This window comes from Glycine soja, chromosome 8 (assembly GCF_004193775.1).
Source record: "Glycine soja cultivar W05 chromosome 8, ASM419377v2, whole genome shotgun sequence".
Classification (NCBI taxonomy): Eukaryota; Viridiplantae; Streptophyta; class Magnoliopsida; order Fabales; family Fabaceae; genus Glycine; species Glycine soja.
In genome coordinates, this window is record NC_041009.1 from 19,960,348 (window position 1) to 20,027,005 (window position 66,658).

Below are 66,658 nucleotides of genomic sequence, written 5' to 3' on the forward strand. Positions count from 1 at the left end.
ATGGAAAGGAAAGAAACCAAGTCTTAAACACATCAAGGTCTGGCGTTGCCTTGCTTATGTTAAAAGATTGCAAACAGATAAACTTGAGACAAGGTTTGATAAGTGTAGACTCATTGGTTATCATAAAGAAACAATGGGATATTATTTCTACCAACCTTCTAACCATAAAGTGTTTGTGGCAAGAGGAGCAACCCTTTTAGAAAGATATTTTCTTGTAAAAGGAAACCATGGTAAAGAAATTGAACTTGACGAGACTCAAGTCACCAATGATAACATAACTCAAGAACATGAGATGGAAACTATGAGGCCATTCTTTGATGTTTTGAAATTAGGACAAAGCTCTTCAACCCAAACGATTATGGCTCAAGAACCAGTTATTGTTCAAGAACAAGTCGTTGTTCAAGAAGAAGTTAATGAACCAATCTTAGAACAATTGCAGCAACCTTTGAACCCAACATAAGAACCTCTTAGAAGATATACTCGAATGCATCGTGCACCTAATAAATTAAACTTAATGGTGCAAGATGACATGTCAAATGAGGTTTATCATAATGATGATGACCCTAAGAGCTATGAAGAGGCCATAAGAAACTCAGATTGCAACAAATGGAAAAAAGCCATGGAATCTGAAATAGAATCAATGAAGATCAACAAAGTATGAACTTTAGTTGAAGCTTCAAAGGATATAAAACCATAAATGGGTTTACAAGAAAAAGATTGGAGCAGATGGAAAGGTCGAGACCTATAAAGCTCACCTTGTTGCTAAAAGATATCGTCAACATTAAGGAATAGAATATGACAAAACATTTTCTCGTGTGGCAATGCTCAAACCAATTCAGATTCTACTTGCCATAGCAGCATACTATGATTATGAGATATGGCAAATGGATGTGAAAACAACTTTCCTTAATAGTGAGTTGAAAGAGGAAGTGTACATGACACAACCTGAAGGATTCACATCATTGGCTGGTTGTAATGAAGTTTTCATGTTGCAACGATTTATATATGGATTGAAACAAGCTTCTAGAAGTTGGAACATTCATTTTAATAAGACAATCGAAAAGTTCGAGTTTGTTAAATGTGAGGAAGATCCATATGTTTACAAAAAGGTCAGTGGGAGTGCAATTATTTCCTTAGTGTTATATGCAGATGACATATTACTAATTGGAAATGACATACCAACATTGCAAGGCACAAAGATTTGGCTATCAAAACAATTCTCCATGAAGGATTTAGGAGAAGTAGTCTATATTCTAGGCATAAAGATTTATAGAGATAGATCTAAAAGGTTGTTTGGACTCTCCCAATCTATGTACATTGATACTATCTTAAAGAGATATAACATGGATAATTCCAAACAAGGCTATTTTCCTGTAGGTGTTGGAATTACTCTTAGTAGGGAGAATTGTCCAACAACTCCTGAAGAAAGAGAACGCATGAGTAGAGTGCCATATGCTAGTGCAGTGGGAGCTATCATGTACACCATGACTTGTACACATCCTGATGTCGCTTATGCACTAGGTGTAAAGTCGATATTAAGCAAACCCTGGTGAGGAACATTGGAAAGTGGTTAAGACCATACTTAAGTACTTAAGAAGAACTAAAGACCAATTCCTCATTTATGGAGAATGCAGCAGATCCCTTCACCAAGGCGCTTGACATAAAACAGTTTGACACGCACGAATGGGAATTAGGAATGAAGTTCATGAATGATTGGCTCTAGGCAAGTGGGAGATTGTTGAGAATAAATTTGTATGCCCACGATCCAAGTCATCATTTAATCAATTTTAATTTTAATAATAAAGTATTATTTTATTTTCATTGTCATATTTTACTATTTGATTAAATGGTCCATTTGATAATGTCCTTGATTAAAATTAAAGACTTGTTATTATAATGGAGATTATGATAATGAGAAACAAGCTTGTTCTAATTTTAATCTAAACTGTTCTTGATCATAGGATTATTGTAAATAGGATATCAATAATCCAGATAGATTAATATATATGTGATAGTATTTATTGGATAAATATTAATAGATCTCATTTATTCATTTGCATATATAGATGAGTCACATGTTGATGTGATCATTGAACTGACTCAATTGAAGTTTTCTAATGGTTAAAATTTACCATAAAGTGTCAATAGAAAATTCTCAAGAAGAGGTATAATAGCTTTCATTGACCTGAGATTGTCATAATAATTAACAGATTATTTGTTATATTTTGATTCCGGACACCTAGTGTTTTAGAGCACTTGTTGAATGAATATTGGATATGATTAAATATATGTACAATTAATGATTAATCAAGAAGGAATCCTTCAACTCTTGATAATGAGTTTGAGCTCTATGAATAAAATTATATCCTGACCAAGAAAATTAAATGAAAGAAGAAATGAGTTTCTTAAGTCATTATGAGTTAACTCAAAAGGATTTGATAGTAATACCATACTCTAGAGTTAACCCAGAGCTGTAAAGATGGAAGAAATTATTACACTACTCTTCTAATGGTTCTTGAAAGTAAAATACTACTTCATGCTATCCGGACGTTAAGGAGTGTAACTAAACGCCTACCTTGATTAATATATTAATTTGATTAATATATTACAGGCTTAGTATTGAACCTACGGGGTCACACACAAACGAGTGCTATAATCTCTGTTACAAAATTATTTTGATATTTGATGATTAATTAAATTAGAGAATTTAATATGATCAAATGATTAATTAATTTCAACAGGTGGAATATTATTATATTTTTGCTAATACTAAATATAAATAATATGAAAGATTTGGTGAAAGATTTGGTGAAAAAGATTTGGTCAATTATTATTTCAATTTTAATTATTAAATGGTTAGCAATAAAAGGTAACAAGAAATAATATAACTTTAAAAAGGATATTATCAATAATGATTTTGATTTGATCATAAATTTAGTATCCTTAGCATCCTACAAACAGAGCCTTAGACTTCACGTTGAAAGGAATTCAAATATCACTTCTTTATTCTTATTTTTCCACATGTTAAAGTTGTTGACGAATAGAGGTCAGTCTGGATGAGGATACACGTAGAGTCTTCACACTATCGATGAATTTTTATGCTTCAAGAACTCATCAACAGGTATGTTTTTGATATGTCATCTGTTTATAATATAATTTAAATATAAAAATAGATCCTTTTATTCTGCAATGTGTATTTATGAACACCTTTTTTTCCTTGAGATGGAATAAAAGAAAGTACGCTTATAAACAGAAAGAGCAAACCGAGTGTTTCAGAAGTGAATCCTAATAGCTTTGGAGCTTCTAGCTTAGTAGGCTAACTATCTTAACAATCCTATATGATATATATCGCTAACATACTCCAACACTATTATCATTTTTTCCTCCCAAAATAATATATATTTCCTATGGTAATCATATGGAACTCCTGTGCTGTTAAATTACACCAAACTTTCAGGAAAAGAGAATAATAGAAAACTACTAAAACACTTAGGCTCTGGTTGATTGGTAAAAATTTATGAAACACTACTAGATGACACAATGACATCTTTTAACCAATGTTGATTACGACAATGGTTAAAAACCGTCGTAGAAAACATCTTTTAACCGATGTAGAATAGTCTTTTTCTAGTAGTGAAACTAGATAGGACAAATATTTTTGTTTGACGTTTAATTTTAAAAAAAAAATTAGAAGACAATATTCATTTTTATATTTCTTTAATAACCAAAAAATAATATCCAACTAACTTAGTTATTTAAAAAAACATTAGATCATTCTTTTTTATTTTAATATCTCTCATTTTAAAAATGAAAAAATACAAAAAAGATATTTCAGTAAACACTTTAAATTTGACAGTATTTCAATAAATTTTATATTATTTTACTTGTGTTGTCAATTATTCATCAAATGATATACAAGAAAAAAAAATTATCTTATAACTTATATGTTTTGTTCTGTTTTTCTTATCATGTGTTGTTTGTCTTGTCTGGTCCAATACCATATTTTTTAAAAATTAGCATAATCAAGAGTCAAATTGCAAACTCTCAAAAAGATTGTATCGGTTGGTGAAAATTAAAAGCTTTAACATAGTCTCATGAAACAATGGCAAGTACATGCCGACACTTCATTAGTATTAGAATTTGAGTCTTCACTATAGTAATTGAGCTTCTAGATTCTATAAAATTTGTGTTTTATACATCAACAGTTCAAGACAATTTTCATTGTTGTTCTCCATAAATAGGAAAAACAGCACAAAGTATATCACATATTTAGAATATTATACCATCTGCTTCCGAGTGATAGGTAGGTATTTCACTGTCTACTGCTTTGGTTTGAGCTTAAGGGCAGCACTGCAGGAATTCCACAAGAAATAGCATAAACTCTTAAAAAGGTGAAGATGTAAAATTGAAAAGGAGACACAGTTGAAGCCATTACTATTTAGGATTAATGATAAATTTTATGATTGAACTTTCATTATTTTGTGAACTTTACCCCTTAAGTTTAATTTTTATAAATTTTATCACCCAATTTTTATAATTTGAGATTTTACCACTCAAGTCCTCAACCGATGTAAAATATTATTTTTATATCGGTTATAATTACAATTGATATCAAAATCATTCATATTTTATATAGTTTGTTTAAACCACTTAGTTTGATAAAAAGATTCTGCCCGTGGTAGTAAAATGTGCATGAAAAAAACTTAATGATAAAATTTATCAAAATAAAATTTGAGCAGTAAGATTTGTAATTAAGCATATTATTTACCTATTGATACAGAAACGTTTTCCCGTGGGTGGAGGACCATCGTCAAACACATGTCCAAGATGAGCATCACAAACAGCACAGAGAACCTCCTGGCGCGGCATGAAAATAATTGACAAATCCAACTTTGATTTCACATTTTTCCCAATTGTCTGGTAATAGGATGGCCACCCAGTTCCACTATTGAACTTAGTAGATGATCTGGAAAAGAAGACAGTGAATTAGATCAAGATGATTGAGATCAATGTAAGAAAAAATGACTTGGGAAGAATTATATTATATATGGATATATATAAAGCAGCACTTACTCGAATAAAGGTGTGTCGCAACATATGCAATGGTAAATCCCCGGGGTTTTAGTATTCCAGTACTCCCTAATAGAAACGAAACGAGTAGGGAAAAAATAATTAAAAAAGATGCCAAGCCTGAAAATACTCAAAGCCATGGGGCAATTATATAACATTTTTTTTACAGGTAGCTATGTTGGACAAAATTAGAAGAAAAACTAGTTGAAAGCTTATCAAATTAAAATTGTTCGATAAAATTAAATGTCAACGTAATTGAAAAGCGTAAAACAACTATAAATAAATAAAATCATGATTTGATTAAAAAAATAATAAATATATCAAAAGATAAAAGTGGAAGAAAATATAAAAAAATTAAAAGTTAAAAGCTACTTAAAAAACTACTAAAATAAATTTATTTATCAAACGGTCAAAAAAAAGTTTTTTAACCAATGAAAAAAACTAATTGAAATTCCTTGTCAAATATAACCAAGAACAGCAAACACAATTTCCAGTTTTGATATTAAAGCCAAATATAATTGGAGTACAACCTATCTTGCTCAGAGACAACAGATATTAAAGCCATGTGTATACTTAAGTGTTGACCATGAAATGATTCAATATTAGTGTTACATAAATGACACACTGCTCGGCAATAGATGATTAAATCTTATACAGCACTAAGAGTAGAAACTAGCAAGAGACATTTATGTCATATCTAACGACTAACGCCAAACAATTGCTCTCACATTTTGTATGACATGAGATATAATGTGAAGCAAATTTCTTTACCGAGTAGGTAAAACTATGTTCTGTCATGTAAGAATTTTAACAGAATATAACAAACAAAACCCAATTAACTAAATAGACATCAAAATAGACAGAAATAGGATAATTCATAGTAACAAGTCAGTTAAAACAAAAGGTCTAGCAAACTGATTTTGAATATATATTGCAAAGCAATTTGGCAGATGCCTCTGTACGTGAACAACTAAGCATGACTTGGAAGCATAGTGTCCTTAATTCCTAGTAGTAGTTCAATAACATACCCAGTGAAAGCTCTTTCAGTTCCCTTCTGACGAGTAATATAGAACTGTTCATTTGTGAGCCGCTTCTTCCACTCTTCATCGGTTAAAGATTTATAGTCAATAGTATCAGCTCCTGCATTAGTTAGAATTAAAAGTGGTTATTGGTTACAATCAACACATACGTGTGTATTTTCAATTTTTTTTTAACATCATATTGATATGAAGTTGTTCTTGCTTAAAGCAGTGACAAATTTTTGTTAGAGACTATAGTAAACTCAAAGTGAATATTCTCCTTCCAACATGATTTTTTTGCATACCCAAAAGTCAATTACAATATTTTCATTTAGTGGTTTTGATCTTAAGCAACGGGGAAGAACTAATAGAGTATATACGTTGGGGAATGAATATATTAAACTTAAGAAAACAAACATCCTTCAGCATGGACACATATACGGTATGATTAACAATAACACATTGAATTCTAAAGCGTGTGAGAGAAATCACACGCACACACAAACACAAGCTTTAACAAAACAAGGTTTGGCAAGTGTGCATATGTCCTAGAGAGCAGAGCGATTTCTTTTTCTTATTAATCATCAAAGGAGTTAGATCAGGATATATATAATATACACATACATTATCTTAACATTGCATACATTATCTTAACACGCGAACATTATCATTAAGTGTTCATTATCTTTACGTGTGTATTATCTTAATCCGCATACAACATTATGTGTTCCGCGAGGGCTTTGCCCTTGCACCCCAATTCGATTCGTAACCCAACTGCAAGTTGGCCCTTACACTCCACTCCAACTTTCCCCTGCTCCTAACATATGAGCCATACACAACAATCTCTACGTTGGCAAATATTTAGCTCCTAACATATGAGCAATCCATGTTGCCAAAGATAGTTGATACAATTATGTCAATGTATGATGGAGCTTCCCCAGCTCCATGGAGGTTTAGGAGGACTTTGAGTAACTACCGATGATTCCCGAGGGAGCAAAACCATGTAGTCCAAGACATGAGGCGATAGTACAATCTTGTCAAAGATAAAGATTAACACACCATTAAGCTCGTTGTCTGATATGTGTTTGAAGAATTGGCTAAGTTAACTGCTTTTGCACTTCTCACTAGTGTTGGAGATCCTTTTATTTTTTAACAGGCTATGAACAGCTTGGAGAAAGACAGATGAATGGGTGCTATGGTGGAGGAGATTGAGTCTTCATAGAAGAATCAAACATGGGAGCTAGTTCCTATGGGCAAAAAGAGCCACAAGATGCAAATAGATGTATAAGAGGAAACCTCCATTATCATATAAAGAAGGAAAAGAGTTCAAACAGAGGGACATGCACAAAGTTTATTGTTATCAATTAAATTAATTATTTTTTTTTTAATCTTTTTAGTAATAAATTTATCTTAAATTTATAAAAAAAATTCAAAAACTACTTTTTTTATTAATATTCGTTTTTTCTAATTATTTTTCAAAAGATTCTCTCTTCTTTAACTTATTTAAAAATAATTAATATAATAAATATTATAAATTAATTCTTATAAAAAAGAAAAAATATCATTGTCTTTGGAATGAAACCCGTATTGCATAGAGTTACAATTAACATCAACCGAGATTCTTAACTTCACCTAGTAATTCACATGTTCAACGCAGCTTTCTTTTGTAAATTGAGCAGAACAAAAAACAACAAAGCAGTCCGCAAAGAAATTAAAAGAAAAGAGAGGAAAACCCTCTTCACTGTACAATCTATTACCTGCTTCAGATTCAACGCTGTCTGCATATTGTGACTGGGAGTGGGAAGAAGCGGAGGAACCCATTGCTCGAATTGAGGTAGAAATTCTTCTGGGTTTGATATGAGCACAAGAAGGCCACAACAAAAACTTGGAATCAAGCTTCCCAATTATCCTATTGTAAGGAATATGTGTTGGTGGTAAACTCAAACTTTGAGAAGCCATTCTTCTTACGCTGGCCACTCCAATTCATAACACCGACTTAATGGCTTTCCTTAAACAAATAAATCATGAGATTGTTAGTGGTTTGATTTGATGCCACGTAACCTAACATTTTATGGAATATGATGCCTCAATTTCGTAACAATTTATTTATCCGTGAAGTATAAATATAAATTAATTATGGCTTAAATACCTTTTTTAGTAATTAAAATTTAATATTTTTTATTTTCCATCTTGTAAAACTATATTTTTTTTGTTCCAGTAAATTACATTTATTTTGTTTTATGTTCTAATAATGCTTTAGGCATCTTTTTTCATGTCCAAAATATTATATAAAATGTTTTATGGAATAAAAACAAACATAGATTATAAAAACTAAAAGTAAAAAAATATAATTTTAAACCATTAATTAAAATTAAAAGTCTAAAATGTGTTTTTAGTCTTTAATAAATTATTAAATTTTATATTTATTCTTTAATAAAAAAATTACGTTGAGTCTTGTTAAAACAATAATTATATTTTTTATTCTTGATGTTTTTTAGTTCTAATTAAATTAAAAAAATTGATCCTAAATTTTTCATTCATTTCTTATTAGTTCCTTAAATTTTGTTATTAGAAACCTTAATAAAAGGACTAATGACAAATAAACAAAATTTATTAAAAATTAAAAACATAATTCGCTTAAAGAATAAAAGATCAAAAATAAAATTATTATTTTATTAATAATTTAATAAGGAAATAATTATTAAAAATTTAATTAAAAATTAAAATATTTATTAAGGATGGAAATATATTTTAATCAAATTAAAATTAGAGGGAATGATTGCATGAAGATTGACATTTCTGTGTGGTTGAGAAGTGAGAATTGAGAACCATGTGTTGGCCACGTGTACATTTATATGCCGCATAGGTCGTAAGAAAATTCTCATGTTAGTCTTTAAAATTGAATTGAATTAATTTCTTATATTTTAATTTTTTTCTTTAATTTTTAAATAAATGGTTTTTCAGAAAATTTAACTTAATATTTACTATATCATGTAACGTATTTGAAAAAATTGCAATGTTTTGAAAAAATATTATGTAACTCTCATGTTAGTTTTCAAGTTGAATTTAAGTAAGTTATAAATTACATAATTTCTAGAATAGAATTGTTTCCTAATTTTTTAAATTACTAATGAGCTCATTGAAGATTATAATAGGTAAATGGCTATTAAGATATTTTTAGAGATAACAATATTTTTTTAAAATTGAGAGTAAATTATTACTAATACTTATTGAGAATATTTTCTTTGTTCTTGATCAGTCTGGTGTAACTAACTACTCTTCTTAGATAATAATTCATTTATTTAATTCATTTTTAAAATCATATACATTACATATAAGATTTTAAATCAAAAACTTACAATGTAATTTTTCACAATAATTCTAAGCAATAAATGAGATTTCTATTTGTAGGACTTAGTATCTCAATCTCAAGGATATAGATTTATACTTATTGCATTTTCTTATATTATGAGTCTAGAACCTTTGTATAGTCTAAATGTGATATCTAGATTTGTATTAATCCTATCAAGTTAACTCTTATCCTTTTGGAAAACTAACAATTATCTACAACTTCTATGTTAACCTCAAAATATAGTTTAATCATTTATTATATCTAAAATTGAAGGGAAAATGAAATTGCTAATCTAATTCTGATAGCTTAGCCTTTGGTCACTAATGTGATCATATCTTGAGTCCTAGAAATTATTTTTTAGTGAGAACCAAAGCCCTTAGTTAATTAATATTCATGCCACATCTTTTATTAATACCACAAAGTCTAATTTCATCATTTTTTTCACTCATTTTTGCGTTCGAAGTTAACATTCATTGTCAATAAAATCAACATGTCCAAAAATCATTTATCAAATTCAATTTTATGTATATCAAAAGGACAAAACATCAAGAACATCCAACAATCAAATTCACCAAAATCGTGATAGAAATTAAGTGTTTCAAGATATTCACAACCCATCCAATAAACTATAAATATAAATCTAATACCATATCATCTGTCAATGCCCCCTTCACCACTGATACAAGAGAAGAGGAAAAGAAAACCCATTCCTTCTTACCTTGAAAGAAACAAATCCTCAACAATGTTAGACAAGTGACCTCAGATATCTTAAGAAGGGGGGTTGAATTAAGATATTACAGACTATTCCCCCCAATTAAAATTTTGTTCTTCTTTAATGATAATATCAATTGTTCCCTTATTATGAATTACTGAAATTCAATTCAAACTAAAACTTCCTTAATGCAAAAGATAAATAACAATAAATAAAGGAGTTTAAGGGAAGAGAAAGTGAAAACTCAGTTTTATACTGGTTCGGCCACACCCTTGTGCTTACGTCTAGTCCCCAAGCAACCCACTTGAGAGTTCCACTATCTTGTAAAAACCCTTTACAAGTTCTAAACCACACAGGGCAGTCCTTCCTTTGTGTTCAGATTGTTTTACAACAAGAGACTCTCGGTCTCTTAATCCCTTTTCAGAAGTATGAAGAAGAGAAGAAGAAATCTCTCTTGAAAGAGATAGATTGTACAATGAAGCACTCAAATAATTCCTTATTGAATTGCAAGTATTTTGGCCAAGGAATGTTTTAGAGGATAAAACAATTTTTGCTTTTGAGAGGATAAGACCTTTTGTTCAGAAAAACTCTAAGCAAATTCGTGTTCCAAGTCACATATATATGGATCTTTGATGGTCATTCAAAAACCATTTGAACAGATGTAACTCTTGGAAATTATTTTATGAAAATCTCCTCTGGTAATCAATTACAAGACTTGTGTAATCGATTACAGGCTTTAAAATTTGAATTAAAACGTTCAATAACTACTGGTAATCGATTACCATTCAAGTGTAATCGATTACATAGTATAAAATTTGAATTCAAATTTCTAATAGCTGTTATAAATAGTTTTAACTGCTGGTAATCGATTACAAGCCTTGTGTAATCGATTGCATGTCTTCAAAAACATTTAAAAACATTTTAAGAGTATTTTAGGAAGCATTTTGGCCACTGGTAATCGATTACATCCTCTGGTAATCGATTACCAAAGAGTAAATCTCTTGTAAAAACATTTTAACTTAAATTCTTTGGTCAAACCTCTTGTTGTTTCAACTTGGAATTTCCTTCCTGAGACTCTAGAGATTATCTTGATCATATATCTTGAATTTCTTAGATTCTTGTCTTGAATAAAACTTGAGAAGCGCATGATCCTTTGGCATCATCAAAAAATCAAAATATCTTTGCTTTTATAATCTCTCGCTTTTTGATGATGACAATTCAATTCCTGGAATCAAGATAGAATATATACAACCAAATCCCCCTTTGGCAGCATCAAAAAACCAAAGTGCACGGAGACTAATATAGCAACCAGAATCAGTCAAACATAATGTGCTAAAAAAAACTATCTTTCAACCATCCAAACATAAGTAATTTTAGCAAAACAACCAAAGTCAGAAGTCTTAATGAAAGCCAAAATACAAGGCCAAAAAATAAGTACGAAAAAACAGAAACAAAAACTTAAATAACTGGAATCTATGAATCCGCAGGAGGATTAAAGCAACGGCGAATGAAACTCATGTCGTCCTCAAGTTGTATGATGTGTGTGTCCATCCCTGCAAAGCGAGCATCAATGGCATTGATACGACCATCCAAGGAATCAAAGCGCTCACCAACATAGGAGCAGAGGCCTCGTAACTCCGAGAGAACTTCATGCATGAGGGTAGAGGAGTCATCTCTCTGAGGCGGAGGAGAAGGAGTGTGTTCGTCTTGCGGAGGTTGTCTATCCTTCTTCAACCATTGCCCATCCATGTCCTTACGGTAGCCGAAGGAGGTTACCACACCGACACCAATGGCAAAAGAACGTTTGACTTGCACAAAGGGCTCATTATCCAAGGGAATTTGAAAATGGTGAAGAAACAAAGTGACAAGTTGTGGATAAGGCAAAGGTTCATTTGACCGCAATGCCTTATGCATGCGGTATCTGATCAAATGGGCACAGTCAATCGGACGACCAGTGAAAAAAGCCCACATCAATATTAAATTCTCCTCAAAGGCTTGAGCCAAGTTTGATGATCTGGGTAGCAAAATGCGAATTGTGATGTAGTGCATGATGCGACAATCAAATGTCAATGAACCAACAAGTAGTCTACCGGTCATGTCCGCCTGGTCAATGCAAACCATGTGGCAGGCATCATGACTGGAGTAATCAAACTTCCAGTCATTAACAATGGTGCCCTCAAAAGGTGCACCTTGACTGGGTAGATGTGTCAATGAAAAGAAAACAAATTCATCAATAACCATGGAAATGCCATGCACCTCAGAAACTAATGTATTACCCTGAATTTTTAAATTCGAGTAAAAGACTTGGACTAATTCAGGATAATATGGTAATTTTAATGAGATAAAAGGAATCAAACCAGTGTTTTGAAACACTTGATAGCAATCAAATGTTTCCCCATCAAAGAATTCTAGGTCAAGATATTTGGGATCAAGAATTTGACGAGAGGAAAAGAGAGAGGAGTACCGGATACACTGTTCATTAGATGAAAACAGTGTAGAGGATGACAAAGAGGGTGGAATTGGTGCTGGGGATGCTCCGGTGGCTTCGGGACATGGTGTTCTAGTTGCCACAGCGGAGGTGGATGAACCCTTATGTTTCTTGGATGATTCTGCCATTTGGTGTAGTTATTGAAGATTTTGATCGGTTGGAATGAAAGAGAATCGAAAATGATGAAAATTGGAAGTTGTGGGAATCGATTTGCTGAAGAAACGAGTGAGATATGGTGTTTGGAAGTTTGGGAGAAAGGGGGGCATCGTAGCTCGAACGTTTCGTGACTACAGCTTCTGAAATGTGTCTATTTATAAAAGATGACGTTTTGTAATCGATTACAAGGTTTGGTAATTGATTACATGTAATCAATGTGGGACTTAAAGTGTTTTTCATGATTTAGGGTCTATTTTCTCCAAGATAGAAGTCAATTGTAACTTTTTAGCAAGCTTTCCCACAACACAAATGACACCTCAGATGGACAAGTATAACTCAAGATATGAGGTAGTCTTTATAGACTTTTTATCATAAAACTCAACACTAGAGTTAGACACTTTATAAGTTTTTAATTATAAGAACCCAATATAGCACTCCTAAAGCACCAAATATAACAACAACAACAACAATAGTTGTAGTAAGAATATAATAACAATAATAGTATTAACAATAATAATACCTAAGGTATCTTTAATCAATTAATTTAGGATAAATAGCTTATTTAGTATCTGAATTATGCATTCGCTACCAATTAGTCCCTACATTTTCAAATGACTCATTTAGTCCACAAATGTGCAAATGTTGCAAAAAAATTAGTCCAACCATTTATTATTAGCCTTGTATGTTGTGGACAAATTTGTTAGTACGTAGAATAGTTACAAGTCCACTATGACATTAAGTGTCATATTTTAAAGACCAAATTGTCAGTATGTTTAATGGATTTGACACAATATTTATACATTAGTGAACTAATTGATCATTTCAAAAATGTAGGGACTATATTGTCAGAAAATATATAATTCAAGGATTAAATAGGTCATTTACACATTAATATTATATAATATAATACAAATTGCATAATTCTAAAAGGGTGTCCTCATAGTTTTTTTAATACTCAGAATTTAGAGTGTTACAATTCTCAACTCCTTAAAATATTTTTTTCCTATAAATAAGACCAAACTATGCAAATTTGCCCCTCCACCCAATTCCCAAGAGAAACTTAGGAAAACCTAGTTATATCATATTTAATGTTAGAATGGTCTCCTGCTTTCATCCTATTAAAGGTTTTTGTAATTCTAAGGGTCATATGGTTCCTCTTTAACCTTGTTTAGGAAAATATCACTCCTAAGGATACCTAAAGTGTGATTCCAACTTTAGTATTTTGCTTTCTTATGATTGCATCTATTTCTAGACAAGGTTTATCCTTAAGAGGTTCTAGGGTCCTTCTTGGTCTTACTCAGGGGAAAGTTTGGGCTTTCAATCCACACTTAAGATGACTTGGGATTTATGCTCTCAAGTGAATTCTACTTTGGTAGATGCTTACCATAATCTCTCCCTATGAGATTTTAGTTTTCAAGGCTTGCTTAAGGCATCTATTTGTTTTTCTTAGCTTCCATAAGGTCCATCTCTCTAATGGGTTTCTAGCTTAGGCTCGACTTTAAAAAATTTATTGGCCAACCATTGATACCTAGGTAACATCACTAATTAAGTAGGTTATTATCACGACCATTCTACTTCTCAACAACCATACCTCTTAGCTTTGTTCAAGCTTTCTTTACTAATGGTCTTCTAGTCTAATTGTAAATATTTGACAGGTTGAGAATCTCTTCATAACTTCACTCAGGGTGAACCTATTCACAAGTGTTGTAAGATTCAGTGAGAAGATGAAAGAGGCGATGACCTTTGAGCATTGCCAGAGGAATGGAAGTATAAGCCATGAGAGAAGAATCGAGGATCAAAAACAAAGCTCTATGATACCGTAAATGAAACTCAAAGAGAGAGTGAGGGAAAATTGACAACAGAATTCGAGGTGAAAAGTTATAAGTTTCAACCCAATGAGAAAACAGTTACACCTCAGATTATTATATTGACAATTACCCATGTAATTGTCAAGGGTCAACTAACTCTAGTTAATTAGCTAACTAACTACAAGAGTACAAAGAACTATAGTTAAGCCTATATTGTTAGATTTCAACTTAAAATCAATTGGCACTAAGTGAAGTTTCCTAACATATATATAAGCTACACCCCAAGAACTGAGGCAGACGGTGTGGGACTTCCTAACATCCCTCCTCCACAGATGTCACCGATATAGGCGAGCCTACTAGAATAGGCAAGAACTAAGATGGGTTATAGGCTCTAATACCATGTTAGATTTCAACTTAAAACCAATTGGCACTAAGTGAAGTTGTCCAAGAGATATATAAGTTGCACCCCAAGAACTAAGGCAGGAGATGCTGGACTTCCTAACATATACACAAAAGACTTAAAGAAAGAAAGAACTATATTGAGTAAGTATACTCCTATAAATAATTTCTTTTGTATTTTAGTTTGTTTATTAGTTTTTTTGGTAATAGGGGTGTAAGCCATAGCAGGTCATCCGCGAACCCGAATTGACTCAAACCAATCCAAACAGTTTGGGTTAGATAATTTTTGTGTTTGCATCAAACCTAAACCAAACCAATCAAACCCATTGATTTTTAGATTAGGTCACAAGTTTTAATATTTGAACCTGCTAACTCGTTGATTCATTGATTTGTATTAAATTATTATTATTATTATTATTATTATTATTATTATATATTTTTAATTTTTTTCAAAAAAAAACAAATGTTAGTTACTATTGATTACATAAATTTATCGACCCGAATTGAGTAAACATCAACACATCCTTAACCTTCAGGATCAAAGTAGTAAGGATTTTATTTATTAAAGTCACTTCAAATGGACTTTTAAAAATACTTCAAATCTATTTACAAGTAAGTCTCATAGTCCCATTGATTTTGATGGAAAAAATGTTTGAAATTCATCTCCACTATGTTTATTGAAACTCTTTAACTCAAATATGATATGTTTAATTTCTCATCCCACATAATAGATAGATAGAAGTCAATGGATGAAGTGAGATTCAATAAAATTACAATTTTTTTTAATAAAAAATTTAACAAGAAACAATTGTATTTGATTTGTTTACTAAAAAATTTAATTTATAAAAAATATTATGTTTTTTAAAAAAATAAACAAAATTAAATGTTTTGACCAATTAATCCAATCCAACGCAATTAATTTACAAAGGATTAGTTTGGATTGACTTTCTTTTTTTTTTAAGAAAATCAACCCGTTTAAATTTAATTAAGTTAGCTCATGAATTTGACCGTATGGAGTATAGTAGTGGTAAGGCATCAGTTTTTGGTACTGGCATGCAAATGTTCAAATCACTCCTATTTATGAACACCCGATCGGATATGTCAAGAATGAGCAAACGACTAACGACCTTTTATAGTGGTATCACTACCAAAGACAACAATTCGGAAATTCTCATTCTCAAGATTCAACGTTATTTCTTTCACACCGCTAGCAAATTCAACCATTGCCCCAGCTTGAATATCGATCAATCCATAAACACGTACAATCTCATCTCCAACGGAGACCACTCGACCGATCAAGTCACATCAAGATGTGAAACCCTAACCCGTCTTCCCCAACTTATGTTTCCCTTCTTCCCTAATCGGGCTTCTCTTTTAGAACTAAGAAATGCACAGCCGGAGAAAAGGATGATTCCGTTGCAATTTTGGACCAATTTGCTGAAGAAAGTGGTGACCGTATATATTTGGAAGCTAGACGATGGCCTTTTCTATTTTACGGAAGATGAAAACGTGCAGCTGCTGAACCATTTTCTTAGCACAATGGACCCAGAAGCTTCCAAAAACAAATATACAATTTAGCCTATTTTATATTAGTTCTCTTAATATATTTATTTTTCATTTTATTCCCTACAATATCTTATTTTAATTTTAATTTATTCTTTTTTAAATATTTGATATCGACTAAAAATAAACGTGATGTAAAAACCAGCATTACAATGATAGGTGAACTAGCTCGTTAATCTAAGGACCAATCTTAGTAGGCTCGTGGGTGAGTCACAAACTAGACTAGAAAAACTTTTTTGTGTATGTATAATGGACACACTAAGTTCGAACTTTTGATTTCATGCATTCTAACTCAACCCCACCTTTAGGTCAATCCTCCATTTTATTAAATCTTCATTTAACTATTTTATTTCATTGTTTTCCAAATTAAACTTGAGATTAGGACAAATGAGAGCTTACCAAGTTGAATTAAATGCATAAAGTTACATAAATTACCCGAAGGAAGAAAAACAAAGAAAAGAGAATTTTTATGGTACTCAGAAATTTTTTAGGAGTTTTGATACAATCAAATTTGTAACCAATACAATTGTCATGTCACTTCCCAAAGAGGAGGTAGTACAAGTGAAAAGCTACACTAGACGGGAGCAAACATTGGGTTAATAAGAGTCACAAGATTGCAATTGTGAGAAGATGAGATATATTCTTCGGAGTGTTGCCAAATTTTTGCTAACACAAAAAGGTTAGTCTACAGTGAAGATGTTTTCACTGATCCATCAGTGCACCATATCATTTTACCTAAAATAGGTTAAGATGACTGGTTGATATATATTTTCTTTTATATATTTAAATTATTTTTTAAAGTGCTTAAATTATTCTTGTTAATTAACACTTTTTTTTTCTTTTTCCTAACCTAATTCCCCTCCATCGGACTCGATTTTTTTCTCTCCAGATCTACACCACAACTCCTCCCTCTGATTCAACATCTCAACTCTCTACCTCCTTCCTAATTGTTCCCCATATCTTCTTCACAACAACAATCTCCCCTTTTAATAAAGAATCATGCCATGTTTTGGGTTTTGTCGTGGTTTAAAACCACACTCCAAAGTTTGATTCTCAATCCACAAGTTTTTCTACAGTTTGAGAAATCGACCCCCCTAACCCCGATTTCTTATCTTCCCTTTCAGTATAAGAATAAAAGTCTATCAATTTTGAATTGTTTATTGGTGTTTGTGTTTCTCTTGTAAGTGAAGAAAGGGGAAAGAGGGGATGATAGAAGCGGCATTGCGAAGGAGGAAACGGGAAGGAAAGGCCATCATTGAAAATCGCAATGGCTGATCATAGTAAAAAAAGGAGTTACTAATGAGGGCAGAGTGTGGGGTTAAGAGAGTCGATGCAAAGAGAAGAAGAGGATGAAGCCATGTCAGATCTAAAAAAAGAAACCATGGAAAAGGGAGGAAGGAGAACATATCTCAAATATGGAAAAAGAAACCATGCCAAGGGTGAAGTTGTATCTTGGGGAGATGACATTGACAAGGAGAAGATGAAGTCACTGTCGTCAGAGTCGCAATCATCGGAGAAGAAGTCCTTGGTTGGAGATGGGAGATCATGGAGTGGATTTGGAAAAAGCTATTTTTCTGCTACTATATGTTGATGTTATGCTGATTCTTGGTAACCATCTGTGTGATGTGAATGAGTTGAAATCAATGCTGAGCAAGGAGTTTGCCGTGAAGGATTTGAATCCTACCAAGAAGATTCTTGGGCTGAAGATTCATAAGGACAGAAAATTCAAACAAATGTGGCTCTCATAGCAAAACTATGTTGATAAGGTGTTAGACAAGTTCAACATGAGCAATGCAAACCCTATGAGTACTCCATTGGCAAAACACTTTAAGCTTTATGTAGATCAATGTCCGAAAACAAATGTTGAGGTGGAGTACATGTCAAAGGTTCTCGATGTTAGTGCAGCTGTTTACTTGATGTATGTTATGGTGTGCACTAGACCGAGTTTGACATATGTTGTAAGCCAAGTTTGCAAGTTTATGTCTAACCCAAGCAAGCGACATTGGGAAGCAATGAAGTGGAGCTTAAGGTACCTAAAGGATACAACAAGTCATGGTATTATGTTGGGTCATCAACAGGGTGATCCTTCAGTTGTGGGATACATGGATTCTGACTATGCTGGTGATTTAGATGACAAAAGATTTACAACAGGGTATGTCTTTACTCTCGCACGTAGACCTATTTGTTGGAAGTTTATTATTTAGTCTCTTCTGGCAATGTCAACAACTGAAGCAAAAAACATGGTAGTAGCATAGGTTAGCAAGGAAGTTGTGTGGTTAGTAGGGCTAGTGAAGGAGTTATGCATTGAACAAGGTAGAGTTCAATTGCATTGTGATAATTAAAGTGTTATTGATTTGGCAATGAATCAGGTGCATCATGCCAAAACCTAGCATATTAATGTGAGGTTCCACAAGATTAAGGAGTTGATGACATCTGGTCAGATTTTGCTCGAAAAAGTTCACACTTCAAAGAATGCAACTAATATGTTAACCAAGGTGATCACAATTGACAAGTTCAAGCATTGCTTGGACTTGCTGAATGTTGCTTAGTGCTAGACGTGACAAAACCCCCAACCTAGGAGACCTTGGTTGATTTGCTATTTATCTTTCACGGGATTGAATATTTGCCAAGGTGGAGATTGTAAGTAAAGCTCGTGGTACGTGTGATATTATATATTGTGATGTAACCCTATTGTTTATATGTAAGAAATATAAACAATTTCTCTACTCCCGAGGACATAGGCACATTTGTTGAACTCGTTAAATCCCTTGTGTTAGCATGTATGCGTACAGTTTCTCTCAATTACTTTTAGAATTTTGATTGTTATTGCTAACACTATGTCATACATTGACACCAATAGACGATCCCGAGGAGCTACCTCAATTGTTTGAGTACTACTTATGGTGGATCCAACCAACGTAGTCGCATTACCGTCGAGCTATGCCAGTGGAGGCTATGAATGTCTCTTCACCCTCATCTTCATTGTCATCATCCGTTTCTTTCTATGGACCAACGGAGGGTTCTGATGACTCTAAGTATGCAATGCTAGTCTTCTACTCCCTGTCAATTGTGGTGTTAGTAGTATAGACTGGACCTTCTAGCCTCTAACCTTAGGCATTGTCTTGACTGGGACTGAGACTAGAGTGGAGGCTTTACCATCAACAAGGTTAGAGGAGGATTCCGAACCAGAGGGGAACTTAGAGGGGAATGGGAGCCAATAAAGGGGTCTAATGATTCCTCATAGGGATCCTACTTATAGGTTTCCTGTTGAGTGACTTTATGACTGTACTTTTTTGTGTAATTCTTTGCCATGGGATTGGGTTTAGTGGTGACTGCTCTGGGACTAGGTGCTTTTCCTTTCTTTTGTATATGTACAAGCAGACCTAGGTTTCAGATATTTTGCCTGTACATTCAGTCATCAGTTTCCATTACATATACTCTAGTTTGTGTTTTCACTCTGATGTATCTAACAGTATCAAACTCAATACTTATTATATAATTATGCACTCTTCTTTATAATCATAAATTAAAAGTTTATCTCATTTCTCTTTTCTGTAATACGAAATCTATAGCTTACTTCTTTTCTCTTTCATTTTCTTCTTAAAAGTGCAGTTTATATTTCAAACATTATTTTGCATTCTTAAGAAATTTCGAAAGGTGCGTATGTTTTACGAGCGATTTACATTCTATCATAACCTTATATGTATAAAAAGAAGAAGAAAAAAAATACTCATATAACATTATTTCCACAATTGCATTAATGAACACATTTTATAAAATAAATTCATGGAGACTAAAAATGTATGTTTGTTCATACTTCATAAAGAGTTTTAGGCTGTCACATCATCAACCGCAGATGAGGATGTTGATCTCTTGGTTATCTTTCAGCACTTTTGGGAATGTTCTGTACCCTCCAATGCTCTGGTTTTTGCTCGGAGATTATTAACTTTTAGGCTACCAACGCGTGACCAACTTCATGATAGGGAGGGTTGTGTTGAGTGTGGATCTCCATCAGTCATGTGTTTTCTGTAAGGATGCAGTAGAAGATTGTCAGCACTTGTTTGTTAAGTGCCTGATAATATTCAATTTATGAGGCAGGTCCTTTACTTGGTTGGGGTTCCATTTCGTTATTCCAAATAATATTAGGAAGTTGTACTTACAAATGGGGCCATTTCAGTGGCAAGAAGGCCAGAAGGATCAAACTCAAGGTGTGGCATTCAACATGGTTGTCTATTTGGATGATGCGAAAGGGGGTTAAGGATGGTGATGGGGACCCCTCTGTTGTTATCCCAGATTCAATCCTTATCCCGGAGGTGGTTGTTGTATAGGGTGGGGGTTAAACCAGGAGTCTTTTTCTCCTCTTGGTGCACTAATTCAAGATTGTGTTTATCTTTATGAATATGGGGGGATAGAATATGATATTTTTTTGGTATTGGTGGATTAGGAATTATACCTTTTGGGAGGCCCTTTGTTGGGACCTGTAAAGTTTTGCTTTTTTGTATAGTTTGTACTACTTGTACAGACATATATATGTTCTTCACTATATATAACATGATTATTTTTCCTTCCAGAAAAAAAGGATTAAAATGGTATGTGTAGGGACTAAAATGGATTATTTTTAGCTATAGAGACTAAAAGGTAAAATTTGTAAAGTTATAAAGAATGAAAGAGTAATTAAACCTATAATTTATATCATTCATATTTTTAATATAAATCGGTTCATGCAGTGATTCACACTAGTTGAGCTAGTGACTCGTTAATTCAATACATCGATGACCGGTCTAGTTCTCATAACATAGGGTGCAACTTCCTCCACATTTCAAAAAATAAAGATGCACAAACACGGTGACAGAAAAACAAGAACAGAAATGATAACCGGCAATTTACATACCAACTCATACAATACTCGGCAATGCTGCTTTCAGTACTAGCGTGCATTACGGTTAAGCAATCCTTGAAAAGATAAGTAAAGATCTTTGTTATCTGACCCAAATATCTCATCTGCTTTTCTTAAAGTTTCCTAAAAGAACATAGAACAAGTGGAGCAATTATTAGCTACTTGGAAATAGCTTCAGTTCCAAATCCAACACTATAAATATTCAATATTTATTTACCTCCCGTGTTTGCTTCTGAGCATTTAATTCCTTTATGTTGGCAAGAAATGCACTGAACTGCTCATATGAAAGGCGACTCCTGAAAAGTGATGCATTTGATCAATTCACTCAATTTCTTAAATAAATTTAAGTAGAAAGTCACACTTTATTACGGCATGGAGAAACAAAGTCACCTGGCCTGACGAAAAAACTCCTTTCCATCAATCTTTGGAGTTCGAACTAAACAATTTTTTACAAGTTATAGGGGTAAGCAACTGAGAATATTGTAATAATGAAAGACATTGAAAAGGCACTTGCCCCTTCTTATGCTTCATATGAAACAATGTCCTAACCAGCAGCATTAGATAGATAATTAGATAGATAACATTCCAATTAAGAACTGATATGAAAGGGCTAAGAGCAAAGGAACATGACAAACTTCAAGGACCAGTATTAGTAAGATGGGAAAAAAGATCAGATTAACAATAAATCAAAAAACCCAAAAGTTGCTGCTGATGACTGCTGACTAGATGAATACCATGACAAACCTGGAAGTGATCGTCCCCGTGGTGGGGAGTTTGCTGCTGATGACTGCTGACTAGATGAATACCATGATGAGAGAGATGTTCGCCCATCATATGGAAGTTTTGTAGGAGAGGTGGCACCAGAAGTTTTCTTGGGTGATCCAGCTGCAGAATATTCTCTAGGAGACCCGGCTGTTGAAATCACCTTTGGAGTTCCTGTCGGTGTAAGACGTGGTGTGATATATGGGGTCAAAGAAAACCTTTGCCCTGAATACCTGGAAGCTATAGAAGCAAAATGACAAAGAACAAAAGGGTATTATCATGCATGTCACATTAAATTTAAAACACCTGCAATCCCATTTTTCCTTATTATTGATAGTTCCTGCTATACTTTAATTGAACCCATTTTTTAAACATTTTTCCAGTTAAATTCAATTGTTCTAGATCGAAAAGTCCAAACTATTTATTTTCCAGTACAATAGCTTGTTTCCCCGTTTTTGGTTTCATTATGTAATATAATTTCAATTTTCTCTATAACCATGCCAATGAAGTATGACCAAAGGATGACAAATAATATATTCAAAAGAAAAAGTGGAAGAGAATTCATTCCCAAATGCTAAATATTGAGTATTGAAGTTTACTGTTTTTACATAATTTCTTAGGCATGATACTACTTATATCAAGAAATGTTGTTCAATTCTGATAATTGAACAGTAGTAGCATGATTTGCAATCAATGATATGTCTAGAAAATCCATCTACCTTCATCATTTGTTTTACCCACATCTGCAGGGCCATTGTATGAATGATGTACCATATAGCCACTTCCATCATCATCTGCAAGCAATACATAAAAGAAATGCATATAATAACTTCCAACAAACACTCTTATGACATTTCACATCACTGGGAAGGGATACATGCAAAATTGATAATAAAATCATCAATGAGGTATGTACTGTGGAGTACCCTTATCAGGATATGCCTTTGGAACTGATTGATCACAGGTTCCAATATCTATGGTTTCAGCATGCTGTAACAAGAGCAAAGAAAAAGCATAACAGAGAAAACAGTCTGTTTAGGAGGATAATAATACAGGTCATTTTCAGAAACAAAATAAAGTATAAGTATATCTAAGTTAATATATTGATGTCTTACCGATGCATTGTCATCAGTTAGCGACTGCATCAGTTGTTTCTTAAATGTCTCCAACTAGAAAATAGAAAAAAGAAAAAATGTCAGGTCTACATAAAAACGAGGGAGGGGGGATACAAAAGAAATAGCACTTTGACAATCAAGTCAGTATTATATGTACTCTTACAATGAAAAATATGCATGCAGTTTAAAAGGAAAATTCAACACATGGAAATGCACTTGCACACACCAATTGTTGTGGGAGTTTGAAATCATGAAGTAAAAGAAAAAGATATATTAAACCTATTAGTGAATAAAAATAAAGATAAATTAAAATCTCCTATCCTAAAAGCTACTTCATTTAGACTTTTCTTCTTTTTGTTATGAAAATCACACCCCTTACCTTAGACACGTTAATCCAACAGTGGGAACAGAATCAGACCCACTATGATACCATGTTGGAATATATATTACATTAGCTTAAGTGTCTAAGTTCTACACGCAGTTGCATATTGTATATACAATACTCGGGGAACCTGCTCCTACTTAGGCTATTCAAAATACACAAAAAAACAGCCTTTTTGAAACCTATACAAGACTACTCTGTCAACGATAAAAGTAACTTATTATCTAACAAAAGACTTTACAATTTTATAACAACTAAAGTCCTAAAACAAAATTTTATAGGGACCAAAACCATGAGAAAATTTTCTATGGATTAGGACAGTTGAGTGAAGAAATAAGGCATGTTGCCTATAAATAAGAGGGGAGGGGAGGTGGAGAGAGAGATCTCTTGTCTAAATTTGACAGAATTGGGGACTTTGGGCATTGGGAAGTGCAGAACCTCAGTTCTGCAATTAGGGACTTATGTGATTGAGAAAGCACTGCAAGGAGTGGATCCCAGACCTCTCAAAATATCTGGAAATGGAAACAATATCTGCAAGTAGGGGCTTCTCCCTAGTTTCATTCAATAAAAGAACCGTTCTTTCTCACTATTATGATTACGACACCAGTCCTATCATCCCTAGTTTGGTTTATTTATTGCTATTAATATTAAATATTTTCTTAACTAAATGAATAGCTTTATACCTCAACCTACAGGAAATCTAGGGATCTTCTATTCACTTGCAGATATCATTCCTTAAAAATCTAAAAAACAAAGCCAGATCTAGGAAAACTAGTTGTTTTACAAGGGCATAACTAGTGCAGGACAAGATGTTGCCAACATAAGGAGGATGCTGGTTATGGCCATATTCAGAACTTGTCGACAAATTTAACTATTTGCTTGGCTTTGCACCTTTTCATGGTCATAGCTTTAGTTTGTAAATTACAATTCACTGCATAGTCATGTCTTCTGACATTGGTAATTTGGTGTAATTTACTTTGGCTCTATCAGTATAATCTGAAGCAATCAGGAACTTAGGAATATGAATTCTTCGCGGTCATGAGATTTTCCAATCCAAAGAAACATTTTTACACAAAACAAAGCAAACTTCAATACGACCCAAGAGTTTGAAGCATACACCGCACAATGATAGAATTGGAACAAAATGTTCGGGCAGATAAAATCACCGACAAGAAGTTAATATTTAATGATTGATAACAGCATTCCAATGTCTTGCAAAAATGTAAAACATAGGAAGGGATTCTAGCAGCTAAAAATAGTTCTGAACTAAATAAATAAATAAAAAAGAAGTGACCTTGGCAAAGTCTCGACTTAACTTCTTGACGGTGGCGGCCAATTGATCCCTCTCCTTGGAAAGCTTAATGTTTTCGTTGAGGGCGGTGTTGAGGGTGGAGTCGGTTTGGTGGGAGGCGCGGGTGAGGGAGGAGAGGCGGTCTTCGAGGTCGAGGATGATTCGGTCCTTTTCGAGAAGCTTCTGGCGGAGGCGAGAGGCGTCGGACTCGAGAGAAGAGACACGAGAGGCGATGGCCATGGAGGTTATCTTGCGAGCGAGATCAAGCTGCTGGTATGGGTCCGTCGGTATAACCGATAGAATCTCGTCAGGGAGGTCGAAATCCACTACTGAACCTGTGCCCTGCGACGACATCCCTGCCTGTTTGGTTGTGCTTGTTGCCTGGGTTTTCTTGATTGTGGAGGAATCAACCAGGGAAACTAAACCCTCCTCCTCATAACGAATCAGAAATCATTTTAATGTAAAATAAATTGATAAATAAAGTTTTTAATAAATTAATCTAAGTTAAAAATTGTGATTAATCTTCTTCGTCACTGTGAGGACACTATGGTTACGAGCTGTGTCAATACTCTACCACTTTATAAAGTTATTGCATAAAGATTAGAGAAAACTAAATTATAATATTATATTATTTATTTATTTTGTTATTTTTTTTATTTGTTGTATAATGATAAAAAAAAACTTATAATAATTTATGTATTTTTTTCCATCAACTTAATTTGTATAATATTTTTTATTGTTATTTGTTACAGGTTAGAGAAGATATAAATTTTTAAAAACCTATACTTCAATTTGTTTTACAGTTTCAAATTTGAAAAGGTGGGACAATTTAAATAAATAAGACACGTGGTATCTTTTTCTTTTGGTGGATTTTGTGTGAAGTGCTTGTCCTCCGGTTAGGGCTTTGTTATTTTTTGCGCGTCCTTGTTTTGATTTTAATTTTGAATTGTTTCCCTCCAAATGATTTTATGCTCATTTTAAAAATTTTAGCCATTCTTTTGTTTTTTTTATTGGTGTCATTTTTCCATTTTTATGAATTGACTCAAACTTCAAAACTTAAGTATAAATTCATTTTAAATTGGACCACTCCAAACGGACTTACTTTTTGATGAACCTATAAAAAAAATTAACCTAGAAGTTGGTTTACTTAAAATTAAAAAAATAAATATATGTATCATTAAGAAATCACATATAAAATAGGAAATAATATAATAAAAACATAGAAATATAGAAAACATACTATTAAATTAAAATAATAAAATAATACAATAAAAGTAAAACAATTTAAGTTCTTAATAATTGGATCATGACAATGAACAAAATATTAAGATGAAAGCAAAGTGAGCCAACTCAGTTCACCAAAAACAATTATTTAACACAATCCAATTTTTGCTTGGTACATCTAATATTTTTTAATATCTTTATTTTACCCTTCTTCTACCTTTCTCTCACCACCTTCTCTCTAGCATGAAGTTCTCTATAGTCATCCATCTAACAATATGCTCCTAAGAATACGAAGTTCAAGATCATCACAGGATCCAAACACAAATATTATATGGAGAGTGAGTTATTACATTTTTAACTAATGGAGAGAAATGAGACAACATAAATATACATATCATATAAATGAATTACAACTTACTTAAACAATGTTCATGTCATTTCACCACTTGTCATGTAACACCGCATCTCAACACAACACATCTCATTCATTTTCGCATCATTTACGTACTCAAGGGTCAAACGCAATATCACTCAACCAATCAATGTTAGTCAATGCACAAGTGTTATGCAACAAATATACTAATTCTCAATCTTATATGCAATGTGGTACCATGTCAGTGAAAAATCTTGTCAGGCGCCTAAGAGTATATGACAAGACAAACCACACACTAACAAGTCAGGTCACTCTCACTAGGTAAAATCATAGAAAGATCAGTCAGGGTCACACTGTTTTGCGAGAATGCTTCAATCATGTGAGATCGACACAAGCTTAAAGGAGCACTTAAACCGGGTGTATTTACCCTAAGGCCTAGACTCCAAAGAGTTCGTCAAGGTCTTTCCCTTCTAATTCAATTCCAACCTAGAAAACATTTTAGCACAAAGACTCTAATTATGAACTGTACAAAACACACGACTCCTCAAATGTTCTCAAAATAATGTTATCTTGTCGCGCTTGTGATTAAACTCGTCGGGTCCCCACAGTGGTTCTCATCACAATACTCGTCGCACAAAAACTCATCGTCCTTAAATGGTCTTACAATTGTGTGATTGCATAGTTCATAGCTCACAACTCAATACACACAATATCTCAATACACATGTATTTCACCATTCATCACAGGTTCAATTTGTCACTTACTTTCAATTTGAATCACAATTTCATAATCTTAATATAACAATTTATCATGTCAATCTAGAAAATCTTGTCCAAAGTACAAACAATTTATACAAAAATGTTACTCACAACATGGGGAGTAAAACCCTCAAACAACTTTACACAATCATATCAAAATCAATGAATCAAAATCATAGGTCAAAAACACGAAAATACCAAGAACACTCAATTTTATCAACCAATTTACATTAGGGCATCAATTGGTTTATCAAACACAACAATATCGTATTTATAATCATAAATGAAAAATTATAATTCAATAAATATCCCAAAATAAACTCAATTTAATCCTCTAAGATCTCTACATATGTTCATTCTAACCCCAATTACGATAAACTCACCCCTTCCCGCGGGTTCACGTGTGTATTCCGAAAAGATAGCGGCATCTCTAGCAGTTCTTTGAGATTTCTCTACCTTTTCCTCTAGTTGTTCTGTTAAGGTTTTCAAGCGTTAGAGAGAAGGAGAATGGATTGAAGCCTTCGTTCCACTGTCTGCATGTGATGAGGATTTCTCCCTCTATAGAAATTAATTTGAAATCCCAACGGTCACACTATGTGGAAGTGCATTTTAAACTTGGTGTCAAAATTTCATGACAATATAACGATTAACGAGTTCTGGATTATAGTTTTATTGAGATTGGTTTGGGTGTATGCGAGAAAATAGAAAGTTCAATGCGAGGGACATTTCTTCCACCACAGATATTATCTTAACAATCACAACGGTCAGTTTGTGAAACAATACGTTCCAAACCTCATGTTCAAATTTGAAGACGATCCAACGGTTAACAATTCTTATATCATCATTTTAATGAGACATATTTGGGTGTATGCGGGAAAAAGAGAGAATTTTGGAAAAATGAGAAGGGGAGACGAAATTGAGAGGAAGAGGAAGCCTAAAGACGTATCATCATCGTCAGTCTAAAAACTTATCTAATATGTCTCTATTTATTTATAGTTAGGGTACTCCCGACCTATTATTTACTTTATTTTTCTTTATTTTTATTATTTTATAAACAAGAACTCTATTTTATTTCCTATTAAATGAATAAATAAAATATCATTTTTATTTTCCTTCAAACCATTATTTTAATTAATAAAGTTATTTCTCCTTATTTATTTAATTATAAAAACCTCATCAATTTTTTAAAACTATTTATTTTTAATTAAAAATTCTTTTTAATTTATTTTACAAAAAATGGGGTGTTACAAGGTGAAGCATGGGCTGATCAACATGATTGACTGGATATAGTTCCATGGCCTACTATCAAAAGACCATGTAGTCCATATGAAGAAGTTTGTGAGGCTCGTAGACACAATTAAGAGTTCTACCAATGCTCCAAACTACATCAAATTGGTTACCTTCCTTTTTTCATTAGGGGGAAGGTTGAAGATTGGCTTAGTGACTTGCTGAGTATGATCATTACCACCTAGGATCAGTGCTCACTTGCATTCTTGAAGAAGTTCATTCTTGTAGTGAAGCCTGAGCAATTGATCCAAGAGATTGGGAACTTTGCCCAGTTTGAGCATGAGTCACATTCTAAAGCCTAGGAATGGTTCAGGGGGTTGCAAAGAAACTACAAACATCATGGCTACCCACCACAGAGGCTAGTCCACATCTTTTATGGAGAACTATCACAACACAACCGATCATGCTTGTATATTGCAACAGGGAAAACCTCATGCACAAGATGACTGAAGTAGTAGTGGAAATTATTGAGGCTATGCCTCTTAATGCATACAATGGTGTGGGTGACAGAAGAATTCTCAGGAGATCCTCTAGAGTTCATCATGTGGAAGATAATTCATTTGGTTCTTCTCTTGAACAAAAGATGGATATATTGGCTAAGCAGATGAAGATTATTGTTAGATCAAAGCTTGAAGCCCTTAGTTTTAGTTTTAGTTTGATAATTTTGCAATGCCAAGCATGTTTAATTGATGTGTCATTTGTATTGAATATTTTTAGACTAGGCATGAGTGTGATATAGTCTGAGTCTTTTTCATGCTTAGTTTTGATGAAATGTGAAGTCAATGAAGTATTCTAATTCTCTAAGTTTCCTAAGTTCAAGCAATATGACTTTCTTCTACTTGAAATTTGGCTGGAACCATTGAATTAATCGATTGCCTAGCTTGATAATTGAGTATCCAAGCCAGTTTTAGAAGAAGGAAGGATATGCAGCTTAGGATAATCAATTGTCTCATTTTATAATCAATTAATTCGTTCCATTCTAATTATTTATGTTGCTTTTGTGCTTTCTAGGTAATCGATCGTTACATGTGGTAATCGATTATAAAATCACACAGAGAGATTCTCATTGTTTCCAAAAGTAGGGTAATTGATTACCACATGTAACGATCGATTACCTAGAAAGCACAAAAGCAACATAAATAATTAGAATGAAATGAATTAATTGATTACCCTTTCTAATAATTGATTATCCAATTTTTGGAAATACAGAATAAAAGATTTTAACGAATTATTCGATTACCTAATTTTATAATCGATTAAATCTGTTTTAACTGTCAAAGTTTATTAATACCCCTAGGTGTTTTCTTTATTAGAGACTCTTGATATGTTTTGTCTTGTAGAAAAATATTTCAAAAGAGTCTTCTAAAATGGTTACACTATATTTAGTCTGAAGATTGAAGTTTATCAAAGAATTATTCATTCTACCATCATGATTTGATCATCTTATGAAAAAAGCTTGAAGATATTGAAGATCTACAGATTTAAGTGTATTCAATCCTTTTTCTTACGTTCATTTAGGTTGTGATTCTTGATTAGGGTTACCAAGAGATTCAAAGAATTGATAGGATTTCAATTCTAAATCTTTCTTTTGTGGGTTTCAAGGGAAATATTAGAATTCTTTTAGGAAATTGTGTGTGCATAATTTTGTACTTGATTCTCTAATAGTGGAAGTTTTAAGAGATCTTAAAATAACTGAATGTAGGTTCTCTATGAATTTAATTTGAATAATAAATGAATAAAATAAGATTTCATTTTATTTTTAAATATTATTATTGTTATTGTTACTTTCTACATTATGACGCTAGATTGTGAAATATGAAAATTAAATTTTGTTTAATATAATATAATAAATATTTGTTTTAAAAATATATTTACTAACATCATATTTATTATTAAAACAATAAATTATTTAAATTAAAATTGATATATAAATTCATAAAAAACAATTTGTAAAAGTAAAATATTTTGTAAGTGACTTTAAAACTATAAATGACAAGAATTTTCGTATTCGTGAATACTTACTTGAGTTTGGTCCAATTATGATGGAGAATACCCATTTAGACTAGGTATAGGTTGAGACTTGGGACCTTTATTATTGTAATATGCTGAATTTATGTTATGATTTATTCAATTTAATGATATCTAAAATTAGTTTTAAATTTAGACAACAAATATGTAAAAATATTTTTGTTATAAAGTAGTAACCACTTCTAGTAAGTGGATATGGGGACATGACTTATATTTCCAACCCCAAATAGAGACAAGGATGAGGACAATGTTGGAAAGTAGGGACCGAGATGGGAAACGACAAATCCATCCCACCCTATTCTGTTGTCATGTTTATTCACAGTTGTTACTTATACTTTATTTTACTTAAAATAATTATATACAGTAATAAGATTATAATGTATTTTTAGTCTTTCAGTTTATTTTCTATTTTAATTTTGTTTTCTAAATTTTAAAAAATCACTTTGATTTGTTCACATATTTTTATTAGATTAATTTATCATATGACATTGTCAAGTTAATATTCCAAACCAGAATCCTGCATGAATACATTTTAATATGTTAGTAGTTTCAGTTTTTTACTTCATAATTTAATCTTTTTAAAATAATATAATAACAACATGGACCTTAATACATCGAATATATATATTAGTATTTACTTGCTTTTGAAACGTGCATAAACATGGATGGCCATGATTCATGGAGATTGAGAAAGGAATAAAGACACATAAGCATGATGACTTATATATGTGTATCTATCTCTTTCCGAATGTCCATGGTTATTTAAGCTCATCGGGAGACATAAGCATCATATTTTGTTGTGCAAAATTTGCCTCTGCCCCTCTGTTCGTATTTGGTTCAAACTCTTGCTTATCTGATAGTATTAATCCATGATTTATAATGCAGACTATCGTTTACTTTCACCTTACTATCGATTTCTTTGCTCCTTTCATTGCCTATACTATATCATGAGGACTCCCTAATTCCTAGGCTTAGCTGTTGCATTCATCATTGGTGTTGGAGCACATTTAGGTAATGAACTTGCTACTGCTTCTTTTTTAAGCCACCATACTAATATTTTAAAGATCGCCCTTTTGGAAATTTTGTCTCTGCCTTGTGTTTGTTGTATCGGTTCAAACTCATGGTTATCTAATATATATCATTTATAGATATAAATATAATATAATCATTATTCTTTTTTCTCCTTTAATACAATTGGTACCTTATATCAATGAAAATGTTTTCTTTATCGATTTAAAACAATTTTTTTTAATTATTTGATAACATGTATAAGTGTTGGTCCCACCTATTTGTGTGTATGAAATGTTGTACTAGTTCAACATATTTAAAAACTAAAAATACGAAAAATACTTGTTATACCTGGTTGTTTTTCTTTGCGCATCAAGTACAGAGAGTACCTGACTGATCCACGAGAGCAAGTACCGACTTAGAAATAGAAAACACGAAATCAAAGAAACACGGGCCTGTTTGGTTTCATCATTTTCTATTTTCATTTTCATAGAAAATAAAAGAATTGGTGACAAAGGTATAACAGATACAACAATAATTGAGAATGATTCACTGTATCAATTAATGAAAGAATACACAAATGTATATACAAAATGATTCTGAAGAGATAAGATCAAAAACAAAAAAAAAAAAACAAATTGTCCTTGCTCTACCTATATTTACAGCTCATACTATTCTAAAATGATTCTAGTAGATGCTATTTACAATTTGAGGTATCTACAGGATTTATATGGGCCAAATTATCGTGGGCCTCCTCTAACGGTTTTGGGCCATTTTCTGTTAGCCCCCCACAAGCTGTTGGTGTGTAGAGGTCTACCAACTCTAGCTTGGATACATTGGAGGTGAATGAGCGAGGTGGCAAGGCTTTGGTAAACATGTCTGCGAGTTGATGACAAGAAGGAACAGGGAGCAAACGCATCAGGCCTGCTTGAGACTTTTCACGGACGAGGTGACAATCAATTTCTAGGTGTTTTGTGCGCTCATGGAACACGGGATTAGCAGCTATATAAAGAGCACTTTGATTGTTGCAGTATAGAACTGCAGATTTGGTACAAGTAATCTTGAGGTCATCAAGGAGATAGGACAGCCATTGTAACTCACAAGTGTTGGTTGCAAGAGCCCTGTATTCGGCTTCTGAAGAAGAACGAGACACTGTGTTTTGTTTCTTTGTTTTCCATGAAATCAAAGAGTTGCCAAGGAAGAAGCAATAACCTGTTATGGATCTTCTAGTGTCAACACATGTTGCCCAATCGGCATCGTTAAAACCAATGAGATGTGTAGGAGAATCTCGTTTGAAGAATAGATCTTTGCTTGGACAGCTTTTGAGATATCGAAGGACTCTCCTTGCTGCACCAAGATGAGACTTAGTAGGATGAGCCATGAACTAGCTTAGCTACTGGGTTGCATAAACAATATCAGGTCTAGTTGTTGTAAGATATATTAATCTTCCAACAAGACGTCTATAAGACAAGGGATCATCAAGAAAATCGCTGGAGTCATTTTGACGAAGCCTCATAGAATTGTCCACGGGTGTTGAACTTGGTTTACGGCCCAGCATTCCAGAATTAGTAAGCAATTCAAGACAATACTTTCTTTGAGAAACGCAAATACCCTCATCATATTGATTCACCTCCAAGCCCAGAAAATACTTTAATGGTCCTAAGTCCTTAATTCAAAAATTAGAGCGAAGAATACTCTTAATTTGGGCCATTTCAGTAGGTGAATTACCAGTCAAGACAATGTCATCCACATATATCAATAAAGCTGTAATTGTACCATTATAATGCTTTACAAACAAACTATGATCAGAGTGAGCTTGTTGATAACCAGAGGACACAAGCAGAGTATAGAGTTTTTCGTACCATTTGCGGCTAGCTTGTTTGAGGCCGTACAAGGACTTCTTCAATTTACAACACTGAGGAGATCCATGACCTTGTAATCCTGACGGAATACTCATATACACTTCTTCTGAAAGGTCCCCATGAAGAAAAGCGTTACTGACATTCAGTTGTTGAAGATCCCAACGGTAAATGGAAGCAAGGGCCAAGATAACACGAACGGTGGTCATCTTCACAACGGGAGAAAAAGTCTCGAAGAAATCAATATCCTCTACTTGAGAAAATCCTTTGGCGACTAATCATGCTTTGTAACACTCAACGCTGCCATCAGAGTTCCTTTTAATTTTGTAAACCCATTTGCATCCAATGGGTTTGACATTAGCAGGAGTATCAACTATTTCCCATGTATTATTGAGTTTCAAAGCTGCAATTTCATCACGCATAGCATCATGCCAACACTGCTGAGAAATCGCCTCTTGATAGTTGTGGGGCTCGATCTCGGAGGAGAGGTTCATGAGATAATGGCGATCAGACTCTGAGACATGGGAATAAGACAAGGCAGACCGGATCGAATAGAGGCACGTTGACGATGATTGGCTTGGTTGATTTTGTACGCTACCGCAGATGTAATCGGCAAGACGAACGGGAGGTTGGTGAGGACGGGATGAGCGTCTAGGAACGAAAGGAATTCGGTTGTTAGGTGAAGATTGAGGTGTTGGAGAGTGAATTGGAGAAGGGTGTGAAGTGGAAAGAGGTGGAGAAATGGGGTTTGTGAATTCTGGAATGGGTGATGGTGAGAAGGAGGTTTGTCGAGAAGGAGGGGAAGATGAGGCTGCTGGAAGATGTGGATCAGCTGTATTGTGAGGTGTTGGGGTGGTGTGAAAAGGTGGGTAATCCGAATTGGGCTAAGATAAGGATGGGCTATCATTACTCAAGTGGGGGGGGGGGTTGGTATGATGGGCAAAGCATCTTTCTGGAAATCTGTTTGGACCAAGTCATTTTTAATTAAAGGAAATATGGACTCATAAAATAAAACGTTTCTAGAGACAAAAAATTTTCTTGTGTAAAAATCTAAGATGATATAACCTTTTGTTCCAGTTTGAAAACCAAGAAAAACTCCTTGTTTGGACCTTGGGTCAAATTTTTGGTGTGGCCCATCCGTGGAGGCAAAACAGAGGGATCCAAAAACCTTGAGCATTGAAAAATCTGGTTTATTTTTGTGTAAAAGCTTGTATGGTGTTTGTTTTTTAATGAACGGAGAAGGGACACGATTAATAAGATAAATAGAGTGTTTAATGGCATAAGACCAATATTGTTTTGGTAATTGAGATTGAAACATTAAAGCCCGGGCAACATTTAAAATATGTTGATGCTTACGTTCAACACGTCCATTTTGTTGAGGAGTATACACGCAACTAGTGTGATGTATAATTCCTTTTGAAGAGAATAAATCTTTGAGAAAAAATTATGTGCCATTGTTTGAACGTATGCATTTTATTTTGGAATCAAATTGATTTTCTATTAGAGCAATGAAGTTTTGGACATGGGTTTTAACCTCAGATTTAGATTTCAACAGGACAACCCAAGTGTATCTACTATAATCATCCACAATGGTAAGAAAATATTTTTCACCATGAATAGAGACTTTGGAAAAAGGGCCCCAAATATCCATATGAACCAAGTCAAACACTTTAGAAGCTCTATTGCTACTGGGGCAATAAGGTAACTTTCTTTGTTTTGCAAAATGACAAATGTCACAATTTTCATTAAAATGATTTGGAATGAATGGAAATTGTTCATGTAACATATTCAAGCGATTTCCAGAAAGATGACCTAGCCTATAGTGCCAAAGATTAGAAGATGAGATGGTGCAGACAACATTTTTGTTGGTGAAGGAAGTGGTAGGTAGGATAGCCTTGGCTTCTTGATTGACATCTAATTGGTAGAGACCTTGCTTTAATCTAGCCAAACCAATCATCCGCAACGTACTCCTTTCCTGTATGGTGCAAAAGAAATCATAGAATATGAGAATGTATTTTAGAGAAAAAATCAATTTCGAAATGGACAACAAATTAAATTTGAATTCAAGCATAAATAGGACATCATGTATAATAAAATTTTGTGAAAATTTAACAGTTCCAAAAAAGTAAACTGTGACAGAGTCTCCATTGGGAAGATTGATTTTAGTAGGCTTTATTTTAGAATAAGATGTGAAATAGTCTAAAGATGAAGTTATATGATCAGTGGCCCCTGAATCTATGATCCAGGGGATTAAGTGTTTGTGTGTGGTGGAAAAAAATATTATGTGTAGTGGGTGGTGCAGAAAACAATATGACTACCACTAGTAGACTCAGAGACACGTTTTGGGCCATTTGGGATGGCATGGAGAAGGTTGGCCTGGTGTGGAGAATGGGGCCCAGTGCTATTAGAAGTTGATTTCAGCTGCATAGGTTGGATGAGTGCCATGAGAGATTGATATTGGGCCTGGGTTAAATTGATAGGGTTGGAAGAGGAGGTGCCAGAGTCAGAGCAACCGCCTTCCACCACTTCATCGACGACAACGTTGTTTGTGGAAGAAGAGGAGTTATGATTGTTGAAACGAGGGCGTCCGGGGTAGTGTGGATGTCCCGGTGGGTAACCGTGCTTTCCCCAGCAAACATCGACGGTATGCCCGGCGCGATGACAGTACGCACACTTCTTGGAGGAGACAACGCCTTTAACGGTTGAGGTAGCGCCATAACTGCCACAACCCTTACCTTGGAATGAATTGGCAGCAACATTCACGAAGGAGTTAGGCTCTAGTGAAGCAGAGGAAGGAATGCGAAGTTGTCGTTCCTGCTGAACCACCATCGAGAAGACACGGTTGATGGCCGGAAGCGGATCCATGAGAAGAATCTGCGAGCGGACAACGAAAAAACGATCATCAAGCCCTTTCAATAAGCGAATGATGAAGTCCTGCTGATGGTATTTCTTAGCGTCGCAGGTACAGACCGGAAAGGGACGATAGTTGTCAAGCTCCTCCCACATGGTTTTCAACGCAGTATAAAACTCAAAGACGGTGCAATTGTTTTGAGACATGCCGTAAATTTCATCCTGGAGCTCTGCAATATGAAGAAGATCACCTTGTGAAAAACATTCACGAAGGTCATCCCAAATGTTGATGGCACACTCAAGAAATATCACACTTTGAGCAATGGAAGGAGAAATAGAGTTGAGGATCTAGGACATAATGAGAGTGTTGCATCTCTCCCAAGCAGAGTGAAATGGGTCAGCAACAAGAGGAACAAGGAGAGTGTACCTAATATGAAAGCCATTTTGTTCTTAGAAATAAGAGCCATACGAAAAGCTTTGGACCAGGAATGTTGGTCCCGTCAAGAACCGGCGTAATGGAGACAGAAGAAGGACCCTCACTTGGGAGAATAAAATAAGGACTGGAAGGATTCAAGGTAGGGTCTGTGGTGACAGTGACAGAACCAGCATCATGCTTAGGAGAGCTGGACGATTTCTTTGGACTGATAGGAGGCGTGTCTGACATTTGGGAAGGAAAGGCAGAGCTCCAAGAGGGAGCTCTAATACCATAAAACAATTGGTGACAAAGGTATAACAGATACGACAATAATTGAGAATGATTCACTGTATCAATTAATGAAAGAATACAAAAATGTATATACAAATGATTCTGAAGAGATAAGATAAAAACAAAACAAAAAATAAATAAATTGTCCTTACTCTACCTATATTTACAGCTCATATTATTCTATAATGATTCTAGCATATGCTATTTACAATTTGAGGTATCTATAGGATTTATATGGGCCAAATTATCATGGACTTCCTCTAACGGTTTTGGGCCATTTTCGGTTAGAAAACAAAAAAAATAAGAGAAAATAGGTTTAGTTTGATATTTTCATTTTTAATTTCAGAAAATAAAGTTATTATTTCTAAAAATACTGAAAACAACAAAAAGACGTTTTCCGCGTTTTCGCTGATCTTGCAATGACATTTTTGAAATTTTCATGACTTTATTTGGTTCCAACTGAATTTCTCTATCTTCGAAACATGAGACCGTACATTCCAGTAACTTGATCGTGGCTTTCAAGTTGTATTCTCTCCCAAATCGTCTTCTAAACTCATCCTAACCAATAATAAAGTTAAAAAATAGTTTGTAAATAAAGTTAAAAATTGGAAAATGAAAATGAAAAACAAACATATTTTGTAAATGCTGAAAACTTGAAAATGAAATCAATTTTTAGAAGTTAAAAATAAGAAATGAAAAAGAAAATATTTTCTCAAATCAAACGAGAATTATTGGATAAATAAATAGACGAATGCCAAAGTCCCTCTGTGTATAGTAGCCAATAATCCCTTTTGGTCATTAAACCAGTAAAGAACTTTATTCAATAATCCTCTCATAAAAAACTTTATTCAATAACTATGAACCAAATCAATAATATACATATCCAAACATGATAAACACAGTATAAAATTATGAGTTCAATTAGTAGGCATTTTCAATATAAAAAAGTTTTACATTTATATTCACTAATATTTTAGCACATAATTTTATGATTATAAATATAATATATAATAATATGTCAAAATATTAATAAATATATATTTTAAACTTCTTTCATAAACTGATAATAATTATGATATAATACAGAAAAATTAAATTCTAAATTTATACACTTATATTAGTAATGTAAATTCTAAATTAGTGCAAATATATGACGGAAATGTAACAGTTTATAATCAATTTGTGTGTGTGTGTGTGTGTGTGTGCCGGGGGAGGGGGGGGGGGGGTGCTTCTTGGCTCCTTAGTTCTTATTAATATCAAAACTCCATTCTTCTTTTATCTTAAATAAGACAATCAAAATTGTTCTTTTGATCATTTTTCGTTTTTTTTACCAAAATCTGTGTGAGAACTGTGTATCTGATTCCAAAAGTTCAAATGGTTCCTTAATTCCCTACCAGTTTTTCATTTTGTGATATATAATATATATATATATATATATAAGTCCTCTTATTCTAAAAATAAGTTTTTAACTCTCCTGAACAACTTATTATAAAACACACAAAATTCACAAATCCAACTGTTGAATTAGATGATATCATCTTTGATGATCATGCATCTCACATATATATACATATAGAATTTTTGTGTTTATTGTTTACATATGATTTCATGCTATCTAGCAGTAGAAAGTAACTGAAGTTTTGGGCTGTTACCCCAAAGATGAAAAAAAAAACTCTCTTAAAACAGCTTACATGACTGCACTGGGGAATTGATTTTGGAATCCATATTGCTAAGAATCAAACATATATTTGCGTTCCTCCAATTGTTGGATCTAATGCCATTAAGACTTCCTCTTTAGAACCTTCCACTTTAGAACTCCAGAACATTTAACAAAAGCAAAGCATATATATGGCTCTTGAAAAAGAAAAATCCAATGAGTTAGAACTTAGAACATAAATCAGCTATGCAATTGCAGAACCATTTAATGCACTTATAATAAAGTAAAACAAAAAGGATTCTCAACCATTACATTTTGCAAAATGCAGGCACAACCCAACATACTTAATTAATTACATTAGGCCTTTGCAATCTGCCACTTTGAATAAAACTATCAAAACACATAGAGTTCAGCCAATTCCTCCAAAGACTCAGAACTAAACTTGGGATCTGCATTTTCTAGCATCCACAATAGATGATCAAAGAGAACCACCTCACAGTTGACCACCAACACACTACTTTCATCACTGTCCTTCTTAATTTGCTTTGACTTGTTGATTAGTGCATTCAGAAGAGGATGGTTCAGATACTTTTTGCTGATTATGTACCGTTTCCTTGTGCTGCCAACAAATATAGTTTCACAATTTTCATCTTCTTGCATTCCATGTCCACCCCCCCATATGTCTTCTTTTGTGGATTTTGACCTCAGGCTGCTATAAGATGAAGATCTTCCTAGCTGCCTTGACAAACTCTTGCATTTTCGGAGTAATAGATTGATCTTCTTCATGATGCTTCTTTTTTTTTTTTGGTGTGTGTGTGTGTTTATTTCATATTTAAAGGAGGGAGAGGGTTGATTAAGAAGAACCAATATGGATGAAGAGAAAGAAAGAGGGACAAAGAGACTTAAAATACACTCACAAAAAAAGTGTGTGTGGTACTTTTACCGAGAGAAGTGGGTGCAAAGTCATTGTTTTCCGGTGCTGAATTGTGGGGTCAATTTGAAACCAAACATTTTTAGTGACACAAACAAGCCATCTTTTAATAAACTTTGAGGATATATAATAATAGTTTTAACTTGCAAGCACAACAGACAAACAGACACAAAACTGAAGCTCTTTTCATTCATCACTGATCAAGGCACCCAAGTACATAGCCCATTGTTTCTCTAAACCCTTCTAGGTCGAGCAAGGGACTTGAACTCTACTACTAGTGCCCATGTCACCCCAAAAGGAACAATTTGAATTAAATTTTTTTAAAAATGATACATAAAACAAGTCTTAGATAGAAAGGAAAAATTTTGTTCAATTGTTCATGATTTTATTCAGAAAAAATACAACAGAATATGATTTTGGCATGTATATAGACTTTGACAAATTTTAATAGTTCAGATATAGGTGTTAAGTTTTTTAAAAAGAAAATAACTTTTAACACATCGCAGACTCTAGAGAAAATTCAGTATACTAATGTATTTGTAAATGATGATTAATGCAGTAACAAGGTTGCTGCTTTAAAATGAGTATCAGTTTTTCAATTTTCATTTTTACTAATAAAACTGAGTACCAAACTTATTAGTGCACCATATAAGCAGAACTAGGAAGGCTTGATAGAATCTGAATTTCAATTTTCAGGTGAAATAGTCAGAAAGATAGACAACTATATTAAATTGATTTACTCATACTGAGAACTGAGAAATTTCATATAGGAGTTCTGACACCTGATTTAGATTTTGTTGTTAAATTTCAGAATAATCTTACTGCATTTAAGAGTAAAATCTAAGATTCATTTCAATCGTTTAATATTAATTACATGATAGAAATTAATATTCTTTCTTTAATGACAATATTTTCTTTTAATGCAATAACTGCACTATATTTTTTAGTAACTGGTGTTGGAATCCTTTGGAGATCTCAGAATTGTGTTTTTCATCCTTATCGAAAAGAAAGAATGACTCGAAGAGTTATCTATTGTGAGGGTGTCATATCAATTTTATTGTACATAACCAAGACTTTGCAAACATTTACTAAACAAGTTTTTCTTATCAGTAGAAATTCAGGAGATTTATAACATTCAAATACTCTACTCAACCAATTGAACTAGACCCCCTTAATTTACTAAACTAGTTAGGCTACAGTGTTCAGCGAACCTAGTCTTTTTGTTTTTGGGTACAAGGAACATGGTCATTCAATAGGCTCTTATTATTTCTGACATGTATTTAAAATGTGCTATTTCACAAAGATATTTTGTTTCTTTGTTCTAAATATCTGGATGCATGGTTTCATCAAAAATAGAAAAATGGGGGCCATGAGGTTAATGTTCCACAGGAATGGACCATTGACTTGATGCTGATCCGTCTTATGTGGCAGATGCTTAAAGGTGTACACGCAACTATTCGTCCCAAAACATCTCACTGTGTTCTATTCTGACACGAGGGCCTTCTGTAGTTCTGATTCTAGTTAGAACACTGTAATTTATTCTAGCCAGAAGTGGTAGGAGTGAGCAATAGGTTGCACTATTATTGAAATTTATATCAGTGCACAAGTTGCATTCACAACTCATTCAAAGCTAACACTAATACCAAATTTTGTCCCGTTCTAAAATCTATATCAATCGCAACATTGCTGGTTTAAGAATGGTTGTTTTTTTTTAACATTATTTACAGTATAAAAAAGGGTTAATTCTAGTGAACCATAAATCAGATTAAAAGTTGTCACTATGCTGTGAAGTATCATTTTAATCAATGAAAGCTCAACTTTTTGAAAAGTCTGTCTCTTCATTTATTTTTATCTGAGATATCATATATCCATCTCTACCTTATGCTAAATTCAATGTAAGGCTTCGAGATTTAAATTCTAATTAGTAATTAGTTGACTATTAAAGTACAAGTTGTTCACATGATTATGCAGATTGGATTTAGTGATCTCTCAGTAGAAATCTAGTAGCATGTAAAGCTCAGCTTGCAACTTCAACTTCAAATCAAGAATAAGATATTTACATTTTCTTCCCTATCAACACAAGATGGTGCACTTCCCTAAACAATAAAACATCAGCATCCTCTACAATCTGTGAATGACAATCAAATGGGTATCACTCCCAATTTATTTCATGTTACATCAATATCTCTGTTTTATTGGCATGTATACAATTCAAACATATAAAGGGGAAGGGAGGGGCCGGGTCAACTAGGGAAAGAAAAAATGCACAAAGCTTCACACACGAGAAATTGACTAGGGACATATAAAAAGAATTTAATGATTAAGCACTAATATTTCTATATTATCGTTCAATTATAAATCACGGTTATTATGACTTTGTAGTTATCATAAAAATTAATAAACTTATCATGTGGATTGTGATTGGATAATGGTATAAATTTTTTTGTAATGTCTGTGTATAAACCTTTTTCTCTGTAAACAATACCTTATTTAATTTAGAATTGGCAAAATAGGTGCAAATTGCATAATCAATTAGGTGGATAAAGATATAGTTGCCAGGTAAGTCTCATGTAACAGAACAAGTTTTTGGATGACATAAACAATGGAATTTATGATGAAGGGGCATTTACAAACACTACGGAAGAGAGTCAAACAAGTAATGAGGTTTCGTTTCTCACCAAATGGGTCCCTTTTAGTCCAATCCATGGTTTTCCACATTTGGTATCTAGTTGATATTGAGCCAGCTAAGGATTGACGCAATAGAAGTAGATCAAGAACTTTAGCATTATCAATTAACAATTATCTTCAACAATAGGAAACGTATTTTAGAAACTTAAGTTAAATACTGAAATAAATTCTATTGTTTTCTGTTAATGCCTGTTTCTCATGTGTTTAAATAAATTTTCAAGTCATTATTAATTAAAACTTCTAAGGTTCTAATAATTCTAACTCAAATTGCACAAAATCTCTTCCAGTTAAGGATGTTGCTTTGTCCCAATTTTATCATACTTTTACTTTTTTTTCATGGATCCTTGGTATTTAAAAGTTATGTTGGACCAAACTAATCTAAGTCGAGTCAAGTGGATTTTTTTTACAAGAGGAAAAGCTTTTCCAACCCTTATTTTTTTCTAATTAGGAACTTGAGATTTTATGTAAAGAAAATCAAATTCCTTGCTATTCTTGTTTCTATTTTAAATTATTATTTTTTAATTATTATTTTTTGAGATTTTTTTAACATGCCATAAACAATGACGCTTTCATGAGTAAAAAAAAAAAACAATGATGTTTTTTCATGGTTAGCTCCGCCATTGACTGCAATGTTGCCTGGTCAAAAAGTGAAAAAGAAAGTTGTAAATTTCTAGCAATCTTCTTCAAGTATGAAAATCTATTGAGATGTCCTCTATAATTGCATTATATTTTTGAAAATGATATCTCATCTTAAGTTTGATGGAGAAAAACTGTCACATAACCTGTCAAATGACAACAAGATGATAAATTAATTTCCTTTTTAAACATTCAGAAACTAGTTCCATACTTGATTTTTTTTTGTTTGTAATAATAAATGAAAATACAAAAGTTTGAGATTAAAAACTTCCTGCAAACTTGTGGCTTATGTTGTACACTAAATCACTAGTTGAATGAAGTCAGTGCGTTAACGTTTCAATAGAAATTGAACATATATGAGTCCCACACGCAATGCCATTGTAGTATATTGAAGCTTAATTAGGCATGTAATATACATTTACTTAACCGCAATCACTTTGTGAAGATGAAATGATATGCATGTTTCTTGTTTATATATTTTTTTTAACCTTCCAAGGCAAATGAATTCTGAATAATACGAAATTTGACAATAAAATAAATAAAGTTTAATTAAGAATTATTTCAACTAAGAATTAAATTTAAGTAGTATATGAATGATTCAACTTTAATTTTAAATTTGTGTTTAATCAATTGATTATATTTGTTGTTATATATGTATTGGTATTTAGTACACTCATTATCCTCGCATGGGCGTGGATATTATGGCCCTCATAACCACACACATCTTTGTTAGCGTGATCATCAGAGCATAAGAAACACCAGGACGAAGTAGGGTCAATTAGTAGTACTAACAGTTTTCCTAATCATAATCTTTAGATAATGATTAAGAAATTAATAAATAAAAAATTTATGAAAAATCAGTGTTGGTGTCTTGGTGATGTTATTCTTTTAATTAGGCCTCTTGAGTTTTAATTAGTCCTGTAAAGCATTACTATATATCATTATGTTTACTTGCTAATAACAACTCATAAAAGTCGTGAACAAATGATTAGGTGACATATAATTGTTTTTTTTCTACACACGGACAATTTTATTCAAAGTATTGTTTATAGGCGAGTTTAATTCTCTTATCACTTTCTTGTTGTAAAAATTGTTTTCTAAAACAATTTCACACTACTCGACAATCAATTTCTCATTCAAAATATTTTATATTTTGATAATTGTTTCTAAAACAAGTTTTAAAAGACTAAAAAACAGAAACAACTTCTCCTTTCTCTTCTATTTTCTACAAATGTTCTGTTGAAGTTTTCATTGGATAAAATTTTAAAAAATAAAGATGTTCTCAAGAACAAATACTTTTAAATATTCTCAAGAGACAAAAAAAAATATGAAGAGACAAACAAATTTTAGAAAATAGATTTTTTTTAAATAGTAAAACAAGGACAATATTTGCACCTCCATAAAAGCAAATTTGTTTAAGGAAATTTTTTCGTGAGGAAATTGATTACATACATGTTTGATTTTGCGTTTCTCATGCATGCAAGTCATTTTTTACGCAATGGACAACCAAACATGCTATAGAATATTTCTCATAAAAAAAACATTTTTTCCAAAAAAAAAAATCAAATAAAAAAATTAAATATTCATTTTAGTGCTTTATTTTATTTTTTGGGTCCAATTAGGTCTTTTAGTTTTTTTAAAATTCATTTTATTTATATTTTTAAACTAATACAAAATTATCCTTTTATCAATTTAAAATTGACTTTGTTAACATAAATTGCCATCATTGTTGTGCTTCTGCATGAATCCCTACTGATGTGGAAGTACCACAAGTGCACGATCATCAAGTGTTGTTCTTTGCACAGGGACCGTGTATTTGGATAAGTGAAATTACAATTTAAATAGAATCAAAATGGATGGAAAGATTTAAGAATTGATTTGGGGAAAATTTTAGAAAATTGTTTTAAAGATAAAGACAAGGATAAAAAAAAGTGAAAATTTGATTTTGATAAAGTTTAGATTTAGAAAATTTCAAAATGGAGGTTTCAAACCAATAATCTTGCTCAATTAATCTACCAATCTAAGGTTGTTCTTAATTTTCTTTTAATTACATTTAGTCTAAAGTAATCTTTGTTCTCTTTCAAGAAACAAAGATGTGTTTAATTTAATTCACTCTCAATTGTAGTGCTTCATTCAATTAAATCACTTAGGCTCTCTACTAATTTGTTTTACCCCCTACGATTAATCCTATTGTTGTGAATCAAAACCTAAAATCACCTCGGTTCCAATGAGTTAAGTTCACCTCTCGCACTAAAAAAACATGAATTCTCTGTAAGAAACCGCCATAAATCTTTTAATTTGTGGAAAATAATTTGGCCGCCAACAATGCCCATTAGAAATACTTACAAGTATGCTCCTTGTAACAATGGTCATGCATGCCACAATGCACCACAACCCTCATTTCTGAAGCCCAAGGAGTTTTTCTTCCTACATCCAGCAAATCTCAAATACACCATTCCATTTTTCTTTAATTCCAAGATTGTCCTTCTTTACTTCTTCTTCCTTCCTTCCGTCTTCAATTTCTTCTTACACCATTCAGTTTCTTCTTTTTACTTCGTTGATCTCATTCTTCCGTTGACTCATGGTGGTTTGTTAGCTACATTGTTGCGATGGTTTGTTACCTGCATTGACTTCGTTGTTGTCGTGGTGAGTGTTGTGGTGGTAACGATGAAGGTAAGTTTTTTACATATGTGGAATACAGATTCGTATAGTTCATACGAATTGACAATTTATATAGGTCATATGGATCGTCAATTCGTATATGCATTTAATTGTTTTTAAAAAAATTATAAGTAATTTTTTTATAAAAAAATTAGTTAAATAACAAAAATAGGTCATATTATATAAGAAAAGTGTTATTTATTAATATATTTGTATAAATATTATTACATTAATAACATTAAATATTTTTATAAATAGTTCTTTTAAGTCTAGAAAATTTTAAAATAAATTTCTACATTGATATATATATATATAGTATTAAAATAATTATTTATAATATATTTAAAATAATAATCAAATATGGAAATTATGATATATATATATATATATATATATATATATGTTTATCAATTTCAATGCAATATATTACTATGTTATTATACATTTGAATATTTTTTTTAGATTTATTCTAGTAACAAAAAAAACAAATTATATATATAAAAAAAGATTTCATGTAAAAAAATAATAAAATTGTGTAATACTATATCTTAAAAAAACATATTTATTTATATATTTACATAAATGTTACAGTGGTATCTTTCATTTGTTACATTGATATTTTTTCTCAAGTGTAGAATATTTTAAAATTAATTTCTACATTGAAGTTTTTAAAAATATATAGATTTTTTAAATATTTAGAATTAATTAAAAGTAAACAATGGATATATTTTATCTAGAGATAAATTATTATTATTTGTATATACAAATATCAATTATTATATGTCAATCTGTAGAGACTATATGTATCAAATTTCATTAGTTTTCCTTAGTTTGTCATTGATTTTTTTTTTCCTTTTTAATGTTTTGTTAAGATGGATGAAGATGAATGGGTATATGAGAGCATTATGTCTGAAGAAATTAATATGAATGAAAACAGGGAAGAGAAACCTATTATGGTTGGTTGAAAATATTGATTGTTTTGATGCCTTCAGTACTTCTTAGGTATTGATATGGTTTTCTATTTGGTTAAAGTAAGTAAATAAATGTCCTAACAAGACTAAACATGTATTGTCTTTTTTGTAGGTGTTTCCTACCCGTGATGGCGTATTGTAATGGACTCATACTATTGTGTATGATATTGGTTTTATGGCTGTGATAATGAGATATGACAGATCAACGAGAAAAAGTGGAAGAACCTCTTTTGTTTTAATTGATTGTGAGAGAAGTGCAAAGTATAGAGCATACAAAAAAGATTTAGTATGGACGGTGACTAGTACTAAAAAAATGTGGTTGTCCTTTTAAGCTGTGAGCGAAACCAGTCCAAGGAGGTGAAGGGTGGATGATCAACTTAATATGTGAGACTCTTAATCATGCATTGGCTAATTCATTGAGTAGACATTCATATATTGGTCGATTAACTGAGGATGAAAATATTATTCTTGGTGTATATATGACAAAGTCAATGGTCAAACCAAAGAATATTCTTCTCACTCTGAAGGACCACAATGCCAACAATTATACAAGAATGAAGCAAGTGTACAATGCAAGATATGCATATCATTTTTCTATAAGAGGCAACTGAAATGCAACAATTAAGGAAGTTACTTGAACGCGATATGTATATTCATTGACACAGACTAAAGGATGAAGATGTTGTACGTGATATTTCTTAGACAAATTAGATGCAATAAAATTAAGCAATGCATGTCATTTGGTATTCCTCATAGATAGTACATACAAAACAAATAGATACATATTGTCTTTACTTGACATTGTTGGTATGATACTTATTGGGTTAACATTTTTAGTTGCATTTGTCTATTTGGAAGACGAATGTATAAACAATATTGTCTGAACTCTTGAACGGTTTAGAGGTATTTTTATGAGAAGTGATGCACTCCCTCAAGTCATTGTTACTGATAGAGATTCAACATTGATGAATGCAGTGAAAATTGTGTTCCTAGAGTATTTGGCCTTAGAAAATACATGCAAATGACACCATTTTCAACTATTTACTATACATCGTTCAATCATATATTTACAAGTTTAAATTTGATTATTTATTTTAACATTCTTTGTTTACATTAGAAATGAAATAAATAAATAAGAAGGAAAGAAATAAAAATAATAAAAGTAAAAACCAATTAATTAAATATGAATTTAAATATAATTTTAGACCTTATAAAATGAACAAAGTTTTGGTTTTAGTCTTTTTTGTATTTCTTTTTTTTTTCATCCCTCAAAATATGAAATTATTATTTTGTCCCTATTGTCACGAGACACATGTTAAATGCTCATGTATTTAATAGAAAGTCAAGTGATCATCTAGGTGACACCCACTAATATATACGTGTTACTATGTTAACATGTGATACCTTTAAATATTTTTCTAAATATCTAAAATGATTGTTATTTATTTATCTTAAAATAAATATTAAAGATCAAAAATAGTGATTTCAGATTTTAAATGGATAAAAATTGAAGAAAAATATTTTGCAAGGGACCAAAACCAAAATTAGTATACATTTTACAAGGATCTCAAATGTTATGGATGGATGAAAATCAAGTATCTTTTTTTTACAAAGACTAAATTAAAAAAGTTTCTCATTTTATAAGAACTAAAAGTATATTTAAACCTATAATTAATTACTTTTTCACCTATTTTTTTATAAGTTTGGCTAACATGTGTCCTTAAGATATTGATTAAGGAACTAAAATGAGGGTATATTTATTGTGAAGATCATAAAAGAACATAAAAAAATCATGCATAATATAATTTTTTTACATTTCAATAAAAATATTTTTTTAATTCCTTAACCAATACTCTCTAAAGACATTGATTTATATTTTTTTATTTATTTCATCCCCTCTTATTTAAAGCCTTAAAGTGTGTATTGCTGGATTTGAAAACCGGCCAATACTCTCGATAACTATAAAAAAATCCTTCTAGTCACCATCAAAACGAGACACCTAAATTATGTTACCACTAAAAAATGTCGTTCTTAATCTTTGGAGAGAGCCATAATTATTCGTGCAAAGTTGCTACTAGCTTGCTACTAATAATAATTTGTTTACCTCACCATGCATGTAAGGAGACATGATTATCTTTATTAATGTTGACATTAAATATGGAAACGTAATCTCATGTTTAAACAAGACGACTGAGAAGAATGCCTTTCATTTTACGTACGCATACCTTTCTCTTTTCATACTAACCAAACCCGAATTCACCACAAAAAGAAAAAAAAAAAAAAAAACTCACCAAACCTGATTGATGGGATATCGATCAGCTGTCGTATCTATTATATTGAGAATCGATTATAATTTACACATGTTTTACACTAACCAAATTTTTATGTTTATTTAAACTTGATACGGAGTTGGATTGCATTTGTCTTTCACTTAATCCTCACTTTAATTTGAACATGAAAAAAAAATGATGTGTTGAGTTCAATAAAACGCTTTCCTTCCTCTTGAGAATTGTTCCTATCGATTTTTGTAGAATTTTGTAATGGAGATGTTTTTCCTTGTGCTACTCTGATCACTACGGAGGTAGACGTGCCTACAAAATGCTCAAATTAAAAGCATAGAGGTAAGAAGCATACATTAATAGTGGGTTAGTATTAAATTGGTTACCTGGAATCTTGTGACTCCTTTTATAGTTGTGAAATTAAGTCCATAATTTTCCTATTCGTATATATATATATATATATATATATATATATATAAATAAATAAAAGGTGAGCTGAAGTATGATTTTTTTCTGCCCAATTCAATGACAATTTCATCATTTATTTTATTCTTCTTTATTAAAATAAATTATTGTAATATATTTTATATTCAATCATTACTAATTTCTTAATTTACGAGTGCAATTAATGCACAATATGTTGTCTTTTTAAAAGTAATACATTAAAATTTAGCATCATGAACCAATAGTTGCATCCTGAATTATGCAATATTTAGTATGACCAAATATGTTTTTGAAAATACACAGTCTCATTAATACGAGAAACGTTTCATATGAACAACCACAAACAACTTTATTGTTATCCCATATTCGTTTATAAATAGTCTAATTCATTGAAAGTTGTCACCTACTAGAGCAATTCCAGATTTTTTGTTAAGCGTGATTTTTTAAAATTTGGGTATCAATTTTCGATTAGTCTTATTTTGTTTCGTGTACTCTTATTTTATTATTTGAAGCAAGATTCATGAAAATATCTTCTTTTTTATGTAGGATGATTTTTTTCCTATTAACAATGTCATTTTCAATAAGTGGTTTTTATCATTTTTTGCTACTGTCGATCCATCAAAGGTATAGATTAAGATTTTTTTTATACGAATTCAAATGTCTTTTCTTTTATCTGTTTTTTTATTATAATCTTAGCAGGACTACAAATGTGAAGATTTAGCCATTTCAAGTAATTATTTTAATTCTTATTTTTTAAAAAAATATTTAATAATAACTTATAATTGTCGTCTAATTTATTGATTAATATTATTTGACAAAATTATGCAGGATTTTATTAAAATTAGTAGAGCTTTTTACTATTGTCATATTCGTAAGGCTAATGCTGTCATGTTCAGCCTATCTGAAAGATCCTGTGGGTAATCTTAACTGTCTTTTACTCGAGGTGGGTCTGGATGGTTTATTGCGCTTTATAAATGGTGTAGACGAATTTCATGATTTTTATGGCTTAAAACATGATGGATGGATGCACTATGTGGGAGCCAATAAATTTAAAGAGTGAATATTTGGTTTAGATAAGAATGATATTTTTTTATCCAAATCTTGATGATATCATGAATGAAGACAATAAAGATGATATGGTTATGATAGATGTTGATGATGGTTGGTCTTGGACAGTTAATATTTCTAATCCTATAGTTAAAGGACGATCCACTGTGGTGAGTAACAATGTAAGAAAATTATGACTTCCAATACTTTTTAATTACATTTTATATCATATTTACCATTAAATCCTTTTTTATTTATTTCATTGTAGGTGATTCCTTCCAACTTTGTTGAGTCCATTTTATATCATTTACCTCACCAAATTTTTAAGTGAACTCTGTATCTATTGCTGAGAGTGATCAGTACTTGTGGTTATCTCTTGATTACTCTTAACAATATGAAGTGTTTTGCTTTTTTCAAAATAAAAAATGTTATTAATTTTTTATTTATAAAAATCTTAATTAATTTTAGTTTTTACTATATTTGTCACATTAATTAAGAAGAACACCCAATTAGTCACGTTAGTTAATAGATTTTTCACCTTGATTATAATAATCCCGCACATTCATTCCCGCCGAATTAACAATCCGTAATTAATTTTAAGTAATTTTTTTCCATACGAATTTCATGTTGACATTATTTTCTTTTTACTGAAAATCCGTTGGCATTAATTACTCATGTCACTTTATTTCTTTAAATATCCACAACATTTATTGAGGCATTTCCCACCGTTTTTAAGATTAAGTATAATTATTGCAGTATGCCCAATTGGCTCTCGAATTTTATAAATGAAACCTATTTTCAAAGATAATTAATCAGAATCTTCATAAATTAAAAACTAAGATAATTAATCACAAAGCTTAATAACAAGGTCTTTAATGCAATTTATATATAAAAAATTACCATGCCCAAAATGACTACTGATATAGAAATATTGAGGGAATCAAAGAGGTTTTCAACCTTTCATATTATTTAATATTAGTATTATAATGTTCCTTATTTTAAGACACTCTTTTTCATATTCCTTATCTTGGAATTATTATATTTCATAATTGTTTTTTATTGTAATCAGAAACCCAAAAAATTAGTGAAGTAATGACCAAAGGTAAAATAAAAGTTGTTTCCTGCTGGTAACACCCACAATGATCATGGTACACATACTTTCAATAACAAATATATGCATAGTAGTTTTGAAGCTAAAAAGTTATGTAAATTGGATCCTACGACATTTGTTATAAATAGTGGCAGAAGCAACAATCCTACCAATGAGGGTCCATAGTTTAGGTAGGCATGTGCCTACTATTGAGGGCCTAGTTGTTGGGACAGGACTAAGTCCTCTGATCACGTGTTCGGTAGACACTGGCGATCGAGAACTTTTGTCATCATTTATCGAGCGATGGCACCGAGAGACGTCTAGTTTTCATCTCCCTGTGAGAGAGGTGATGATCACGCTGGACGACGTCTCGTCTCTTCTGCATCTGCTCGTGGTTGGCAACTTGCATGCCTTTTAGCCCTTACACATGGATGATGCGGTACAGATGCTAGTGGACTTATTGATGGTCTCTGCAGAGGCTACCAGGGCTGAGACAGGGCAGTGTCGTGGATCGTACTTACGCCTGCAATGGGTATGTGATATCTATGAGCATCGATGCCAGGCAGGTCGTTGGACAGTTGCAGCTCGCGCGCATCATCTTCATCTTCTGGGTTGCACTCTTTTTGCTAACAAGAGTGCAACCAATGTTCATGTTGTGTTTTTAGAGGCCCTTCGTGACCTCAGTCAGACTGGGAGGTACGCCTAGGGAGTAGTTGCACTGGTCCATATGTACGACCACCTCAACGATGCTTCTATCAGCACCAGCCGACAACTTGGTGGTTACATCACGCTGCTGCAGGTAACAAATGTGGAAGCAATGTCTTCCAAAATTATTTTGATGATGCCAAAGAATCAAGAGTCAAACAAGTTTCAAGAATCAAGATCAAGATTCAAGATTCAAGAATAATCAAGATCAAGATTCAAGATTCAAGAATAATCAAGATCAAGATTCAAGATTCAAGTAAAGAATCAAGACTCAAGATTCAAGAGAAAACTCAATCAAGATAAGTATTAAAAGAGTTTTTCAAAACATTGAATAGCACAAGATTTTTTCAAAAAGAAAAATCTTTTACTAAAGAGTTTTACTCTATGGTAATTGATTACCAGAAGACAGTAATCAATTACCAGTAGCCAACATTATTTTCAAAACTGATTTACAAAGCTGTAATCGATTACCATAATCATGTAATCGATTACCAATGTTTTAAAACGTTAGATTTCAAATTTCAAGAGTCACAACTTGTGATATAACTTTTTCAAATCATTTCAAACTTGTGTAATCGATTACACAATACTTGTAATCGATTACCAGTGTTTCTAAACGTTTTGATTTTCAAATTTAAACATGAAGAGTCACATCTGTTGATGTGTAATCGATTACACTATGATGATAATCGATTACCAGTGACTGATTTCGAAAAATAAATTACCAAAAGTCACAATTCTTAAAGTGACTTGTTTCTGAAGAATTTTTCAAAAGTCGCAATCTTTAAGTGACTAGTTTTCAAAAAGAGTCACAATTTTTAAAGTGACTAGTTTTTTCCAAAGAGTCACAACTTTTAAAGTGACTAGTTTTTAAAGAAATTGCCAAGAGTCACAAACTTTAACTTGAGTCATCAAATGATTATAAATATGTGACCATGGCACGAATTTTATACAACTGATTCCTTTCATGCATAACAAGATTTCTTTCATTCATTTCTCTTCATCTTTCTAAAAGTTTTTGTTCAATACTTTCTCTTTCAAGAAAAGTTCATTGACCAAAAACTTGTGTTATTCTTTTTCTTCATTCCTTCTCTCTTGCCAAAAGATTCAAAGGACTAACCACCTGAGAATTCTTTTGATTCTTCCCTTTACCTTAAACAAAAGATTTCAACGGACTAACCGCCTGAGACATCTTTTGTTTTCCCTTACAAAGATTCAAGGGACTAACCGCCTAAGAATTCTTTGTCTTAACACATTGGAGCGTACATCCTTTGTGGTACAAGTAGAGCGTACATCTACTTGGGTTGTGATACTGAGAACAAGAGAGGGTACATCTCTTGTGCATCAGTTCAAGTGGAGCGTACATCCACTTGGTTGTTCAAAGAGAACAAGGGAGGGTACATCCCTTGTGGATCTTTGCTTGTAAAGGATTTTACAAGGTTATTGGAAATCTCAAGAACCGGTGGTTGCTTGGGGACTGGATGTAGGCACGGGTTGTGGCCGAACCAGTATAAATCTTGTGTTTGTCTTCTTCTTCCCTACACTCTTTACTTTTCCACTGTGCACTTTTTATTCCCGCTTTACTTTTGTCTAAGCTATTGTTTTTGTTTTTTACTTTCTCATAACTTAGGACTAAAGCTTAATTGAATCTAGTAACATTAAGAAGGATAAATTTTTAATTAGTCAACACGTTCATAATTAATTCAACCTCCTCTTCTTAATTATTCTGAGACCACTCGATCCAACAACAAACATGTTTTTGATTCGTTGAGGTTCAACAATGTTTAACTTTAAATTTTTTTAGACTTTCATTATTAATGTTTATGATTTTCATGTTACCTCTGTAGTGCTGGATATACAAGCACTTTTCCTCAGTCGCGGAGTCCACTGCTAATTTGGACTACGACGAGGATTCATCGCGTGCCTGTAGATGGATTGCTACGAAGAAGACCGTGAAGAGCATACGTACACCGGCATACAGGGAGTGCCTGGACCGACTCCGGATTTCGGATGTCTATTGGATCCCATATAGGGAGCACCGACCGGTCTAGGACTTCCATATGATTTCATGCTATTCCGGTCTCCTACGCTGGGGGCCCGTTGCTGTGTATTACCAACCAGAGATGGTCATGCAGCAGTTTAGATACACCCAGAACATTCTTGCTTCGCCTGTTGATTCATAGGTGTCGTATGATGATATACACAACAGGTGGATGCACTATTCGGACCATATGGTTGCAGCAGGTGAGGTATGCGCCGTGCCAGGTCAGTGTGCCAGCAACTACATCGACTAGTTCTTCCGCATTTTGCATCCATTCATGATACCGAGCTAGCCATCAGATCCTCAGGCAGATGGTCATGCTACGCAGCACAGAGTTGCCACTCAGGATCCTGACATAGATATCCATCCGGTCACGGAGCCAGCAGCACCATCGACATCTGCAAGGTCCGATGTGGCCGAGTCGAGACATGCAGTGGTAAGTGTTATTAATAATTTACGTCAATTTTTTCATAATAATTTGTCTAATTTGTTTGTTTTGTATTTAACAGGAAGCTTGCCATGCGATTGCAGAGAGGTTGGAGAGCCATCTCAACCTAGGGGTGGTCACGTCAGGCACATCGACACATGAGTTGATTGAAGAATGCCTCAGGATTTCCAAGAGTGTCACACAAGACCAGCTAGTTTATGTTAGGTCTCGACGCAAGCGGCACACGGATCAGTCGTAGTTTATTTACACATTTTATATTGAAATTCGATGTATATGTTAGGATTGCCTAATCTAGCTTAATGGATGATATTAGGATTGTCTATTAAATATTTTTTTGAAAAGTGTTTTTTTAAATATGTTTTAAAATTTAATTATCGCTATACTAGGTATAATTATAAGCACATGGTTGATGTCGTCTAGATGATCGATCCAATCATGAATCATAAACTGAATCCAAGGGCTCGACAAAATAAATTAATAACAAATCAAACTAATGATAGGCTCATCAACTGAAACAATCAAAATTAAGCTCAACTAGCAGTAATAATTTCATGTTTATAATTAGTTTTTCATCTTAATTAATATTTGTGTCAATTTGTTCATTAAAGATTAATCTTTACTGGAGCTTTACTAATCATCTTAAGTAGGATTTCTTCATTCAATCATATTTTTTCATTCAAAATATTTAGATCCAAGATTTTGCTTAAGGAAATCAAACATAATTAGTAATAATTAAAGATCTTAACTCATTGGGAGCAGCAAAAGTAGTTAGTAGCTATTATTATTGAAAAAACCATAAAATGTTTTTTTATGTTAATTTAACATAATTAGTAGCTATTATTATCAATTTTAACATATAAATCAAAATAAATTTTTTTGTTAATTTATTATGCAAATAAAAGATATTTCTATTTTTTTAAAAAATTTAAATTCTTTTCTATTGATATCAACTTTTTTTTACTCAATTTACATATCAACTTATTTAATTATTGATATATATAATTACCCCAAATTAAATTATCTTCGAAGATACATTCTTTTGTCATTTTTTGTTTCCTTGATCGCCTTCTATCATCCAACTCTCTTTGAATTATAAACTAGAGAGGGTAAAATACAAACACTTTTTTATAATTAATTGTTATTTTTCGTTTGTTGTAGTTTTTTTTTATATTTAAAATAAATTTGCAACACCGACAAAAAAAGTAAAAGTAGTACAAATAAAAATTAACAAAGAACGACAAGTTGTCTTCCATTTCCAGAAAAACAAAAAAAGAACGATTATGCGATACATTAATTCAAACAGTACATTAAATTCAACATAGTCGAACGAAATTAAATTTGTATCAAATACTAGGACTAACTCATGCTAATTTTGCGACAAGGACAATTCATCTTCCATTTCCATTACAGGCTTACTGAAAATAGCTAAAATTTCTATTGGCCCAATCTTTTTCCAGTAGTTAGACTCAAGTAACACCTTAATCACGTCATCGTTGGTTTCGAGTTCAATTATTTCAAATTTTATAACTTTTTTCTGAATACTCATGGTGACTTGGTTTCTGAAAAAACAATCGCCTTACCATTTGTGTTTCATGAATACCATAAAGGGGAATCCCAGCAGGCGCAACTTGCTTGATTAAATCCTTCAGTTCATCCATGGTACATCCGAAAGGAATGTCAAACTTTTTGGGATTTTTTCCTATGAACGAGTAACCAACAAACTCATTTTGGCATGACATGTTCCACCTCCCATTGTAATATAACAGGGCATCATGAGTATGGGTCATAGTGGCTTGAAGTAAGTTTAAAATACCATATAGTGTTCTAGCAATGCTACATAATAACTCAATCAGACCAACAAATGAAAATTGATGATTACACATTAACATTGTGTTAACATCAACATCATTTTTCAGCTGCATACATTGAAACCAAAATTGATTACCTGCATATGTGAAAGGCTGCCGGTAGTAAATTTCATCCAAAAATTGCTTGTCGGTTAGCTTAAGGGTATTGTGTATTCTGATTTTTAACGTTTGAAAATCACAGCCGTTAGGTACTCGAATGGGAACTAGAGTGGAAGCTTGAAAGGAAACGCCACTGTTGTTGTGAACAATGGATCCATTTGAAAAAATAAAACCTAATGTGAAGTTCACAATTGTCTGACTGCTTGTCTCTCCCAAGAATGCCATAGTTTTTTTGTAAGAGTTGGGTTACGACTGAAACTTGTGATTTTTTACAGTCTTAGGCGATGTCAAATATATAGATGAGTTTTAATATCAGTGCTGCATTTTTTAAAGATTAAAAATACGCATGCACATGCTTTTTGTATGTGTTATCAACTACACCAATGACGTGACACGCTTTATCTTGCATCAGATATACATGTGTAGTCATGCTATGCAAGGTCCTGTCACGCGCTTTATGTTAATGCAGACAACAATTTATCATACACGTTTTTTCACAATGTGTTGTCAACTCAGACAACGATATATCATACATGTTTTTTTAGAATTAAGTAATAATTTTTTTGTGAACGTAACAAATATACAAAGAGACATAAATGTGAAAATCCAATTCAAAACGACTAGTCGTTATAAATTACATGTTCATTCATCATTTATGTCAACATAGTCTCTCTTGAATATCACGAAGCTCTTGTAATGCTGCATTCTGCTAATATATGGATTTGGTCACGGCTTCGCCTGCGGATGACAATTGCTAGATCATAACAATGCTTTAGGCGGTAAGGGACAACGCTCTTTTAAATAAACTTGTTGTACATGCGAAAAAAGTGTTAACTCAATCCTACAAAACTCATTGCATAAATATAAAAAAAAAACACTTCATTCTACAATGTACCTCAACAAAATGATTGTCATACACATGACCAATACAAATTATACGATGCAATGAAGAATTTGCCAGCAGTTGACTTCTAAGAGGAAAGAATGTCATGCTTTGTTGTTTAGACAAGGATACAACGATTACATTATATCTTAATGCAATGGCATATCCCATGTTGATTATATCTATCCACTTATCCGTAGTCACCTGAATGAAACAAATATACATGTCAAACTTAATTTCAAAGTTAAGTCTTAAAAATCAAATACATAAATTACATACCTTGGTTAACTCATCAACAAGTAGTGACATCCTTAATTCCTCAAATCTCTCCATGCCACCAAAGAGCTTCATATAGTTTTCTGAGAATTTGCAAAGTCCTTTAAGCAGACGGTTACGGACCACCGACCAAGAGTCTTCACCCATACCTAATAAACCGACAACCGATCGATATCCATAGCTACCATCAGCTTTGACATCAACAATCTTATCAATGAAGTCGTGCATAAATGGCTGAAACTGATCCAACATGGGCATCATCGTTCTTCGATTCAGTTGCCCAGAGGATGATGCACTACGCCTCACCGACGAATTTCTATTTTGCATAGATTCAAAGGCATCTACATACTCCCAATAAGATGGATCGCGCTTTGTTGACCTTGGGTTCCTGCTCATAGGTTTCTTCGGTGCCCCCTTTGTGTTAACCTTTGCTGGAGGAGGACACATCGAATTCTGATCAAGGTATGCAATTTCCCAAAGTTTAGTCTTCAGAGTAAACTTGCCACAAACATCAAGTTCTTCGAATCTTTTGGATATTGTTTCTATTTCTGCCTTGATGCTCACTTCGGGTTCAGATAACCCTAGGTCTGAAAAACTTAGTCTCCTCCAAAACATATGGATTGAATCCAGTTGGATGCAACCACCGACATATTTGGATAGCTCACAAACACAAGGAAGACCAAGCGTGGTTCTCACCACGCAACCACAACTTAAGGGATTCTTGCCAGCATAGTCAACACGTTCTAATTCAGCAACAATCTGATTTAAAGCATACCTTGAAACCATTCCAAGAAGCCTCCTGTATAAGGTTTTTTTGAACACATGTCCAACGACATGTGTAATTGTTTCAAATGATGCTTTAATCTCCGTGTGCTGCAATGTAATTATGTTGTTCATGGCATCTCACACACTGCATAAGTCTCCAAGACTATTTTGTAACAATCTTTTTAAAGACGAGTGAGTAGATTCAACCCTACATTTCAAATACACAAATAACAATAAACATATACAATAATACAATTCCATCAATTCATCAACGTTAATAGAAATAGTTGAACAATTTCATACCTATTTGTTGTTGTGTTTCCTAAGTGCATCACCTTATTAGTCCAGGCGGAAACAAATTTTTCCTTGTGTGGTATTATCCATGTGTCATTGACATAGTCAACAAACATTGGCCAAGGTGAGCAAGCCATTTCGAACTTATTCAGGCATTCATCAAACTACTGCTCTGAAGGACAATCAGTCAGACATCCCCAGCAATCCATGACATAATCCCAAGCATTTTTTTGCCCAATTATTGATTTACATTTGGCCTTCACATTCTTGTTTATGTGAAAGCTGCACAACAAATTTGTACAGTCAGGGAATATAGCCTTCATTGCTTTCATCAATGCTTGATCTCTGTTAGTGACAATAACTCCAGGGAGGGCATCACGCTTTTTAAAAAGGCCTCAGAACTGTTGTAAATCCCAGACCAAATTATTAACGCGTTCACACTCCACATATGCAAACCGGCAGAGAATGTCATCCCAGTCGGTGTCACCCCAACAAAATCAAGCAATGGGAGTCGGTATCGGTTTGTTTTATAGGTGCTGTCTATCAAAAATACCAAATTACATGCATTGATTAACTTCACTGCATCAAGGTGACACCAAAAGATATCACGAACCACGTCTTCATCCTTTATTATGTGCCAATGAATATACTGATCATGTTCAAGAAGCTTCATCAGATGTTGCATTTCAAGATCGCTTCCTCTTATGGAAGAACAGAATGCACTTCTTGTATTGTATATCTATTTAATGGTCGTACAACTATATGCATGGTCTTCCTTCAGAGTTTACAGAATGTTTCTTGGCTTCACCATGGACTTCGTCATATCAGCAATAAGTGTTTTTCAGCTCTAGTCAATCGTCCCGCATATGGATGTCCAACTAATGACTTGATCAATTCATGATTATGCACTCCACAAATCAACTCAACCATCCAACCTTCTCCTCCAACCACTAGCTTGCAACAAAGCTTGAAGGGACACCCATATTTCCTAGTCCTAGTGTCTCTTCTGATAAATTCTTTTTTCCTACACCTATACTCGTCACTCCTTTCACAGCCAATTAACAAAAACGAAGTCATTCCTCTACTACCTGTGTTTGTGTCCGACCTTAAAATCACCACCACAAACCCGTTTTCATGAGCAACGGATCGAACCCACCGCAAAACATCCTCTCGGCACTCAAACACCTACAAAGCAATCCACATAATTTAAGTTTTCTACCAATATTCATTTTATTAAATCTATGACAAACATTAACATTATAACCTGAGAAGTATTGAACGCATCGGAACAATCAACATGTGGTTCATTCGCACCACATGCTTCTTCATTTTCATAATCCATATCCGCTTGTTCAGACATTATTTCATACATCCACTCATCTTCGTCCATCTAACCAACTCAAACAAAAAATGACCATACAAACAAATTAATAATTTTAAAAAAAGGAAACTTAATTAAAAAAAACATTAAATATTAAAAATAATTACTCTTACGGATGAAGTTGATCCGTAAGTGATCCGTACGTTCCTGACAGAGCCACCACCTCTGTGTACCTCGTTTGCCGCTGACGACCACCACAACGCTCAACACCAGTACCTTCACCTTCACCACACCTAACCGTTCACAACAAACCCATAAACCAGATATAATGTCGTACGAAAACCACAAAAACAGAGAAAAACGACAAACAAAAATGGAGTTGTGTGTATTTCCGGGAAAAAAAAACTTTTATAATGAAAAAAGAAGCTAGGGGCATTTTTTCCATTTATAAATTTTGTTGGGTGCATCAGCAAAAATACTGGGTGCACCTAGCAACACTCCAGAACAAAGTGGTAATTACTGATAAAATGTGGGCTAGGCTTCTGTCCTCAACAAATCAGCTCAACTTTACTATTGCTAAGACTGTCTCTAAAGAAAAAAAGGGAGGAAAGAGCAAACGGTCATGTCCCTGAGTAAGGGCATTGTTCAAATAACCATTTGGCTTAGAAAGAAGTCAGCAGCATTTTTCACCCTGCTATATATGTACATGTTTATTGTATTAATTTTATCTTATATCTATTAGAAGTTTTGTTTGTCCTAGCAATCTGACTTTGACCTTTACCACAATTTACCTGCATACCGAAGTTTTTGTGTAGCAGTTTAGGTTGAGTGACTCCATTATCAATAATCTAATTAATTGAATACATGTTTTTAGCTCATTAAACTGCTTGATTATCTTCGAGTACTATGAATATATAATTATTTTATATGTAATTACTTATAAGATTATAATTTATAATATGTTATACATTTTTATGTAAATTTATTCTTAAGGATTTAAATTTTAACTACCTAACTAAATAAAATAGATTTCATTCATTAATGATTTTAATTAAATATTTATAATATATATCATTTCACTTTCCAAAATCGGGTCAGCTCCTAAATTCTCAATCTGAATCCGTAGTATTCACCTTTGCGGTGGTTGATCAGACCCCCTTTGATAAGACATCTTGATACCTCAATTTATCAATCTATATCACTTTTAGCTGTTATCAAAAAACAAAAAGGTGAAACATTAAATTAAATAACAATACCTTTAGGGAAAAAAATAGACAATAATTACATATAATAGCTCAACAATTGTCCTTACAGAGTAAATTTTTTTACTTGAATATATGAAATAAATATTTTTTATCCCATTAAAAATAGATGTTGTGCTAAAAAAATATTTTTTTAATAAAAAAATATGAAAAATTATAAAAGGTAAAAGAAAAAATAAATTGATATTAATTTTGTCAATTTTATCCTTTTTAACTTTAATTATTTTCAATTTGTCTAATACTTTTTTTAATCAAAAATTGTATTATTTTTTTTCGTATTAAACAATATTAAACAATTGCTACTTCCATTTATGTACCCAACATCTATATTTTCAAAAGATTACATTTTATTATTATTATCATAATTTATTTATAGTTATTTCTTTCGTATTTTTCCTTCCACTGTAATTTAAACTTCCAATACGCATAATATTTTGTCCCTCAATTTTTTCTTTTTCCATCTTTTTCTCCCTTAGTCTTCTCCTCTTTTATGTTTAACTTTTTTGTTTTTCCTTTGTTTTTTGGGTTTTTTTTTTACCTTAAAAATTATTTTATATTACTTTTTCTACAAGAACTAAGGCGCTGACTTAAGGTTACAACTCTGTTTCTTCCCAGTTCTTTTAAAAACAAATATTTTTTTAAAATTTTATTACATTAGTTGTTGTTGATATATTAGACACCATATATTTGATTCACTATTTTGTAAATTAATTACTTGCAAATTAAAAATTAAATTATGATATATTTGATAAATTAAATCCATTTAAAACTAATCAGCTCACTCAACGATAAATTACATATATGTATAAAAATTATTATTTTACTTAATCAACCTCAATTTATTCAAAATATAACGAGATATATATTTTAAATAATTTAAAACACAAACATACAAAAACAATTGCATCTACAACTGGACGTGCGATATGATTATAATATAATATTATTATTATTATGACTTCTATAAAACTAAAGGATAGCAAAATTGCTGGTATGCTCATAGCTAGGAGTTTCACATGTGGCAAATTTCCTGCCTTTTTTGTCATTTTATACCCTCCTTAGATCTTTACTGGTACTTTGACATCTTTTACTATGTAGAAGCAACATACTAATACACAAAGAACCAAATAATTAAACAATATACAATTCATTGTTCACTTCCGATCTAGCTGAATTATAAGATACATCATATCAGCTTCAATAAAAGAAAAAATATTGTCATCTCATTATATCAGTTCTTTTTTTTTACTCAAAAGAAAAACAACACCGATATATATATATATATATATATATATATATATATATATATATATATATATATATATATATATAGCTTTGCCCATTCCAGCTTACTGTGTTGCTTTGTTTTCTATCAGTGGCTTGCTGAGTTGCCTTTATTTCCTGCCAGAGAGTTTCAGAAGCGTTGTAACATTTTCTGTTTTTGCTTCTCTTCTTATCTTTATTCTATTTTTTATTTTTACGAGTTTGGTTTGGCTTTAAGGATGGGTTAGATAGTCATGTTTTATCTCACCATCGTTCCTGCAATCTATACTCCACTGCAGAATCGATTTCTTTTCTGCTAAGGACTTCCATCTTCATCCTATTTTTTAAAATTTTGGCTTGGGTTCTTTTTTAAAATTGGTCTAATTTTTTTTTTTTTTAATAGGCCACAATAACAACGACTTTGGCAACTAAGTTGTCAAAAAAATTAAAAGCAGCATAATGGCTTTTAGCGTGAAAATTAAAAGCAACTAAATTCTGCTCATCAATCCTTAATTTTGCATAAGTTCATTTTATAGAATATAATTTCATAAAAATTTACTTGAACTTGAGAATTTTGGAACTAATTAAATAGTACTTCAAATATATACGGATATTCTTATGCTTTTAGAAAAGACCCGTGCGTATGCAAGATTTTTTTAATTACTTTAATTGTTAATAAATCAAATCATTGTAACATACGATGATTCAACATAAAAAAAATTATGATTTTCGTTACATTTGTTAGCATATAATAATTGATTATTATATATAACAATTTATTAAATATTAATATACACGTAATTAATTGTTGAATCATTGTATCATATTTTTGTCATTATTACATTTGATTATATTCAACCAACAAGTTTCTTTCTGCGTGTTTTGTTTTATGCATGTTTATTATTATTATTATTATTATTATTATTATTTAAGCTCTGTTCTCCTATAGTTTCTTAGTTTGTTTTTTAATCAGAAAATAAATAAAAAGGATTAGGGAAGAAAATAAATCGATGCTTTGTTGAGTGAATGTACAACTGGAGGCGCAGTATCAACAAAAGGAAATATTATTATTATTATTATTATTATTATTATTATTATTATTATTATTATTATTATTATTATTTAGTTTGTTTCATGTTTTTTCTTCCTTACTGATCTTTCCCATCAAACGATAAGTTTCTTTCTTTGTGCTTTGTTTTATGCATGTTTATTATTATTATGATTATTATTATTTTGATGGAAGGTCTATTTGAGAGGTACTTCAACTTCAAATTTCATGTTATTCTGCTATGGATTTATCTCTTTTCTCTTCATTCTTATTAATTCGGGTTTCATTTTCTTCTTTACAATTGCAGTCATGCTATTCTCATATTTTTTCGTTCGTTATTCGCTTCTATGATCTCTTCTCTCCACCATCAGTAGGTCAGGGCAACCACAGGATTTGAAGATGTTAGTGTTCCTCTCATTTTTAACTTGAATTTTTGTAAAAAAAATATTTCATGCTCTGTTACACTCGCTGCATATTGATATGCAATTGTTTGATTTCTGTTTGTTGTAAATATTTATATTATAAATGTTAAATTATTTTTATTATTTGTTCAATTCTTTGGTTTTGAAATAGGTAGCGGCAATTCCTAGAAAGAGAAAGAGTCAAGAAGATAGCAAGCTCTGCTAAAAAACATTTATATTATTATTATTATTATTGTTATTGTTATTATTATTATTATTATTATTATTATTATTATTATTATTATTATTATTATTATTATTTAGGTTCTGTTTTTCTATAGTTTCTTAGTTTATTTTCTAATCAGAGAATAAATAAAAAGGATTAGGGAAGAAAATAAATTGTTGCTTTGTTGAGTGGATGTTCAACTTGAGGTGCAATATCAACAAAAGATAATAATAATAATAATAATAATAATAATATTTAGTTATAATTGTTTGTTTCATGTTTTTCCTTTCTTATTGATTTTTCCCATTTTTTCCCCTTTCTGATTTCCCCGCTTGCAAGGTGATCCACGAAAAAGCATCTAGCCGACAAGTTTCTTTCTTTGTGCTTTGTTTTATGCATGTTTATTATTATTATGATTATTATTATTTTGATGGAATGTTCAATCTATTTGAGAGGTACTTCAACTTCAAATTTCATGCTATTCTGCTATAGATTTATCTTTTTTTTCTTCATTCTTATTAATTCGTGTTTCTTTTTCTTCTTTAAAATTGCAGTCATGTTATTCTCATATTTCTTCGTTCGTTATTCGCTTTTGTGATTTCTTCTCTCCACCATGAGTAGGTCAGGACAACCATGGGATTTAAAGACATTAGTGTTCCTTTCATTTTTTCACTTGAATTTTTTATAAAAAAAAAAACTTCATGCTCTATTACACTCGTTGCGTATTGATCTGCAATTGTCTGATTTCTGTTTGTTGTAAACATTTATATTATAAATGTTAAAATTATTTTTATTATTTGTTCAATTCTTTGGTTTTGAAAGAGGTAGCGGCAATTCCTAGAGAGAGAAAGAGCCAAGAAAATATTATTATTATTATTATTATTATTATTATTATTATTATGTAGGCTCTGTTCTTCTATAGTTTCTTGGTTTATTTTCTAATCAGAGAATAAATAAAAAGGATTAGACAAGAAAATAAATTGGTAATTAGAAGACAAAAGGATTGAGATGATAGTGACACTGATTAAGCTACCTTTTGTAGTTTATAATTTTTGAGAAATATTTTTGAATGATATACTTTGAACAATTAGTTAATTATAAATATTAACTTTCTTCATAATTCACTTCTAAATTTAATTTTAAGCCTATATTACAATTAAAAAAAACTCGCAAAGTAACTTAACAAACAACTAGTGCATGTGCATGGGTTGCATACTAGTTTATTATAAAAGCTATTCCTTAACAGATATATTTTTATCATGCCCATAAATTTGGGAGGTCACAGGTAACAAGAAAAATAAAAGTTTAAGAACTTGGTCAAATATAAGATTGGGCACTAAAAGCATAAATTTCAGAAAAAGTTTAGAAACACCAAAAATACATTAAATTTTTAATTATTATGATCCATTCAATATGTTGCAATTTAAAAAAATGGATTCCATTATATTAGATTTTACATGAATTAATTGAATGAATCATGGGCAAATGAGTTTTGCCTCCTAATTTAGTTCTTAAAAAAAGTCTCAATTTCGTATCAAAATATAAAAGTTACTAAATAATCTCTTGAAATTATGTGAGACACTTTAGTCCTTTAGTGTGTTTTTCACTACTTAATAATATATTTGGTTCTAGTGCTTAAAACCTTCTACAAGCATTCTTTGATTCCTTGGTGGCTGCTTATTTGGTGGGCGAACTGTCTCTTTTTGTATAAAGATATAAATTTGTGTCTCACAACTATAGGAAAGACAACTTATGTGCATATAGGTTAGTTAACTATACAGCTTCTTCTTCTACTTTATTTTTTTCATGGGACTCTGCTCCTAGTTTTGTCTGGACTGGATACCTTAGGGATAGGATCTCCCTACCTAGCTACGGGTTTCCCTAGCTGCTTAGTAGGGGTTCTCTTTGTTCATCCTTTTGTAATCATTTCGTTTTATTAATGAAGTTTGGTGTCTTGGAGCTTTCCAGCTCTATGCTGTGAGGCACCCCACCAGCATATATATATATATATATAAAAGACTAAAGTGTCTCATTTATAATTTTAGAGGAATTATTTGTTGATTTTTTTTTCTCTGATATTATAGTATTAAAAACTGGACAAGTCAATATGAAAAAACTAGTGAAACAATTTACTGTTGGATCCAAATAAACCATAAAACAGACTTTGAAAAACACTACACGAAGTTCAAAAACTGATAACAATATAATAATAAGGGTTAAATAAATTTTGTGTCCATGCAATTTAGC

The 66,658-nt window shown here is 32.2% G+C and overlaps 4 protein-coding genes across 5 annotated transcripts; 1 reads left to right on the forward strand and 3 right to left on the reverse strand.

The window, feature by feature from the left end:
* Positions 1-4,095: 4,095 nt before the first annotated feature.
* LOC114422636 (peptide methionine sulfoxide reductase B1, chloroplastic) lies at positions 4,096-8,091 on the reverse strand. Its single transcript, XM_028389098.1, has 5 exons — positions 7,847-8,091; positions 6,099-6,210; positions 5,074-5,139; positions 4,769-4,966; positions 4,096-4,350 (listed from the first exon to the last, which is right to left on the reverse strand). Exons 1-5 carry the CDS (start codon positions 8,046-8,048, stop codon positions 4,320-4,322), a joined length of 609 nt encoding a protein of 202 aa, XP_028244899.1. The 5' UTR covers positions 8,049-8,091; the 3' UTR covers positions 4,096-4,319.
* Positions 8,092-20,302: 12,211 nt separating this feature from the next.
* On the reverse strand, positions 20,303-25,499 carry LOC114422637 (uncharacterized protein At4g15545-like). 2 transcript variants are annotated; one of them, XM_028389100.1, is made up of 9 exons: positions 25,018-25,499; positions 23,342-23,395; positions 23,153-23,216; positions 22,946-23,020; positions 22,209-22,466; positions 21,855-21,900; positions 21,682-21,760; positions 21,459-21,587; positions 20,303-20,593 (listed from the first exon to the last, which is right to left on the reverse strand). In XM_028389100.1, the coding sequence occupies exons 1-8, from the start codon at positions 25,366-25,368 to the stop codon at positions 21,495-21,497; spliced, it is 1,020 nt and encodes a 339-aa protein (XP_028244901.1). In that variant the 5' UTR covers positions 25,369-25,499; the 3' UTR covers positions 20,303-20,593; positions 21,459-21,494. The 2 variants fall into 2 exon arrangements, with proteins under 2 accessions (XP_028244901.1, XP_028244900.1); XM_028389099.1 differs by lacking the exon at positions 20,303-20,593 and having other exon boundaries at positions 21,236-21,587.
* A 13,433-nt stretch (positions 25,500-38,932) lies between these two features.
* LOC114424368 (auxin-responsive protein SAUR78) lies at positions 38,933-39,738 on the reverse strand. The gene has a single exon (XM_028391213.1). The coding sequence runs from the start codon at positions 39,548-39,550 to the stop codon at positions 39,158-39,160; it is 393 nt and encodes a 130-aa protein (XP_028247014.1). The 5' UTR covers positions 39,551-39,738; the 3' UTR covers positions 38,933-39,157.
* A 12,200-nt stretch (positions 39,739-51,938) lies between these two features.
* Positions 51,939-54,943, forward strand: LOC114423997. The gene is made up of 5 exons (XM_028390884.1): positions 51,939-52,043; positions 54,064-54,261; positions 54,400-54,465; positions 54,550-54,693; positions 54,767-54,943. The coding sequence occupies exons 1-5, from the start codon at positions 51,939-51,941 to the stop codon at positions 54,941-54,943; spliced, it is 690 nt and encodes a 229-aa protein (XP_028246685.1).
* Positions 54,944-66,658: the final 11,715 nt, after the last annotated feature.

Coding starts and splice junctions, on each gene's coding strand:
- LOC114422636 (XM_028389098.1), bottom strand. CDS start 8,048: ATGGCTTCTCAAAGTTTGAGTTTACCACCAACACATATTCCTTACAAT. Junction 6,211..7,846: donor CAGCGTTGAATCTGAAGCAG/GTAATAGATTGT, acceptor TAACTAATGCAG/GAGCTGATACTATTGACTAT. Junction 4,351..4,768: donor AAACGTTTCTGTATCAATAG/GTAAATAATATG, acceptor GAATTCCTGCAG/TGCTGCCCTTAAGCTCAAAC.
- LOC114422637 (XM_028389100.1), bottom strand. CDS start 25,368: ATGTCGTCGCAGGGCACAGGTTCAGTAGTGGATTTCGACCTCCCTGAC. Junction 22,467..22,945: donor GGGTAAAACAAATGATGAAG/GTAGATGGATTT, acceptor TTGCTTCTATAG/CTTCCAGGTATTCAGGGCAA. Junction 21,901..22,208: donor ACGGGGACGATCACTTCCAG/GTTTGTCATGGT, acceptor AAAATTGTTTAG/TTCGAACTCCAAAGATTGAT.
- LOC114424368 (XM_028391213.1), bottom strand. CDS start 39,550: ATGAAGAAGATCAATCTATTACTCCGAAAATGCAAGAGTTTGTCAAGG.
- LOC114423997 (XM_028390884.1), top strand. CDS start 51,939: ATGGATGATGCGGTACAGATGCTAGTGGACTTATTGATGGTCTCTGCA. Junction 52,044..54,063: donor CGTACTTACGCCTGCAATGG/GTATGTGATATC, acceptor TTACCTCTGTAG/TGCTGGATATACAAGCACTT. Junction 54,694..54,766: donor CCGAGTCGAGACATGCAGTG/GTAAGTGTTATT, acceptor TGTATTTAACAG/GAAGCTTGCCATGCGATTGC.